Here is a 64,800-nt window from a genome sequence, read left to right on the forward strand (position 1 = left end):
ATGCTATTCAAAATCCCGGTATGGTGTGGTGTTCTAATAACTGGTCTCAGCACTCTAATGCTCTTACTACTACAACAATATGGGGTAAGAAAATGTGCTATTACAATTCGCAAAATTCCTGTTCTGTCTTGTTCGTTGGATTGATCATATTCCATATGCAATTTTTTCCTGGTGCAGGTCCGTAAGCTGGAATTTCTGATTGCTTTTCTGGTATTCTTAATAGCGACTTGTTTCTTAGTTGAACTTGGGTATTCTAAACCAAATTCTTCAGAAGTTGTGAGGGGCCTTTTTGTTCCTGAACTTAAAGGAAATGGGGCTACAGGCCTTGCTATCTCATTACTTGGTGCTATGGTGATGCCGTAAGCTTCTTGTCTATCTGTTTGTTTCCAAACGTTCAGTTTTCAACATGAGACCTTTTTTTATTTATCTTCTATAAAAATTGCAGGCATAATCTTTTTCTGCACTCAGCATTGGTATTATCAAGAAAAGTGCCACGGTCGGTTCATGGGATTAAAGTAACCTCTAATTCTCCTAATGTGTTATTCCTATTTCAGTTATTCTTGATATGATACCCTAGATTACACCGATACCAACACGCATATCGGACACTATATATATATATATATATATATATATATATATATATATATATATAAGTTGCAAAGCTGAAAAATGTACTCACGCTCGGCATCCCAGCGATCGAGAGCCCTCACTGCAGAAGCCATCACGAGAAAAACCCCAGCCATGTTGCCGACCAATGCATTCCACATAAACCAAAACTAATCACACCCTAAATCCAACCAACCCCAAAAAACAGTGCCGTGAACAAGCAAAGTATTGTCCCAGAGGCACGTGAGTGTACCTGACGTCCTCCCTGGGAGACGGTGGCACATCAGTCGAGAACGAGCAGTGGGTTCTTGCACCCAACAAGCAACGAATGTCACCGAACTCCTTCCCACGGAAGGAAGGGAGCAAATACACAGGAGAGCGACCCCTTACAACGGGGCGATCTCGTGGAGGGCAGAGACCGCTGCGTCACGGGCAATTGGGGATTCGTCGGCGAGGGAGGCGACGAGGACCTGCACGGGCTCTAAAATGAAGAGAGGAAGCGGGTGAGGAGGGCCGGAGACCGAGCGGAGGAGGCGGGGAGGGGAGAAAGGGGGGATGAGACATCACCAAGAGCGGCGGCCCACGCCGCGGCGGAGGAGGAGGCCATCGTGGTGGCCGCTGCGAGGAGATCTACGGGTTGGCGAGGACGCGGTTGAGCATGAGCCCGGCGCCCTCAATGAGTGCGAGGAGGATGGAGTTCCAGGGGTCCTCCTTTTGGTGCGCGCAGTCGATAAGAACAACAAAATCGAAAGAAGATGGCAAGGACTCACGAGTGCAAAATCGATGACGCGTTCACCCTCCTTCGGGATGGAGAGGAGGCGCTGCTGTCGCTGCAAGTGGCTATGGCCGGGGAGGTGTGTGGGATTCGGATGTGGGGGATGGGGATGGGGAGGAGGAAGGCTGTGGCGGCGGCGGTGACGGCGGGCACACGGTGTGGTGCCTGCATCCCTTAAGCATGCGGTGTGTTAGGGTTGGGGGAGGGATAAACCCCGTGAGTTGGGCCAGGCCGAGTCGGCGCCGCGTCCCGCGTGTGTCGGCGACGAGTCCGAATTTTCAAAGTTTTATTTTAATTCCGGAAATATACGATACTTCAACGATACTTATTGGCGCCGTATCGGCACCGTGCCCGTATCAAACACCGCATGCGGCGCGGGTGCGGCTGTTTCCTTGTGTGTCGGTGTTTCAGAGATGATACCTACGTGTGCCAAATTTCTCTAACCCTGCTATTGTGCCATACTAAAATTGAGTCAAAACCTTTCAGTATGTTAAGAAGATATAATTTCAAGCTTGCAGAAGACATAAGACTCATGATTAAACATCTATTTACTTCCAGCAATCCTCTTTCTTGCAGGAGGCTTGTAGATTCTATATGATTGAAAGTGCATTTGCCCTTACGGTAGCTTTTCTCATCAACTTATCTATCATATCTGTTAGTGGTTCTGTCTGCGGTTCAGGTAATTTGAACCCTGAAGATCAGGCAAACTGCAGTGATCTGGATCTGAACAAGGCTTCGTTTTTGTTAAAGGTTGGTCAAGAAATTTCAGGTCTTCATATCATTGTTAAATGAAAATATTGGATATGTTTTTGTCTGGAACTTCGTTTTTTTTTTACTCAGATTTATTTCTCTTTTTTTTGCCTGGACAAGGACAGGAGTTCATGGGCAAAATAATTTCTTATACACCAACTAGGCAGATTTTACTGCTTTTACATAGAGTTCATGCATTAATTCTAATATGCTCTTTGTCAAGTCTAAATATCCTTTTCTGTAGATCTTCTGATCTCACGCTTTTTTCTGTTGTAGAATGTCCTTGGAAACTGGAGCTCAAAGTTGTTTGCAGTTGCCTTGTTGGCATCTGGTCAGAGTTCTACTATTACGGGAACCTATGCCGGACAATACGTCATGCAGGTTTGTAGACCTTTTACCATACTTTAATCTTAGTTTGCAAGTTGAATAGAGGACTATTTTGTAACACATAAAATAATTGGAGAGCCCCTTTAATGTTGACCAGAGGTAACCGTGCCTGCGCTTGTGTGCAACATTTAGTAGTTTGGTTGACCTGTTATGTAGGTAAAGCGTTGGGAATAAATTAGTATGAAAACCTTAGATTTGCATCAGGCAAGGGAGAAAGCTTGGGGTCCTGGCCAGTTTTGTTGCGAAGAAAATGGACAGCTTGGACCACCATTGTTAATGTCCCATATTACTTTTTTTAGGCAATTTTTTGTTTATTTGAGGTCAAATGTCCCATATTATGCCACGATATGTTGCTTGCCTGTATCTCAAAATATGGCTGAGACTTTCTTATTTCATTTTTTTTTGCCTTGTAAAGGGAAAAAAATAACAATGTGTTCCAGGTCTATGAAATTTCATCTACTACACACTGTCTAACCTTTACTCATATCTTAATCTAGGGGTTTTTAGATCTTCGGATGACACCCTGGATACGGAATCTTCTAACTAGGTCCTTGGCAATTCTGCCAAGTTTGATTGTTTCAGTAATTGGTGGTTCCTCAGCAGCTGGCAAGTTGATTATCATTGCGTCGGTAATCACTAAACATTACCAGTCTATTCTACTAAACTTCAAAAACTTTACTGTTTTATTCTATTTAACTTTGTTTCACATGTCAGTTAAGTTGCTAAGTTTCATATGTGTACTTATGCCTCACTCTATTATGTGCAGATGATACTGTCCTTCGAACTTCCTTTTGCTTTAATTCCACTCCTTAAATTCACCAGTAGCAAAACAAAGATGGGGCAGCACACAAATTCAATATACGTAAGTTGTTTGTCGCAGAACTCGAAATATACATGGATTTTGCTGCGATGTCATTAATAATCACCTAAATTGACATTTTAATGCAGACTGCTGTGCTAACATGGGTGATCGGTTCGTTTATTGTCGTCATCAACACCTACTTCCTGATAACAAGCTTTGTCAGACTGCTCCTTCACAGTGGGCTGTCCACCGTCTCCCAAGTATTTTCAGGAATATTTGGATTCCTTGGCATGCTCATATACATAGCTGCAATTCTTTACCTTGTCTTCCGGAAGAACAGAAAGCCCATGCTGCCATTGTCGGAGAGCGATTCTGAGCTTGCGATAACAGGCTGCGGCACAGGTGCCGAAGTTGAAGGTTCTCTGGGCCATTTGCCCCGGGAGGATATCTCAAGCATGCAACTTCCTCAGCAGCGTTCAGCATCTGATCTGGATTAGATAACAACAGTCATATTTGTTTTTTTTCGATGATGAAATAGTACTAGAAGCTACATTACTACACATAGGCACATCAGGACTTGACGTAGATCATCCTAGTGATGCTACTGTGGACAATAAACTGTCGAATGTATACAGGGGGATAGATAACTATGCCACCAAACAAAGGGGGCAAATGCTTCTCGGTGCCTGTTTGGAAAGCGAGAAGTTTCCCATGTTTCTGTTGGAATCGAATTGTGGAATTCTTGCATTCCAAACAGGATCTTAGTAAGAACAAGACTAAATGCTGAATTTTCACGATTACAGTAGTGCACTAGACAGTCCACGCTTGTGATGCCGCCTTCATACTGAGATTCTGAAGACCTGAATCTGCTTGTTGTGCTGCCGGCATACCAGTGGTCGTCGGCCCCGGGACTTGCACAATCAACCCTGTGAATGACGGCTGATGTCAAAAACGAAATGCCAAACGGATCACTTCTGACGCTGTGTTTCAGAGATCTTGTCACGAACGCTTCTCAAGGCAGCAAGCAGCAGAGGAGACGCTTCTCATGAACTCGCTAACAGCCTCATGCTGCGTCCAAAATATCATCTTATCATGAACGCCTCTCAATGTGGCAGCAGAGGACAGGCCAAGCATTCAGACGTAGTAAACAAATTTTATAAGAACTGTCTAGAAAAATTCTCGTAAAATTTTATCTTTATCATTCCTCCTATGATCTAATGACTAGACTAAATAAAAGAGATAAAATAAACATATATTATTATAAATAAAAAAGTTTTTTTTAAGATCGGACCCTATAGAATTTGCTTCAGCACACGCACACCCGTGAATTATCAGATTCTATTGTCCCCGCCATGGCATGGAAGTATGGAACCGATTGGCGACAGTGATCCTGACGTTAGCCACACATATACCAACCCAATGGCAAGAACAAAGCGGCTAAAATACTGGTCCATCTGGACGGCCGCGGGAGGACGAAAAGATGCATGGAGCTGACAGCCATCGAGAGCAGGGGCGGATTCAGGGCCCGTGCTGGGGGGGCTGCAGCACGGGCCCAGCCCAGGAAGCCCAGAGGAAGTAGAGTAAAATTCAGAAAAAATGCATCATTTTAGCCCACAAGCCCAGGAAACCCAGAGAAAAAAATGAAAAATCTAGAAAAAATACATCATTTTAACCCATAAACTATGAATTTGATCCAATAACAAGAGGCCCAGCACCCCTCTTGGCATTAGGCTGGATCCGCCCCTGATCGAGAGTCAGGGGAATCCAGATACGAACACCGCCGGGTTAGCTTCATTAAACGACGTGTCTGCTTTATTAAATTACGACGATAAATAGTAATTTATTAAGAAATTATATAATTTTGTCGGGTCCGCTGACCTGGTAAAAAAGGGCTCCGCCCTGTCGAGAATAGAGAGGAATCTATAAACAGTTAAGAACGTCCCGTGCGTGATGGCGATGAGTGCTGCCCGACCGGCATAGTTGTAGCTACTAGCTAGCGGCTCTCCAATCCCATGGCGACCACAGCCCGTTCGCTGTTCGTCTGCCTCTGGCTGTGCCTCTGCTGCGCTTTTTCTTGCCTGTGCTCCCAGGAGGACCAGCACCAGCACCAGCTCACCGGTGGCGGTGGGTACCGGCTCCGCACCGAGCTCGCGCCCGTCGGAGGCGGCGGCGTGTCCGCCGCGCATGGCGACGACGTGCAGAACCTCGACGTGTACCGTGTACGTCAGGTGCGACGTGCACACCCCTTTCACCTTTTGCAAATAATAACCCTTTCAGATTTAATATAATTTTTAATATAACATGAACCAAAACAACATGTAAAAAAATCAATATCAACTATGTTTTGACTAAAACAGACTGAATTTGACTAGCCCCAAGTAGAATTCGATAAGTCCTAATAAGTCTCGACTAGAGCATATATTGGGCTAGGTACTCAACTTGTAGATATACTCGACTAGATACTCGAGTAGGATTTATGTACGTATCCGATGGCGACGTGAGATGCAGTCGTCCTCGTGATATCGATGTACAATACAATAGACGATGACGAAGATGAAGTAGTTGAAACAGAGGCCACCGTGATGTTGATCTAGTATGCGATGATAAAGACGAAGTAATCGAAGTAGATCGCAATGATATAGAGGAAGCAGATCATGAGTAATCGCACGCAGTTGAGACACACCAAGATAGTAATCGATTACACCACCACGATCGGAATCTTGACCGACACGATTTTCATATATTTATTCATTTGCCCACGCAGCAAAAAGAATAAAATAGCAAAAGGAGACCGCACCTACGTAAACAACTGGATCCAATTTCGACAGATCATTCACATAGGTGTCGCGTACTCACGCCCTCCGCCCCAGCCACAACCCAACAAGACGAGTGAACGTGTATTTTTCTAGTCCTCTTATACACACATGCTAAAAGCCAACCCTAACAGAGAAGTTATCCAGTGCTACAGTACCCCCTCAAAGCACTGTATCACTGGAAATCAGCCTCCACTGGCTACCCTGTTCGCGCTACAGTGCCGCACAGTACTGCTACAGTGTTTGCGAGAGGGAGAGTGAGACCAGCTTCAGTAAATCCCTCAAATTTGCAGATTCAGGTGCTACAGTGTTTTACGGGCACTGTAGCATCTCCAGCATAATCGGTACCTAGTGCTACAGTGCACTACAGTGTCTGGAGTAGAAAACACCGTCGGTGCTGTAGTAGTGCTGTAGTAAGGTAGATGCTGAAAGGACCTAGACTGTACTTTGTCGGGTACTGTAGAGGTACTGTTCACAATGGATGCTAGTGGGCCGAAGGGGGACATTGTAGCGACATTGTAGTAGTACTGTTCACAGAGGCTGACAGCGAGATCGGAGAGAGAAAAAGAGTAGTAGAAGATAGAAAATAAGTTAGCTGCTGGAAATGAAAAAAATAAGGAATGCTGTAATAGTGATAGGGGATGCTGTCGGAGGATTAACTCCTATCGCAGGGATCCCAAGAGACCCCTTTTTAGAGATTCGGCCGGGGGATGATCCTGAATAAGTTCGTCGGAGAAATAAATGGAATGAATGCAACGGTCGGTGGTGGGGAAGATGACCTAGTGCAAAGAGAAGTAAATGCATCGGAATTTAGACAGGTTCGAGCCGCACGGGGGCGTAATATCCTACTCCTGTATGGATGTAATAACTGTCCTGAGGAAGTCCCTCAAGGATGTTGCTGGTTACAAAAATGTTGGCCTAACTAAGAGCTTGAGGCTCCTTGTTCTTCGGCTGGGGCTGTCCCTTGTGCCTTGTGTTCGTCTATGGTTCGGTGCTTGATGCTTGGGTGCTTGCGGTCTTTTGTTGGCTTTTTTTTTGATCTTGTTCTCTTCTGTGTTGCCGGCTCTTTTAAGTACTCGTCGGCTGCGACTGTGAGGAACCGTCCAAATAGTATTCTAATTAATCATCAGGATGATCATTAGTCATAATCACAACCTCGACGATTAACCAGAATACCATTCCGGTAGTCCCGGCACGTGTTTTGTGCCCAGGATCGGAACACATGCCTTCCAACTCAAATATCACAACACAGTTTAATAGAGAGCAAATAATTAAACTGGATTACCATTGTTAAACAAGCAACTGCTTCCACAATTTACAACAAAAGAGGAACAACAACAACTACTATGCAGCGGAAGAAAAACCTATACAACAAAAGAGTATGGAGCCGTATGCCCTTAGGCTCCATACCAAAAGCGCCAGAGTTCGGAGTAGAAGGTGCTACTCCTGCCCGCCACCCTGATCGGCAGGCACAAAGTAGCCGAACACTGCCTCTTCTTCGCCGACCCGCGAACCTGGAAGCAACTTAAGGGCAGCACCCTTAGTACGAAGGTACTAGCAAGCCTTACACGGTATGAGTATATATATTCTCGACTCCAAGGATCATGCATTTAAAGCTGTAGCAAGGATTAAGACATGTTTAAGTTTATTAAGCAGTAAGCAACCTAGACTCTAGGTGTAAGCAACTGACTTAACCAACCACCAACTCAAACCCTGCCAACCACCTGATCAAAACAGATATGTAACAACAAGTGTATAAAAGTAAACCATTCCCACCAAACCACCAACCACATACCGACCAAACCACCCCAATCCAACCATGCCACAACCCACATCGAAACTCTACGACCAAAATATGGTCGCTCGGTGGAGATAAGCGATAGCGATGCTCATGACCGAGAGCGCGGCAGCTCGAACTGATTTTACACCCTGCAGGGGGATACTCCTGGACCCACACGACACAGGGACCATACGGCTTGTGCCACCCGCTAAGATGCGCACAAGGGGGTACCCGTGACAACCTTTCCCAACCAGGCCCAACCATGTGGATCAACCATAGCTCGGCACGGCGGTATTAGAACTACTCCCCGAGCAAACTAATACCGCTAAAAGCCCGGACTCAAACCGGACTCACACCGTCTATGACGAGGCCCACATGACCACGTCTGCGAAGGTAATCGGCTCGCCTACCATTATATCAGCATGTGGTGAGTAAGGTATGTGCTAAAGCCGACTACACCGATGATCGGTGCTTAACCGGTGCAAGCGGTCTACGGTGTCCGGGTTCCCTCCCCGAACTGCCTGAGGACTCCTCGTGAGCAGATGACACCCCTAACACCGCCCACACCTCGTCTCAACTCACCACTCACCAAACCGACTCATCATCAACACAACCATAAGTGCGAACAAGTAATAAGTCCTAGGCTCGCGACAACGGTGGACGCCGTCGTCGACTTCTACCGGTAAGCCTAAGTACCACTAAGCATAGCGAACTAAAATTAGACCTCGATGACACCACTAGGCTCCTAGGAACAACACATGACACGTGACCGAAATGGGATAATGCATCGGTATAGGTTCTACCCAACTCAGTACCCGACACATGCAATGTATACATAAGCGTAGATAACATATTAAAATTTCAAGTAGACACGGTGCAATATGAACGATGCTTGCCTTGCTGCCCTGAATCAGAAAGGTGGGACGCCTCACGATCGCCCACGGCCTCCGGGATCGACGGATCGGCGTTCACTACAGAGAGCAACGCGTGCAATGTAATGAGCATGTATGAAATGCGATCATGTAGGAAAAATATGCTCCACAATACATGACAACATTATTCCAAGATCGTACTGTTCAAACCAGAATTTTCCAAGTGGTCTCAAAAGTTTGGAGTTCCTACGAATTAACTACGAATTTTACAAGCTATCAGCTATCAGGAAAGCCTGATAAACCGTGCTCGGGTGCCCGGGATAAACAGTACTCACGGGGGTACCCGGGGTGAACAGTACCCGGGGGTGCTCGGGATCGACCGTGCTCGGGTGCTCGGGGTGAACAGTACAGGGGGGTCCTCGGGTGAACAGTACCCGGGGGGTCGTCGGGTGAACAGTACCCGGGGGTGCTCGGGTGAACAGTACCCGGGGGTCGTCGGTGAACAGTATCAGGGGGTGCTCGCGGTGACTGAACTCGCGCTCGGGTGAACAGTACCCAGAGGTCGTCGGGTGAACAGTACCCGGGGTGCTCGGGAGTGCTCGCGGTGACTGAGCTCGTGCTCGGGTGAACAGTACCCGGGGGTCGTCGGGTGAACAGTACCGGGGGTCGTCGGTGAACAGTACCCGGGGTGCTCGGGAGTGCTCGCGGTGACTGAGCTCGTGCTCGGGTGAACAGTACCCGGGGTCGTCGGGTGAACAGTACCCGGGGTGCTCGGGAGTGCTCGCGGTAACTGAGCTCGTGCTCGGGTGAACAGTACCCGGGGGTCGTCGGGTGAACAGTACCCGGGGTGCTCGGGAGTGCTCGCGGTAACTGAGCTCGTGCTCGGGTGAACAGTACTCGGCGCTACAGTAAAATCAGCCTCGCGCAGCTCCAGAACAGCAGCCATTACGAAGGGAAAAACTGAGCTAAACTAACCTGGGAGTCTCTCTAAATCAAAAGTAAAAATGCCTAGAAGGGTGTACAGGGTCTAGACTTTGCTCAACCGCCTAGCAACATGATTCCTAACTCAAATCCACATAAATCCTCATTTGTTCCCAGACTGCAGAACTTTAAGAACTTTGCAACCCTAGTTCCAGAATCAAGATCTCTCCAACCAAAAATGAGCATACTTGCCATGGGAGCCTAGCAGACTCACCTAAGGTCCTTTGCTGAGGTTAGTGACCGCCAGTTGAAGGAGGAAACGACGGAAAATGGCTTGGAGAAGAGAGGAAAAACTGCTGCTTCCTTGCTTCTCCCAAAGAACACCAAACAAGTTCAGAACCAGCTCGAATTCCTTCGGGGAAACTGAAAATGAATTGGATGGACGAGTAGTCCCTGAGCTGGTGGTCAGGTGAGTACCACATACGTACCTTGATCTTGCTCCCAGAGGTAGGGATCCAAAAGGGGAAAAATGGAGCCTAAAAGAGAGAGTGAGAGACAGCCAACTCCAACTTGCTTCCTCAAAAAGCCTTATCTGGTGGAGTGGGTGAGTAGTACGTATGGGCAAGCTTTTTAGGGGGAGAGAGAGTGTTGTTGCCCACCTATGGAGAGATATTTTCCACCCAAGTGGGCCCCATTTACCTAGAGGAAAGTCCAGACTTGCTTCTAGCTCTTTTATTTCTCTTAGATTTTCCTTCTCCCACCTCATTGATTCAAAGTGAGGTGCTCCAGTGACCCAAACTGGAACATGAAGCTGAAATTGCATGTTTTAGGATTAAAACACACAATTACGGATTTTAGGACGTGACAAACCTCCCCCCCTAAAAAGAATCTCGTCCCGAGATTCAGTATGAGTCGGGGAGAGAACGATGAGCACACTCATGTGAGAGATTCCAAATATACCAGATTGCGACATCTTTCACAAGTCCTCAAAGAACTCAGGATACTCGGAGCGGAGCTTATCTTCCCGCTCCCATGTCGCTTCGACTTCTGTATGGTTGCTCCATTGGACCTTCAGGAATTTGATAGAATGGCGCCGTGTCTTGCGCTCGGCTTCATCCAAGATACAAATTGGTCTCTCACAATATGTCAAATCCGGTTGCAACTCTTGGGGTGCAATATCAACGACTTCCGTCGGGACTCGGAGACACTTCTTCAATTGTGACACATGAAACACGTTGTGTACGGCGGAGAGAGACGGAGGCAAGTCCAACTGGTACGCGACCTCTCCACGCCGAGCAAGAATCTGAAATGGGCCAACATACCGAGGCGCCAATTTGCCTCGGACTTGGAATCGACGAACGCCTTTGAGAGGTGAGACCTTCAGGTACACGTGATCCCCCACCTCAAATGTGAGCTCTCGGCGACGTCGATCCGCATAGCTCTTCTGCCTAGACTGGGCCGTGAGAATACTCCTGCGGATATTCTGGACATGGTCTTCTGCCTCCTTGACCAAATCCGGACCCAGAAAAGCCCGCTCACCGGATTCAGACCAATTCAGCGGCGTACGGCACCTCCGACCATAAAGGGCCTCGAACGGCGCCATCCCAATACTAGCCTGGAAACTGTTGTTATACGAAAATTCCGCGAACGGCAGGCATATGTCCCACTTCTTCCCATAAGTGAGCACACAAGCACGGAGCATATCTTCGAGAATCTGATTTACCCTCTCCGTCTGACCATCCGTCTGCGGGTGATACGCCGTGCTGTGGAACAATTCGGTTTCCATAGCCTCCTGGAAACTTCTCCAAAAATGAGAAGTAAACTGTGTACCCCGATCAGAAACGATCTTCTTCGGCACTCCATGGAGACAAACGATTCTAGTGAGGTACAACTCCGCATACTGCTTAGCAGAATAAGTGGTCCTGACAGGAAGGAAATGCGCGGACTTTGTCAACCGGTCCACGATGACCCAAATAGAGTCATACCCACTCGAAGTCTTCGGTAAGCCGGAAATGAAATCCATCCCAACTTCTTCCCACTTCCAAGATGGAATGGGCAAAGGCTGGAGTGTGCCGGCAGGCTTGATGTGTTCAGCCTTCACCCTTCGGCAGACGTCGCACTCAGACACATACCTAGCAATCTCCCGCTTCATGCGAGTCCACCAGAAACGGGGTTTCAAATCCTGATACATCTTCGTACTGCCAGGGTGAATGGATAGCAATGAATCATGAGCCTCATCAAGGATCTTCTTCCTCAGCGCCTCGACCCTCGGAACCACTAAACGGTCCCCAAACCAGATAACGCCTTGATCATCCTCAGTAAAGCACAAGGCCTGCCCGATCTTCCTTTTCTCTCGAATTCGGGCCATACCCTTATCATCCCTCTGTGCAGCCTTAATCTCATCAATGAGCGTGGACTTGATTTCGAGATTGGCAATAAAACCGTCCGGCACCATATCAAGCCCAAGACGCCGGAAATCGTCGCATAACGTGGAATCCATCGGCGAGGCTATAAGACAGTGACAATGAGCCCTTCGACTCAAAGCATCGGCGACCACATTCGCCTTGCCAGGATGGTAGTGAACCTCCAGCTCATAGTCTTTGATCAACTCAAGCCACCTGCGCTGCCTCATGTTCAAATCTGACTGCGTGAAGATGTACTTCAGGCTCTTGTGATCCGTGTAGATACGGCACAAGTTGCCCATCAAGTAGTGGCGCCACATCTTCAGAGCGTGCACGACAGCTGCAAGTTCAAGATCATGTGTCGGATAGTTCTCCTCGTGACGCTTCAGCTGTCGGGATGCATATGCAACGACTCGGTCCTCCTGCATCAAAACACAGCCGAGACCGATGCCAGACGCGTCGCAATACACATCAAATCCTCTGGTCACATCAGGTTGAGCAAGCACTGAAGCGGTCGTGAGCAGCTTCTTCAATGTCTGGAAGGCAGACTCACAGGCATCTGACCACTCAAACACGCTGCCTTGCTTCAACAACTGAGTCATCGGCTTCGCAACCTTGGAGAAGTTCTCGATGAACCGACGGTAATAGCCTGCAAGTCCAAGAAAACTCCGGATCTCACTGACATTCTGGGGCTGAACCCAGTCGAGCACATCCTGCACCTTGCTCGGGTCAACTGCCACTCCGTTCTCTGATAGAACATGTCCCAGAAAAGCCACCTCCCTGAGCCAGAACTCACACTTGCTGAACTTGGCATACAACTGATGCTCTCGGAGCCTGCCCAGAACAATACGGAGGTGCCCAATGTGCTCTTGTACAGTCTTGGAGTATATCAGAATGTCGTCGATGAAAACAATGACAAACTTGTCCAACTCCTCCATGAATACCGAGTTCATGAGGTACATAAAGAAAGCCGGCGCATTAGTCAAGCCAAACGACATAACGGTGAACTCATACAAGCCGTATCGAGTAGAGAACGCTGTCTTTGGAATATCCTCTGGTCGGACCTTGATCTGGTGATAGCCCAGCCTCAAGTCAATCTTTGAGAAGACTCGGGCTCCAGTCAACTGATCAAACAAGATGTCGATCCTAGGAAGCGGATACACATTCTTCACAGTGACTGCATTCAGCGGACGGTAATCAACACACATCCGGAGAGTGTCGTCCTTCTTCTTCACGAATAGAGCCGAGCATCCCCAAGGTGAGGAACTAGGACGAATGAAACCCTTCGCCAGCAGCTCCTGGATCTGCTTCTTCAGCTCAACTAGCTCAACTGGCGACATCTTATACATCTTCTTCGAAACCGGGGCCGCACCGGGCACGAGATCAATAGAGAACTCCACTGCCCTACCAGGCGGCATTCCAGGCAACTCATCCGGAAAGACATCCGGAAATTCCCACACCACAGGAATGGTCTCCATAACCCTGGTGGGGACAGCCTTTACGGCGAACAGGCAGGACTTGACATCCTCTAGCTTTAACTGGACCCGAGTACCTGACAGACCATTGAGGGTGACGGTCCGCCGAGCACAGTCCAACACAGCCTTGTTCTTGGAGAGCCAATTCATTCCCAAAATAATATCAATTCCCTTCGAGTTCATCACTAACAGATTGACAAAGAAGGGAACTCCGTTGACAATTACCGCCGCTTTATTCACACACTGGTTGATTAAAACTTTGGCCCCTGGGGCGTCTATAAGGTACGGTGTGTGGGTAGCACTGACTCTCAACCCACTTTTCCAAACATAACCCGAAGATATAAAGGAGTGAGAGGCTCCTGAATCAAACAAAACCACTGCAGAAAAGATGTCAGAGTTGAAACTCATATCCAACGTACCCATTAGGACGGTGTCACCCTCCTGAACCTCGTCGGCGGTAGTGTGGCGAGCTCGACCACGCTTGGGAACGTGAGTCGCCTGCGAAGACTGCGGTGCTGACTGAGCCGGCGGTGGTCGCGGGGCACTCACCGCGGCTCCCGGCCTCGGATACGGGCACTCCCTCGAGAAATGGCCGACGCGGCCGCAGTTGAAGCACGGACCGCCTGAGCCACCGGTCACGCTCACTTGGGAGCCGGCGGGTCGTGCAGCCTGCCCTTGTGGGGCGGAGAACGCAGGACGTGGTACAAACCACATCGGTCGTGGGTAGCCAGCCGACGGCACCTGAAACTGTGGAGGCTGACTCTCAGTGCGGGTGCGCTGCGAGCTCCCACCCACAGAAGACGAGGAACCCCTCTTCCGCCTCTTCTCCTCTTGGTGGCTCTTATACTTGAGCTCCACTGTGATCGACGTGCTCACCAACTCGTTGAAGTCGGCGAACTTATGCGCGGACAACCGGTCCTGCATCTTTGAGTTCAGGCCATTCACAAAACGGCGCTGCTTGCGCGCATCCGTGCTGACCTCCTCGGTAGCATACTGTGCAAGGTGGTTGAACACCTGCACGTACTCCATCACCGCACGACCTCCTTGCTTGAGGTCCTCAAACTCTCGCCTCTTAGCCTCCATGAGGCCACTCGGTATGTGAAACGAGCGGAAGGCCTCGCGAAACTCCGCCCATGACACGCGGTGATCGGCGGGGTGCATGGCCAGAAAGCCGGACCACCACGCACCCGCCGGGCCCTGAAGCTGATGGGCGGCGAAGAGCGCCTTCTCGTGATCCTCACAACGAAGAAGGGCGAGCTTCTGCTCAATCGTCCGGAGCCAATGATCAGCATCGAGAGGATCCTCAGCTCGCGAGAAGACCGGCGGCTGAGTCCGCAAAAAGTCCGAGAAGTCGTCTCGGCGCACGGCCCCACCTCCTCCATGAGGAGCCGCGTTGCGCACGAGAGCCTCCAGGAGCGCTTGGTTCGTCTGGAGGAGAGCGTGATTCGCTTGGCGGTTCTGCTCGATTTGCATGAGCACATCCGCCATGGTCGGCGGTGGAGGAGGGTTGTTCTGACCGGAACCCTCCGGAACCTCCCCACTACGCCGAGTGACAACCATTCTTGAAATGCAAAATAAAAGGGGGAAACGTCAAATTCCGGCTCAGCACAAAGCATTCGCCGGATATATTGTTAGAATCCCGTAATACATGAACAAACATGAATGCATGCATGAATGCCATGAAATGATGCATGCTCGAACCTAGCTACCGCTTCTTTCTCAAAATAAGAACCGCACCTGCAAACATCAAAATCACAGGCAGTTTGTAACATCCAGAACGTACCCTTCGCGCTAGAAAGAGTAAGAGCGCGAACGGCCCTTGTACCACATGCCGTACAAGCGACAATCCATACGTCGACAACGACGTATTCACTTCCCGTAGACCCTACGGGACATCTCGTGTAAACGCCACACGAGTAGACGACCATGTCTCCCATCGCATGGTGGATGTTCATACGCTATTGCTAGCGTATTCACTTCCCGTACGGATCACCGTACGGAACATGCCGGGCCCCTGCCTCGCATCCGGCTGAGCCCTCGGTGATTAACCGCCACCGAGCGTCGTACCTTACCTTCCGACGATGCAAAGCCGAAGATGCAATGCTCAACATGAATCAATGCAGGGTCGAAAGCAAAACAATGTGTATAAGACATATAAACGTCACTCATAATACGCATTTTAACTTAGGGGCATAAACGATAGCAGTTTAATACATATTAGACACGAAGAGGCATAAACATAAATTATGGGTTGTTTAGGTGAAGTTGTCGACTTACTAAACAACGCACTAATTATGTTTAGGCTACTAAATTAAACCAGGCTCTGATACCAAGCTGTGAGGAACCGTCCAAATAGTATTCTAATTAATCATCAGGATGATCATTAGTCATAATCACAACCTCGACGATTAACCAGAATACCATTCCGGTAGTCCCGGCACGTGTTTTGTGCCCAGGATCGGAACACATGCCTTCCAACTCAAATATCACAACACAGTTTAATAGAGAGCAAATAATTAAACTGGATTACCATTGTTAAACAAGCAACTGCTTCCACAATTTACAACAAAAGAGGAACAACAACAACTACTATGCAGCGGAAGAAAAACCTATACAACAAAAGAGTATGGAGCCGTATGCCCTTAGGCTCCATACCAAAAGCGCCAGAGTTCGGAGTAGAAGGTGCTACTCCTGCCCGCCACCCTGATCGGCAGGCACAAAGTAGCCGAACACTGCCTCTTCTTCGCCGACCCGCGAACCTGGAAGCAACTTAAGGGCAGCACCCTTAGTACGAAGGTACTAGCAAGCCTTACACGGTATGAGTATATATATTCTCGACTCCAAGGATCATGCATTTAAAGCTGTAGCAAGGATTAAGACATGTTTAAGTTTATTAAGCAGTAAGCAACCTAGACTCTAGGTGTAAGCAACTGACTTAACCAACCACCAACTCAAACCCTGCCAACCACCTGATCAAAACAGATATGTAACAACAAGTGTATAAAAGTAAACCATTCCCACCAAACCACCAACCACATACCGACCAAACCACCCCAATCCAACCATGCCACAACCCACATCGAAACTCTACGACCAAAATATGGTCGCTCGGTGGAGATAAGCGATAGCGATGCTCATGACCGAGAGCGCGGCAGCTCGAACTGATTTTACACCCTGCAGGGGGATACTCCTGGACCCACACGACACAGGGACCATACGGCTTGTGCCACCCGCTAAGATGCGCACAAGGGGGTACCCGTGACAACCTTTCCCAACCAGGCCCAACCATGTGGATCAACCATAGCTCGGCACGGCGGTATTAGAACTACTCCCCGAGCAAACTAATACCGCTAAAAGCCCGGACTCAAACCGGACTCACACCGTCTATGACGAGGCCCACATGACCACGTCTGCGAAGGTAATCGGCTCGCCTACCATTATATCAGCATGTGGTGAGTAAGGTATGTGCTAAAGCCGACTACACCGATGATCGGTGCTTAACCGGTGCAAGCGGTCTACGGTGTCCGGGTTCCCTCCCCGAACTGCCTGAGGACTCCTCGTGAGCAGATGACACCCCTAACACCGCCCACACCTCGTCTCAACTCACCACTCACCAAACCGACTCATCATCAACACAACCATAAGTGCGAACAAGTAATAAGTCCTAGGCTCGCGACAACGGTGGACGCCGTCGTCGACTTCTACCGGTAAGCCTAAGTACCACTAAGCATAGCGAACTAAAATTAGACCTCGATGACACCACTAGGCTCCTAGGAACAACACATGACACGTGACCGAAATGGGATAATGCATCGGTATAGGTTCTACCCAACTCAGTACCCGACACATGCAATGTATACATAAGCGTAGATAACATATTAAAATTTCAAGTAGACACGGTGCAATATGAACGATGCTTGCCTTGCTGCCCTGAATCAGAAAGGTGGGACGCCTCACGATCGCCCACGGCCTCCGGGATCGACGGATCGGCGTTCACTACAGAGAGCAACGCGTGCAATGTAATGAGCATGTATGAAATGCGATCATGTAGGAAAAATATGCTCCACAATACATGACAACATTATTCCAAGATCGTACTGTTCAAACCAGAATTTTCCAAGTGGTCTCAAAAGTTTGGAGTTCCTACGAATTAACTACGAATTTTACAAGCTATCAGCTATCAGGAAAGCCTGATAAACCGTGCTCGGGTGCCCGGGATGAACAGTACTCACGGGGGTACCCGGGGTGAACAGTACCCGGGGGTGCTCGGGATCGACCGTGCTCGGGTGCTCGGGGTGAACAGTACAGGGGGGTCCTCGGGTGAACAGTACCCGGGGTCGTCGGGTGAACAGTACCCGGGGGTGCTCGGGTGAACAGTACCCGGGGGTCGTCGGTGAACAGTATCAGGGGGTGCTCGCGGTGACTGAACTCGTGCTCGGGTGAACAGTACCCAGAGGTCGTCGGGTGAACAGTACCCGGGGTGCTCGGGAGTGCTCGCGGTGACTGAGCTCGTGCTCGGGTGAACAGTACCCGGGGGTCGTCGGGTGAACAGTACCGGGGGTCGTCGGTGAACAGTACCCGGGGTGCTCGGGAGTGCTCGCGGTGACTGAGCTCGTGCTCGGGTGAACAGTACCCGGGGTCGTCGGGTGAACAGTACCCGGGGTGCTCGGGAGTGCTCGCGGTAACTGAGCTCGTGCTCGGGTGAACAGTACCCGGGGGTCGTCGGGTGAACAGTACCCGGGGTGCTCGGGAGTGCTCGCGGTAACTGAGCTCGTGCTCGGGTGAACAGTACTCGGCGCTACAGTAAAATCAGCCTCGCGCAGCTCCAGAACAGCAGCCATTACGAAGGGAAAAACTGAGCTAAACTAACCTGGGAGTCTCTCTAAATCAAAAGTAAAAATGCCTAGAAGGGTGTACAGGGTCTAGACTTTGCTCAACCGCCTAGCAACATGATTCCTAACTCAAATCCACATAAATCCTCATTTGTTCCCAGACTGCAGAACTTTAAGAACTTTGCAACCCTAGTTCCAGAATCAAGATCTCTCCAACCAAAAATGAGCATACTTGCCATGGGAGCCTAGCAGACTCACCTAAGGTCCTTTGCTGAGGTTAGTGACCGCCAGTTGAAGGAGGAAACGACGGAAAATGGCTTGGAGAAGAGAGGAAAAACTGCTGCTTCCTTGCTTCTCCCAAAGAACACCAAACAAGTTCAGAACCAGCTCGAATTCCTTCGGGGAAACTGAAAATGAATTGGATGGACGAGTAGTCCCTGAGCTGGTGGTCAGGTGAGTACCACATACGTACCTTGATCTTGCTCCCAGAGGTAGGGATCCAAAAGGGGAAAAATGGAGCCTAAAAGAGAGAGTGAGAGACAGCCAACTCCAACTTGCTTCCTCAAAAAGCCTTATCTGGTGGAGTGGGTGAGTAGTACGTATGGGCAAGCTTTTTAGGGGGAGAGAGAGTGTTGTTGCCCACCTATGGAGAGATATTTTCCACCCAAGTGGGCCCCATTTACCTAGAGGAAAGTCCAGACTTGCTTCTAGCTCTTTTATTTCTCTTAGATTTTCCTTCTCCCACCTCATTGATTCAAAGTGAGGTGCTCCAGTGACCCAAACTGGAACATGAAGCTGAAATTGCATGTTTTAGGATTAAAACACACAATTACGGATTTTAGGACGTGACAGCGACATGCCCCGAACGGGAAGGAGGGGGGCACAAGTTCCAAGACGCCATGACTGAGAAAGGCGTCATCATTTCTTCTGGGTGAAGTGACCGGGGGTGGAAAAAACGCCGCACGTCTGGTCACCTGTCACCATAAACGCCCTGGCAACGGGCGCCGTGGAGAGAGCCCACCAGGCAGCCGTAGAGCAACCCGGCGTGCCCGCCCTGTCTTGTTCCTCTGCCACAGCAGGGCGGCAGACGGAACGCCTTGATCCTTGCGATGTTATCCTGAGACAAGCCGGATGATACGGGACGGGACCCGTGAAATTAATAGCCACATGCCTCTCTGCCAAAACATGGCAGGAACTGACACCGTGGCGGGAGCAGTTGGAGATGTCAGGCCACGCACGCTCATTAAATGCGGCCTCGGATCTCTGACTGGTGGACACCTCATCGGCGGGCCCCTCGGGGGCCTTTCTGGGTCGTCGGGGCACGTAGTGCTCAGGGGTACTGTTCACATCCCCGAGCACTCTCTCCCGAGAATGCCTATCCTTGTCCTCGGGGTACCGGGTGCTCGGGGGTACTATTCACATCCCCGAGCACTCTCTCCCGAGAATGCCTATCCTTGTCCTCGGGGTACCGGGTGCTCGGGGGTACTGTTCACCTCCCCGAGCACTCCCTCCCGAGCACTCTTGCACTATCCTTCGGGGAACCGAGTGCTCGGGGGCTGCCACGTGTAGCCCTGAGCACTCTCTCCCGAGCACTCTTGTATGGATCCTCGGGGAACCGAATGCTCGGGAGCTGCTACACGCAGTCCCGAGCACTCTCTCCCGGAACTTAGCTCTTCTGATCGTCGGGGGACTAGGGTGCTCGGGGGTGACCGGGCACCTCCCCGAGCACTTTCTTCCTGGTACTTAGACTCTGTGGATCATCGGAGAACTAGGGTGCTCAGGGACCACCGACTGTGGCCCCGAGCACCTTCTCCCGGGACTTGAGCTTTTCTCATCCTTTAGAAGGGACCTCGTGAAATGGCCCCTTGTGGCGGGTGGCTGGCCGGGCTTCGGGACTCAGGGATCCCCGGTTCCTGATACACCGACAGATGCTATAATATTATTTTTGAGGATAAAAATTTAAGGTAACTACTGGAGATAGCCTAAGTAGATGGAGGAGATAAACCTTTTTAAGTTAGTTTCCGTGCTCCTCCGTCAGCAAAGTGAGACTTAAAAAATGCACCTCCCTCACATGATTGAGTATTTAAAATTTATTTTGAATTATATAAATATAATAGCTAAGCTCATATATTCTAACATCACCACGTACAGTTCTCTTCTGCTTCATATGGCTGCTAGTTGCTGGAGCATGGAGATGAAGCTTCGTAACGAAAAAGTTATCGAAAATTACTGGAGCTAGAGCACGTTACACACGCGCATTCGTGTCACAGAGTTGAAACCGGGGAGAGTTTGAGCGATTGCGTCGCGGGAGGGGCGCCGATTTCTATCATATTTTCAGGGGATAAATGCAAAACCCCAAAAGTCACTTGGATTTTGACTTTCTCTCTAAAAATTGTTTTGTTAAAAAAACCCCACAAAGATTTGATTTTGTTTGAAAAACATCCCAAAAATTCAAAAACAATTAAAAAAATCACAAATTTTTTTAAAAAAACTAGAGACAATTATAAGACCTTTTGTGAAATTTGTTTTCAAAAATAATATCCTTTGCATCATATTTCATGGAGAGTAAGTTTAAAAAAAAAGAAAAACGTGCAACTCATTTATTAATTCGAGTTAAATGCATAGTTAATTATTTACTAATCCAAAAATCATGAAACAAAATTTTTTAGTCTTCTTACATGATCCTCTATCTTGTAAAAATACATGAAATCTTGAAATAGTTATTGTAACGTGCAGGATTGAGTAAATGTGTTGCAGATAGATTAATTCATAACTAATCCATAACACCCTCAAAATTAGTGAAACTACTTTTATTAGTTTATTTAAATAATTATTTATGTAGGAAAAATAATGGTAGACATGACAAAGTTAAAATAACATGAGTTAATAAATGAGCTGCACATTTTTCTTTTTTTTTCCAAACTTCCTCTCCATGAAATATGATGCAAAGTATATTATTTTTGAAAACAAATTTTACAGAAGGTCTTAGAATTGTCTCTAGTTTTTTTAAAAAAAAATTTAATGATTTTTTTAATTTTTTTTGAATTTTTAGGGGGGTTTTTGCAATAAAGTCAAATTTTTAAAGGGTTTTTTTTGCAACAAAACAATTTTTGGAGAGGAAAGTCAAAATCCGAGTGATTTTTGGGGAGGTTTTGCAGTTTTCCCTTTTTTCAGGGCAAACTGAACACAGCCGCACTGCATCATCGGCCAACTCGCCCATACTCGTGGGACTCTCCATGAAAAACTGAAAACAACAGCAAACATTGGGCAGGGGAAGCGAATAACTGAAACTTGAAAGACACTTTGATCTAAGAAAGCAAAAGAACACGAACAAGCGCTTAATAATCCAAGATAATTGGCGTATCCGGATGGTATGTGATAGCATGAAACAGTAGGCTTTTCTTCAAGTAACTCAAAAAACATATTTTTTTCCTTTTCTTTTCCTTCTCCAAAGGGCCAGCTTCGTCGCGTCTGTAAGTGATCACATGCTTATTATTATTCCATTCACGAATCATCTTGCTGAGATAGATAACAGATAAGATCTGTACTGTTCCTGACACTCCATTCACATGCTTATTGTTCCTGATACTCCGTTGTCAGTAAGCTGTGCTACTCATGGTCTCATGGACCACGCTATACACAACATATTTGGAAGATATTCCATTCCATCCACTGTATTTGTTTTTGGTGCGCAAGTACACAACAATGGCTAACGGATAGCAATGATCCACGACATCGCTAGATTCAATCATTGTAAATCGAGATGTTCTTGTACCAGGACTCTGCATCGCTAGGTTGCAAACAGTAGGTGCTATCGTGCATTTCTGCCTTAATGAGATACCAAGTCTGATTGTCTGAACTCTGATCTACTCAACATATGATATACTACCACAGTACCACCTAAGTCCACATCTGTCAGGAAAAAAAATAAGTTTTTTTAGAGAGGAGAAAATAAGATCCAGATCAGGCAACACAATAATGGAAGAGGCCAACTGCTCGCCGCTGACGGGTGGGCTCGAGGGCACCTGGCGTGGGCGGAGGCCGCCTGCTCACCTCTGTGGCTGGAGGGCTCCGGGCAGCTGCTTCTCTGTGGCTGGGGGCCTTTAGGCGCCGCTACTGGCTGGCTTAACGGGTCGCTCGTCACCGTCGAGTGGGCTTTTGGGCACTTGGCTCGGGTGGCGACCAGATGCACTCCCCTATGGCCAGAGGGCTTTGGGTGCCACCGCCTGTTGGAGACTCGGCCTATCCCTATCGCCCCCCATGCCCCTGCGTTGCCTCCGCTGCTCCCCCCTTCCTTTGGCCGTGGATCTCCTCGGTGCCGGTCGGCTATTTCTTCTGTGGCCGGTTGTTGTCGCCAGCATCCTCGGGCGGACCGTTATTGGCCTTGCGGCGGCCAGTCGTTGTCAACGACGTTGTTGGTTCAACCCGTGCGTTGTTGCAGACAGGGCTTCGTCCTCGGTAGTCTCTTGCTGGTGGAGGTGTTGCTCAGGCCTCGTGCTCTTGTGTTGTTGGTTGTTTCCTTGCAGGTGTGTGGTCTGATCGACCTATCGAGCCTCTGTGTTCATAGGGTTATGCCGTGGTGAGGGAATTATGGGCGAAAGTCCTGTATGGCTCCATGCCATTACCAACGACGGTGGTGCCTGCGGGTGTCATTACCTCTCTGAAGGCGCCGTCACAAAGCTTCCCTCCTGAGATCTCTCCGGGTGAAAACCATGTATGGCTTTTCGGACGAGCGATAACGGTTCCTGCCGCTTCCTTTTTGAATACGTCGTTTTGGAGAATCCATGTGTTTTGATAATGTAACCAGCGGCGTTTCTTGTAGGGCGCACCTCCCTCCGTTATATTGCAATGCTTGCAAAGTTTTTATGTTTTTTTCTTTATAAACTAGATCATTTTTCTTTTTAATACACCGTTCTCATGCATGTTAAGAAAAAAAAGCTTAATCAATTATCTCTGTCGCCCGATCGAACGTCTCCCCGTCGTCATTAACGTCAGGCCAGCGTTAAAAAAAAATCAGTAAGCCATAAAAGAATCAGTGTTGACATTGACTCAATCTTGCTTCTCCCAAAAGTGCATCCATTGCCTTTCAGTCTGGAAAGAAAGCGCCGTGCGGTTTCAGCTGCAGCTTTGCGCGCAGTGCCTTCTCCTCCCCGGAAAGACGCAGAATATTGCAGAGAAAACAATCCGCAAGATCTTTTTCGGCTCGCAGTTTCGGACAGAGAAAGAGGCCGCCGCAGACAAAATCGCCCTCGGTTACAGCTCGTGCGCTGCACGGCTGGACGCGGCCAGTTGCCGCAGCTACTTAAGGTCTGTTTGGCAGGCAGAGTTTTTATAGCAGTTTCTCGGTTGAAATTAGAGAAGTTCTGTCAAACAGCAGTTTTTTATTTTTAGTTCTTTAAGTGGAATTCGTGAAAGTGATTTTTTAAAATAAACTAGAAGTTAGGGAGCTAAAAAACAGTTTCTCCTGATTCACTTTACATACAAAATCATTTTTTTATATAGTTTATTCTAAATAATCACTAAAGAATCATTTTCAGCTCCATAGAATCACTTTTCAAAAAAAATTAAATTAGAAAAATTACTACCAAACATACCCCTAAGCTTTAGCGGCTTGCTGCTGCTCTTCTTGTGCCATTAGCTGGTGATGGTCCCTTGCAAGATGGGGTCGCCCCCTACGCCCACGCGTTTCGTCTTCCTCCTCGCCGTCCCATGGGATGACGCGGATGCGACGAGCCCAACCAACAGCGGGTACCGTATGGTGTCAATCTCCCGTTCGGGGGGGGGGGCACCCGGGGGTAGCTGTCGGCCGGTCTGGAGCTTGTCGGCGAGACGGCGCCGGAGCTCCGGCTCGACGTCCAGAGGCTCAGCCTAATTGCAAGGCAAGTACGTTCTCTCTGAAATAGTAGTACTTCCATGGCATGCGATACTTGTCGAATCTTTATACTTATGGAGGACCATATGGCGACAATTCATGTCATTATGCATCGTTGAATTAAGAAAGAGTCTTCAACTGATGATCCATCTGGGTTGAAGAAAGGGTTAGTTTGATCGTCCATTTGGATCACTCACTAGGGATGATTTGCTCCGAATGCAATTGTAGATTTACTTCTTTTTTTCTTTTGAGATAAGAGTGATTAGAGGCTGTCCTTCACTGTTCTATGACTGTCAAATTAATTATAACTGGGAGGCTCGTCCCCTTCTACAGTAGAGCAAGGAGTCAGCCAGGTGACCTCCTGCTCCAGCGTCGATCCTACCGACTCCTCTCCTCTAGCGGCCTCACCAGCACCGAAGGAGGTGGGGAAGCTGCGGATTGACACCTAGCTAGCCTGTAGCTTAGGAAGTAGCTTATAGATTGGTAGATCTAGTACGGTTGTTTATCTTTCTGGTGGTGCTATTGTTACTAGTACCATGCGGTCTTTTGTTACTCCGAGCTGCCTCCGGTGATACCGTCATCTACGGTATCATCTTTAGCGGAAGCTGTGCGAGGTATATATTTAGTTGTGTGATGTGTGTGTTAGGTGTTGCTTTTGTCGGAGCACCGATGTCGTAGCTGGTGGGGCTGGCCTTTTCTGTAGAGGGATTGAGTCTTATTGCCATCCCTTTGGTGCGTTGTAGCTACGGGCCGTAGGCTTCTTTGCAGGTGGTTGCGGAGGACCAGGTCTTCTTGTGCTTGAGTCGGCGACGCAACGATCGATTCGCTTTCAACAGCTTAGATGTGCTTCCATGATGGTTTTGGAGTGTTGGATGTTGCGGCGTTTCCAATGCTTAGAGTTGGTCAGCAGTCTCAGCGCGAGGGGCTCGCATGTACTGTTTCTTCAAATTAATATAAACTCTTTCCCTTGAAAAAAAGAGATAAGAGTGATTAGGACCTGAGATTTCAATTTAAATCATTTTACAATTTTTTCCTTCACTAACAAAAAGATCAAAATTCATAAAATTTCATCAAAATTTTGGTTATTTTTTTCTCTGCTATGTGAGTTTCACATATCAGTGAATCTTTTTTTAAATTAGATATTTCGTTCTGCTCTAAAATTTATGAAATTTTAATCGCTAATTAGGACAACGTACCAAATAAGTCACTTTGTAGAAGACTACAAGAGCTAAATACCAACTACCAAATAAGTCATTTTGCAGAACACTACAACAGCTAAAGATCAACGGCACTGTACACTCGGTGCATTCCAAAATGTGATAGGGAACATTAGTTGTGAGAAATGTACCATACATAATGATATATTTTGCAATTATGCCATTGCATGATTTTATATTTTCCTTCATGTGAATATGTTATTTTGAATATACAATAATATCTCCCCTTCTAATGGTAAAAACAGCTAACAAAATTTCAATATAGTCGTCGCAAAAAGAAATGAAACATCAAATCTAGTATATAACCCACTCAAAACAGTAATCATTGGAAAGAAAGAAAAAAGATAAAATACATGAAAATGATTGAAGCCTATGAGACTCGCGATCGATTGCGCAGTACTAAGCTGAGAAATGCTGATCAAAAGGCAAAACCAGCTCAAAAATAGCTTAAAAGGAATAAACAATGAAAATCTGTCATCAGAACATGTGCGAACGAATCAGTTAAATAATATTCTTCACAGTCCACCACTGTGTTCAAATATAAGAAAGGCGGAAAAAAAGATACTAGAACTAAATTACGTGCAAAAGGGAAAAATTGTGAGCCTATATAAGAGGAAGAAAAAAAAAGTGTATGCTGTAAAAAACGAGCACAGTGGGATTCAATTCAGCTATAGAATTGACTGTTTACTATATTTTACTACTAACATTTACCGTTTTGCCACGCCGGCGGCAACTTGGAGACAGAGAGCCGGCTGCACGTCCGCATCACCGACGCCGACCACCCACGATGGGAGGTCCCCCAGGAAATCGTCCCGCGCGAGGCGTCACAGGACGTATTCCTCGACGTGAGCAAGGGCGCGGCCGCCTCGCCGCACAGCCGCGTTCTCTCCGTCGCGACCTCCGACCTCACCTTCGCCCTCCACACCTACCCGTTCCGCTTCACTGTCTCCCGCCGCTCCACCGGCGACGTCCTCTTCGATACCTCCCCCACTCTCGTCTTCAAGGACAGGTACCTGGAGCTGACGTCGGCGCTGCCGGCGGACCGGGCGTCGCTGACTCGCTGTACGGTCTCGGGGAGCACACGAAGATCACGTTCCGGCTGCAGCGCGGCGAGACGTCCACGCTGTGGAACGCGGACATCGCCGCAGCCAATGTGGACCTCAACCTCTACGGCTCGCACCCGTTCTACCTGGACGTGCGGTCGGCGTCCCCCGGTGGCGCCCGCGCCGGCGGCGCTGGTGCGGCTCACGGCGTGCTCCTGCTCAACAGCAACGGCATGAACGTGGACTACGGCGGGTCATACGTCACCTACAAGGTCATCGGCGGCGTGCTCGACTTTTACTTCTTCGCCGGACCCGCCCCGCTCGACCAGTACACCCAGCTCATCGGCCGCCCGGTCCCCATGCCGTACTGGTCATTCGGTACGACCAACTAAACCAGTTGCTCTGTTCCCTTCCATTGGAGCACTCCGTTTCTTGCACCATGATCGTTTGCAATTGCACTCTGTTTCGTTGCAGGGTTCCACCAGTGCAGGTACGGGTACAAGAACCTGGCTGACCTGGAGGGCGTGGTGGCCGGGTACGCCAAGGCCAGGATCCCGCTGGAGGTGATGTGGACGAACATAGACTACATGGACGCGTTCAAGGACTTCACGCTGGATCCGGTGAACTTCCCGGCCGGCTCCCTGTTGCGTTTCGTGGTTTCCTTCCAGAAAATGTATGGATATATTTGGCAGGGCTCAATTTCTTTTATAGGCAATTATGTGTCAAAGAGTTGAGTAAGGATGCCATATATGCATTAGAAGATCAAGTTGTTGTTTTTTATACAAAATGGAGAAGATATTTCCCCTTGATTCTTCAATCCTATACAACATATCATTATTCATCTTCCTTGTGAGGCTTGATTAGGAGGCCCTGTGCAAGCTCATTGGAACTATCCAATTGAGAGGTAAAAAATAGAAAAGCTATTCACATATGAGTGGTAAAAATAGAAACACTATTTTATTGATTTATTTTTGTTTGTTTCGTGTAGGGAAATTCACAAACTTAAAAAGAAAGAAAGAAATAAGGCTTGTATGCTACCCTTAAAATTGTATCCTGAATAGCCTTCACGTCCGAAACACATATTATGTGCTTATACCGCTCATCTTCAGTGAAATCTGGAGCTTTGCTAACTTTGATAAGCTACTTAATTTCCAAGATCTTTCATCCTCTAGCCGATCCTTCGTTATATCTTATTCAGGCGTTGAGTCTATTTTCATTACAACTATCTCAGTGTTACACACCATTCCCAAATTCAACTTCTCAAATTGCATAACTCGGAACTCATCTCTTGGAGAATTATAGCATTGACCTGAGATTTTCTACTCAAGGCATCAACCACTACATTTGTCTTTTATGGGTGATAGTTGATTCCCAAATTATAATCTTTGATGAGCTCTAACCATCTGTGTTGTCTGAGATTAAGATCTAGTTGAGTGAAGATATACTTCAAACTCTTATGGTCTAAATAGATCTCACACTTTTGATCTATCAGATAGTGTCTCCAAATCTTGAGTGCATGAACCACAACAGCTAATTCCAAGTCATGTGTCATGTAGTTCTCTTCATGTTTGCTTAATTGTCAGCATGCATATGCTACCACATGACCCTCTTGCATGAGCACACAACCCAAATCTTGACGAGACGCATCATAATACACTGAGAACGGCTTCTAGGTGTCATGCATGATCAATACCGGACTTGAGGTTAGTCTTTGTTTTAACTCATTGAAACTAGCTTCTCGAGCGGCTGTCTACTTGAACTCTGCTCCTTTCTCTAGCAATGCCATCATTGGCTTTGCTATCTTGGAGAAATCTTCTATAAACTTATGGTAATATCCCGCTAGACCTAAGAAACTATGGATCTCCAAAATATTCTACTGTGGTTTCCAGTTCAGAACATCCCTCACTTTGGATGGGTCTACAGACACACCTCTTGCTGATATAATGTGACCTAGGAAGAGAACTTCCTTCAACCAGAACTCACACTTGCTCAACTTTGCATACAGTTGGTTCTCTCTGAGCTTCCACAGTACCAACCTTAGGTGTTCCTCGTGCTCTTCCTCATTCTTGGAGAAAACCAGGATGTCATCGATAAATACCATGACAAACTTATCCAAATACTCCATGAAGATCATATACATTAGAGGGTTCAATTGTTGAGGCTGAACTAGTCGGGGAGACCACAAATTTCCTCTCTCTTCATTTTCGGCCCTAGGTTCGATCAGTTAGAAACAAGGTTCCTCGCTAAGATGATGGTGCCTCTACCTTTGAAAGTTATTGCGACCTTGAAATCTTTAAATACCCTGGCCGGTGCACTAACCCTCACCATTTTGACGAACATGCCAGAGATTGATGAATTCTTCAAGTAAGCACAAGATGAATTCAAAACTCTAATTTATTTCCCGAATATATTATCGGCACTATGCTAGCTTCTTTGTTCCTCTAGAAAAATTGAGAAGGAACAATGGAAGAGCCGAGTAAAACCAAAACCCGAGCAAGTTCGAGACTTGAGGTTGCATGGGTGGAAGACTGGCCATGGGAAACGTGGTCCGAATTTCTTTGCTTGGTTCAAAGAATAAGTAGTGTTGCTGAAAATTTTCACATTAAAGTAACTTAGTCATCTTAAACATCTAAAAACTAACATATCAAATTGTACTTGATTTGCAGTGCCAAAAGATGTCTAGCATTGATGGTGCCTTACGTCAAATTTCATATGGTTTTCTAGAATAGTGCCCACTTATGGGTGTTATGATGTGAATGGCATTATTATGGATATCATTAAAATTCTATGGGAAGGAAGCTTGCAGCTAGAGATGGTATTATTTGACTACCTTTGGTTTGACCTAGCATCAAATGGAACTAGGCGCACAAAAAAATTGGGATTAGTGGAGATTAAGCATACCTCTAGGCTTTTGGTGTTCGAACCATTTGTCTTGGCAAGCCAAGTTAAACATGTTTATTATTTTCCTTACGCATGTAAAGACAAATTATATCTAATGGATTGGTGGGTTGCATATCATGTTTCTCCACGTGGCTATCTTCCTCCAAATGATAGCAATGATGATTCAAACTCTCCTAATGAGCTATCACATGATGTTTCATTCTACCTAGAGGATGGGCTGCAAGGCACCTTCGTTATTGATTTAGGGATCGAGTTAGAGAATATAACTTCAGTTGCTTCAGATGATATCATCAATAATTAGAATTTATGTCCAAGCTGAATGCTAATGAAGAGGATATGGATGAAGAAGATGAAGAGGATCAATATTTGGATGAAGAAGATGAAGAGGATCAAGATGGCCAGCCTGAACATCCACCTTATGACCCAAATGACTTTTGATTTCCTTTTATTCAGATTATTAAGTGTGCGATTACTATATGTCTTACTCAAATTATTTAAATTTGTGTTGTTCTTTTTTTATAATCTTCAACAAACTAATCATTTTGTCATATACAGGAGATACAGGGTCTTCGACACAGGAATAGTTTAGGCAAGGAGACTGTAGCTAGGATTGGTAGCTACAAAAGGAGTAGAGATGATGGTGCTCACTCCTATAGGAGCAGAACTGAAGGCGTTAGCTCCCAGTGGAGGAATGGAGAAGGTGTTAACTCCCAAAGGAGCAGTGTTAGTGATATTAACTCCCAAAGGATTGGTACAAAGGATGATAACTATGAAATGAGCGGTGCTGGTGGTGATAGCTGCAATGAGGAGCTGCCAAAAAGAGGGGGAGAGAGGTCTATGACTAAATTGGCATTACCTCAACGTGGTAGGAAGATTGAACTGGCGCCTAAGGGTGATAGGTAAGCATGTGCAGGTGAACTGAAATTTCTCATGCCAATGGTTATTTGCAGCTTCTATGACTTAGTTTCCTGCTTCTGGTTCTACTTCTGCTGCTACCAGAAGTCATAATCTAGAACAAACGGGGTTCTGAAAAAGTGGTTTCTGGAGAAGCCAGAAACCTGCTTCTAAGGAAAATGAACTAAAACTGAAAAGCTCGCTGAGAGACGCTATTCTGGGAAGCTATGTGCTGAGAAGCTAAAAATTTATTGTAGAAGCCAACAACCTATTTTCAAAAGTATTTTTTCAGACAAGCCAAAAGCACAGCTTTTCAAAAAAACCCAAAAACAGAAGCCCAAAAAAAGAGGCCCTAACTATGCTTGCAGCTTCTATGTCTCAAGTTGAATCTGTACTTGCATTGCCATTTTGTTGTTTGCTAATAGGTCTTTTATTGGTGCGGTTCAGTGTGAGAACGCTTGTACTAGTTTCATGTCACCTTCAAAAGATTAGTTTTCACATGCACGATATCACTTACACACCAATTCCATATCACATAGATAAATAAAACCAATAGCATCATATACTTATTTCTTGAACAACATTACAGTATCACCATTTTTTGAGACAGGTAGTACTCCAACTTTTTTGCTATCGTTTGTGTATAACTAAACGTGCAAACTGACACGCTAAGTTTTTTTTGTTACAGCCAATTCACCTATGTCAAGTACAGTCCCAAATTAGCATATAGGTACACCTCACAGCTTTGAGTTATTCTAAAACGGGAATATCCTAGTGTTATCATAGTCTATGATGAGGAAGACAATGTTGTTTCTACACATCCAGCCATATTATGGAATGAATATTACCAGAGAAAGGACGAGTTTGAAGTGCCATATGCTAGACGAGTGAAGCAAGAGCTCTGGGTAATAAAACTACATTTGCTCTTATGGATTCCATTATTTCTTCACATATCTAACATTGGTTATTTCTACATTTGCAGAGGTTATTCACAGTTAAGCTGCAGAATAGGGTAAAAGCCGCGAGGGTCTTTGAAACATATCTTGTGAAGAAAGTAGCTGATATGATGTACCAAGCCTATCTAGAAGCTGTGAAGTTATTTTATGCAAAGAAAGATGAGGACATCGATGACACACAAGCACGCACCATAGAATTTACAGAAGCAGAATATTTGATCGCTTGGATAGAATGGTGCAATCATGATGTTTAGGCTCTCCTCTCCCGCTACCGGGCATCTAAAGAGTTCAAGGCAAAGAGAAAGAGAGCTCAGGAAGCACGATTGAATTGTGAAGATCCCGTTCAAAATAGAGAGGGTTCATGGTCATTTTCAGAGACACAGCAATTCTTGGTGTGAAATCTTTATGGCAAGCATTATCTGAAATTATTTATCTCTATTAAGTTTTCTAAGGTTAAATTGTGGTTTTCCTGTTGTGATAGGATTATACTTTCGACCCTTAGAAGGGTACCACTTTAAATACATATGTTGTAATGAAATCTGGACTTAAAAATATGGACAACAGTGGAAGTAGTGGTCCAATTAGAAGTGAGAAAGAAAAAAAATGCTTGGTATGTTACGCTATTCTACATGATTTGCATTCTTTGAGATGAACCTATTTCGTTCTTTATAATCTACATATATCATTGTAGGATGACTACAGAACAAGAATTGATGGACATGTACGTGACAGGCTCCATGGACGTGTACCAATAGCCAATATTGTTGTGAAGAAGGTGGACATTCTAGCAGTTGCTAAATCTAGGAATGCTAAACCAACAAACTTTATTTCTTATCAAAGTGTGATCCATGAAAATGTCCACCTTGAAGAGACAAATGAGATCCTCATTGTGGAAAATGGTTTCAATCGTGAGTTGATCCTGGTAATCATTGTATTCTTACTTATAGTAGTCTACAGTTGATCGAAGAAGATGTATCTTCATTTTTTGCTTTCCATTTGCAGAGATTTTACGTAGATTTTGGAAAAGAGCCACTTGCTGATCTTTAAGACATCTAGAAGATATTGATGCTCGTTGCCATCAGGTTAGTAACATTGGCTGTACAATCCTTCGAACAATTTGTTTTTGTGTTTTGAGGGCGTTTCAAGAGTTAATAATGTTTGGTGGTAGAATGCCAACATGAGTTGCGGCAGTGAACATGTGGCTTCATCTTGATTATAAGTTGGGACTTAAGCACAATCTTAGGTTTAAGTTAATGGTACAGTGGCAAAGGATTTTTCTTTGGCAGATGGCCCTTGAACTATTGGTCTCGTTGGTTTTGTTGGATGACTTAGTTATATAACAATTAGATGATTCATATGACAATTTAGTGTCTGTTTTGATCATGTATAATGTGATGTTTACTTAGCCCAATTCTCTCATTTCAAATGATTGTTTACTTAGTGTGTTCAAATTTTCTTCCCATTTCTAACTGTTGTAATACCCATCATAAATGATTGAAACTAAATCAATAAAAAAAATCTTTGTGGACAGTCATGGTCCAACCATCATGGATGTTCAAAATTGACTTGATTTTCTCATGCTACAGCCAAGTTATTTCTGATTTTACATGTCGACTAGAGCTGATTTGTGTGAATTATAGCAGCCAAGCATCTCTTTCATTGTTGTTTGTCTTCTCAATATTAATTGATGCAAAATTGTCATGTGAATTATAACATCTAGTGTTTCTTTGTGTGAGTCATGCTACTATTATGAAGTGTCCACTTATTTACCATGCTGTTCTTCATGATTGTACATCAAACATCATCTTTTTTCTTGGAACAACATCATGTGATTAGTACTTTTTTTATGTTGATTAGAGCTGGATACTTTTGAGTGATATATTCTTTATTGGAGTCATGATATTGGAGTCATCAAATATGTTTTATTTGCAGGGATCTGGATCATCACATACAACCTCTCGTCTCGATAATGGCATGGACATGGAAAGTGACTGCGATGGGTGCAATGCCATGGAAAATGAAGATAACGACTGCAATGCCATGGAAAATGAAGGCGATAGCTGCAATGCAAGTGATGGTGACGTAGCCGCGATGAGATTGGGCTGGCTGAAAATAGAAGTGCCACAAGAGAATGTGATGAAACTAGTTGATGTCATGACTAGGAATTGAAGTAGCGATTTGTTGGAGAACTTTAAAGTTTCTTTGGTCTGCTTTTGTTCTAACGAGGCCTTGCAACGCTTGTGGTAACTGGTAGTAACTTAAGGTCAAAACTAAGCTCATGGCTGACCTTTTATTTGAGGATTCTATATGTAAGTATGTAGCTATAAGAATGAATCTATATGTGTAATTGGACGCTAACATCTGCGTGCACCTTCATATGTATTGATGGATGTGTGCTTGAATAACGATCATATTTTATTCCTGTGTGTATGTCGATGATATGGTATGTGCTGCTGATAATCATATTTGTGTTGTTCAGAATTGGATTAGTATGTGAGTGATACTATACATGATGCCTAGTCTATTGATGACAATTTTCTTGGTGGTTTGTGACATACTTTCCTGAAGGCTTGTGACCATCAAGGAAATATGAATTATCATGTGGGTTGCCAACCACCAAGGAAATATGTCTTATCCTTTGGGTTACCAACCGTCAAGAAAATATGAATTATCCTGTGGGTTGCTAACCACCAAGGAAATATGGATTATCATGTGTGTTGTTCGCCGCAAAGAAAATATGTTTTATCCCATGAGTTTCCAACCGCCAAGAAAATAATCTTTGTCCAATTTTCTTGACGGCTGACACCTAAGGAAATGATCTGGAGAACCTGACTGAACTCCATTTTCCTTGGCAGTTACACTGCCAGAAATTATTTTTTTGTCAGCCAACCGCCAAGAAAGGTTGCTTTCTCCTGCATCGCATTCCTGAATGCATTTGCTTGGTGGTTAGCGGACACAGATTGTTTCCTTGGTGGTTTTGGTTATTTCCTTGGCGGTGCTTAACTCCCAAGGAAATACCTGATCCTGTTAGTGTATGTCATATTGTAGATGTATAGTTACCCGTCTGTGATAAGTTTGATATCATAAACACTTTCGTGCAGACAAGCTTGGTAGCCGGATGGCAACTGAAGGCAATTTCGCAAGTTCACAATTTCATATGTCATTAACAGTTGTGAAAAGGACCGTTTAATATAATTATTTTTCATTATTTCAAAGAAACACCGTCATTTTTTTCATTTCTCTTGCAAAATTAAAGCACGGCTGGATAAATCAATCTCCATCCCGATCAGTTATTAAATTCATTTCCTTTTCAACAAGTACTTCTGTAATAACCAGAAAATACGCTCAATTATGATCACATCACTGCCTGAGGAGGCTCGCGAACCACCAAACTCTCACCGCTGACAAGTTTCACGCAGCACATGATACGCGAGTTCTGTATTACACCTTCCAGAAGCACCAGAACCCAAAATGGAAAAGGAAATTGCTATTATAAGTAAGAGAGAGAGAGAGAGAGAGAGAGATTCCTGTTTCAGCTTCCACCGGTTGTAGCTACCACTGCACCTCTCACTTGTTTATGAGTAGCAATAGTAGAATACAGTGTACTGATCTCTGTAAATTATTGTTTGGAATGACCGAATGATTGGGAGGGACACATAAACTGATGAAGAAAACAGACGCAAGAGGCCAGCAAGGACATGATCAGTTGAGCTAGTACTATTACAAATCTACAGTGACATTTTTTAAAAGGCTAATGATCAGTAGTGTAATTAATAATTAGGTTTAATCAGTAGCAGCCGTAGTCACTACGTAGTGCACAGCCTAACCGAAGAGGTATACCCAGCTGGCTGATCTGTAGGTAGGTAGCCAGTTAGATGCAGGTTGTTGGGGAAGAAGAATTAAGCAGCAGGACACGGAGGGCCCTAGCTAGCTCACTGTGTCTCCCTCTCTCTCTTCGATCACGACGCTCTAGGACGCTGACATGCGGGGCCCACGCACCATGAACTCCGTCACCATGGCCGTGATTTGCAGCAGCCATAGATCACCACGAACGAACTGTTCCCGTGTGTGCGCTGTACTGGAACTAGTACTCCTTCATATGTAATCATACAAGTACAGGCTGAACTGCATGAATTCGTTGACTTAGGTGGCGAACACAGCATCATTAATACTTTGTTACGATCAAGTCTATTTATCAATGTCAACAAAAAGTACGTACAAGCTTGGAATTTCTCATGCATGCATATGATTTGCAGTAGCGTATCTTGCATATCTATACTATCAAGTGGCAGGATCAACTTGGCATCAGGGAATGAAAAATATTGCTAGTTTATATGACAGATTAGCTGGCCAGCTTGCGTATTACTTGCAGCGTTATTATACATGTTGCTTTTAGCATTTTCTAGGTGGTTTCCTGCAGTTGGTAATCTCAGTCTATGTATGTTTAGTGGTAATTTATTAAATTAGTTAGTTAGTAAACAGTTAATATTGATTTGGGTCAAACGATCATATCAATTATCAACCCATGAGCAGATACGTGTGAACTTATATCCCTTTCGCATGATATATTAAAAGAATAATTAGTTATTATTTTGTTTGTCTTTCTTTTTATCCACCTGGAAAGGATTCTTCTCCTGCACCATTAAAAAAAGAAGTCTTTTACTTCAATGTATGAAGCCAGTACACATGTAGTGACTTGTGTGGATATATGATGATTTCTTATAACAGTTTTGAATATATCCTTTCTGATATTTTTTAAGTTCCATGTAAATTCAGGTTAAGAGTACAGAGAAATACGAGTTCAAGCAAGTAATAAAAGGATTAATTATCTCAAGTGTGGAATGATCTTTAAAGATGAACCACTTGTCTGTAATTGGAACACGTCATAAAGAAGAAATTGGAAAAGCTTTGTTCAATTTGTGATATTCTACATCAGGCACCATGAAATTTAAAAAAGGGTACTAATTGGCAACCGATATAACCTCCCTTGGAAGGGAGGGAATTGATAGTACCTGGCACAATACATATATATCCACCAGTCTGGAGCAAGCTGTATATGAATAACAGACAAAGGACCATAAGAAAATTCTATTCTCCCTACTATATATATGTGGTTCTAGCATCAGGCACTGATTGTTTTCATCTTGTCCATAGTACACAAATAATATATTTACATCATTGATGCCATATATACATATGTGTGTGTGTCTTCATCTTTTTTGATCATCTCCCTTTCTTTTTGACAATTGTGAACTGAAATGGTAGTACTATATGTACTACAGCTACATGCAATAGCACACAGGCACACACACCCAAATCCTCTTTACTCCATATTATCCTCCTTTGCAATAATCTTCCTGGAAAATCATTAACTGAACGAGTTCCACATCTGTGTGAATCCACTCTCAGCTAAATACTCAAATCCATCTTGAGAAAAATAATTACTTTGAGGTGCCTCCCTCTTCACGTTGCCTTCGAACCTGCTGAACTGGCTCATCAGCACATCCTTGATTGACTTCCCCATATGTTGCTCCTGATCAACCATGGCTGACGACAGCGGAGGAGCGTTCATCGATGACGATGGCTGAGAGGGATTATTGGAGAAGCAGGGCACTTGCTCATAACCCTCTAGGTTTTGCACTGAACCAGGCTGATCAAAGGAAATATTGTAATTGTCGATTAGGGGAGGCAAAGAAGTTGTGGCTGTGTCAATATCGTAGCTGCTACTCTCTGTGGGTGGCTTGGTAATTGTTGCCCTACTCTTGTAGAAAACCCTACACAAGACCCAGTCCTCCTGTTTAAATAAAAAGTTAGATAATAAGAATGATAAGGATTAGGCCAATATATAAGTAAATAGGGAGTACATGTATATGTATTTGCAGTCGTGAAATGTCTTGCTAGAAAAACATTTGAAAGCATATAATATGTATGATTTTCTCAGGCCGCTATTTTTCTTTTGAAGGGAGAATATTTAAAATGAATGGAAAGAGAGACATGAATGCCTAGAGAAAACTTGATGCGAGTGACAAGAATTGCACATGCATCTATTAGGGTACATATATCAAAGAAATCTAAAACTCATAAGTATCTGGCATGAGAGTGACTAAGTCATTAAGTAGTAAAGAAAGGCTCAAGGACAAAATGGAAAGTGCATGAAACTCTTACTTGCATTAATAACAATCCTATGACTAGTGGTGGACCCAGAACAAAAATAACCGACTGTCTCACTTATTGGGCTAGAGATCCGGTATCTCACTTGTTGGGCTAGCGGGTGTCATATTAGCCTGTTACATACCAATAGATCACTGAAAAACGAAAAATCACCTGGTGTCCTGTGCACCATCCACCTATAAGGTGGGTTCGCCCCTGCCTATGACCAGAAAATACCAAACAGATGTCTTACTCCTTTACTTTCATTTTTTATTCTTCAAAAGGCGACGACTAAATTCACAGTAGCATTAAAGATTAAGTAATTTGCCAACTTGACTGTAAATTTAGTACTTGTATCTTTCTCTCCATCTTGAATAGGTGAGAGGACGTGTGTATAATGAGCTGACATTCCATTATCCATTACATGTGATTATGTGAATACTACATGAATGAAGAACGAGTCGCATACCAGCTTCCTTCTCACATGTGAATGTCATATGAATGAATTATGACGCTCCTTTAGTTCGCATATACATATATATACATACACGCGCGCGCACACATATATATTACCTCACCAAGTTTGATACTTCTCATGATCACCCATTGAAAAGAAAAAGGAATTGATGCTTCTGATGATTTCACAAGCATAAATTAACTCGATCTATCCATGGGAAAATCAATATGCGCATGCCGAGCTCCATTTTTTGCCCCAAATATTTTTTTTCTTGCTTGCATGCATTATATTATGGACTGCACTTTGGCTAGATATAATGGAGAACACAATAAAGTAACAAACTATTGCATTCAAGTAAATAGGAACATATAATGCTAGTTAGCATCAAGTAAAAAGAATTAATTATTACCTTGAAAGGTAACTTCATGGGATCACCTTGTCCTTCCATGCGGAATTCATGCATAACCCACTCAGTCTTGTTTCCCTTTGGGGCTCTACCTTTGTAAAACACAAGGGTTTTGCGCATACCAACGAGTAACCCTTTCCGGCTTATTGTACGGTCTTTCCCGGTGGCCTTCCAATAGCCTGATTCAGTCGCTCTATTTGTTCGCTGTCCGGTGGCATACTTTCTATCCCTAAGGCTGTAGAAGTACCACTCTTTTCCACCAATGCACGCAATATCTGAATTTGATAAAAATCAATTAGTCAATAAACTAACAAACAAAGCTTATGAAATACACTATGCAAATGATTTTAAATGGCACTGCTATGCTTATCCTTTTCACGTTCGGTTAAATATCATAACTCATAAACATGGATATATGTTTACTCAACAAGTTCTACGACCAATATGTCTCATTAGCCTAATGTGGAGATTATTTCATTAATTATGTTTTCACAAGATTTGTGGTGTAGTTCTACTAACAGGCAAAGCGAGAGACCTTCTTTTGGTGTTTGTCCCCATCCATGGGCTGTTAATTCCCTTTAAGGATCAGGCAAAGTGAGAGAATATTTGATAGCATGGAAGGAACAGGGACAGATGAGGAGAAGGCCAAGATGGGGCCAAACAAACTCTTGGCAGTGAGAATATCCTTCTGTTATGGGGAAGGGAAGGCGACAAGAAGGCAGACAAGACGTGTGAATTTTGTTCTCATTGTTGATTTTATGGGGATTCATAGATTAAACTAGCCTCACGATCTAGAACTAATTAAAAAATATGGAAGATTTTGAGTTCTTGCAAACTGTTTCTCTTCATCATCTACCGATGCATTTGCAGATGGTCTGGCTCTGATTTTTTTTTCTTTTTGTGCATGCCGGCCTTAGATCAAATGATTTTTCAAAAGGAGGAGCTAACCATAAATATAAAGGCTCAAATGCTCCAGGAAAAGAAACTAAAACAAGGGAATGGGCACACCCAAAAAAAGAGGCCAAAAAGGAAGATAAATTGAAGAACGAAAAAGTTAGGATTCTTGCGGTATGGGAGCCATGCATAGTTGCAGCTCTTGCAACTTGATGAGAGTTGCAGGAGGATGTCATGGTCGCTTCAGTTATTGCTCGGAGTGGGACAGGTTCAACTAGCATGCGTTACATACTGTGGTATTCATCTTAGATTTCGATGCAATTAATCGAATCAATAAAGTATGGTATATATACATATATACTTTTGTGCCATTTGAAACATGCAGGGATGCAGGAAAGGAACAAAGAGAATTTACTTGGAATAGAGGCTAATAATAGAGAGAAGGTATATATGGCTGGTTCTAAGACCTTGAATTCAGGAATTCTTGTAGATGAACCAAAAGTAAGATATGGGCGCATGATTGACAACCTTACAAACAGATATGAACAACAAATAATTCTCGATCGGATCATACAAGGTAGACTTGTATGTTCGTTAGAACGGATCAGAGATCATACTATCCCCTTAAAAGATTAGTCAACAGAATAGGATGATTTGAAGGATCAATCAGTGAACAGGAATACATAACACAGCGAATCAAAACCCCGAAGAAAATAGGGGGGAAGCGCCCAAAAGTACAACGACGAAGAAGATGAATCCGCAGTGCAACTTGACATGGCCAAAACTCGATCGTGCCCAGAAAAACACGCATGCAATTGATCTGGAACAGATGGTGTATATAGCTTGGTCGCCACAACATATACGCATATACACAAGAGTCCTAGGTCTTACCAGGAAGGTCCCAGGGCTCGCACTTGTTCAGATCGACGTCGACCATCGTCGGGCAGCCATAGATGCTCACCACCGCGCCTCCGCCTCTGCCGCCGCCGAGCTTCTTGGCCAGGTAGTCCAGCACAAGCTCGTCGTCGCGCGGATGGAACCTGAACCCCGGAGGCAGCCTCGCCTCCACCATGCTCAGCGAATTCATGGCCACCGCAGCTCTCAAGAACCAGTCCTTGCTGCAATTGCAGGTCTAGAGAAATTAAGGAGTAGGAGCGCAAAGAAAGGAGGGTATTATATAATAGGAGCACCACACCGCTGGTCAACTTCTGTGGATGCTCAGCTAGAGAGAGAGAGGAGCAGAGCTGAAGAGAGAGGGAGGAGGGGGAGGGAGGGAGGGTGACTTTTCTTGGGTAGTGTGCCATAAGCCATGTGTCGCGCTTTGTTAGGCCGTGAGCTCAGACGCCGATCACGTCATGCTCATTCCCGCGCTGATGCACGCATGCAGACCGAGGCGATGCTTTGCGACGCGCCATCCCAATTAAACACTGACCTAATCACCTAACAGCTGATCGGCCGACCGATTAATATCTCAACTTTGCTTCGCCTAATTCAAGTACGCGATTGAATAGAAAGATTTGATCTCTGCCATGGCAGGTTACTTGGAATGTGCTGTTGGGCCCAACTAGGGTACGTGCTCACATATGCAAGAAAGAAATTTAGGGCTCATAGATAGATGCATGCAGCTCGATCGAATAAAAATCATTGCTACATACACCACAATTTGTGCACCTAGATGGGTATGTATGACTCTCGTCAGAGTTCACGGGGCTACATGTCTGACCGACCGTATGTATGTTACGACTCTTCTGTGCACAAAATCGAGTGAACATAACAATTTCGTTGCGTAGGCTCCACTCTAGTTATTGTTGTATCACTTCTAGTTACAATTTAAAAGATAGAGAGTTACAATTAGATGTTAAAAAAAATTAAGTTGTAATTGTATTATGAATGAACGTAACTTCTAACAATTTTTTTTTAATGATGTACAATCTGAGAAACATGATTATAATCATAGTATAATATAAATGTAACTTTTTAGCTTCTCTTGCTGCAATTATATATTTCTGTACGTGCGGTTATAACTATTTTGTATAGCAGATTGTAACTGACAATTGATTGAATTATAATTGGAAGATGGTGTAACAATAAACTATATTAAGTCTAAACGCAGAATAGACTCGTTATATATATATCTTTTGTACAGGTAAAGTGACGAGATATTTTTTTGCCGAAACAATTCGGTACCCCATGCCGTTACGCTGTGCGTACGCACCTTTTAAACTAGCTTGTTAGCCGTAAAGCAGCAGGGATGGGCCGGGGAGATCGAGAGATATCCATGCAATAGCTTCTGTACCGGTAAAGTGACGAGATATTTTTTTGCCGAAACAATTCGGTACCCCATGCCGTTACGCTGTGCGTACGCACCTTTTAAACTAGCTTGTTAGCCGAAAAGTACTAAAATTTTTAGAAAAAAAATACTTTCTCCGTTAAAAATATAAGATGAATTTTATTTTAAAAAGTTATTAAAAGTAAATTTGATCATTAATTTCTCTTATTATATGTTGTCAATTGCCATAAAAGCAATGTCATGTTAAAAATACTTTGAAATAAATATTTATTGAAACAAATTTTATATACTACACATGTATATAATTTTACTAATTGTCAATCAAAATTTATAAACTTTGACTTTTTTAAAATAAAATACGTCTTATATTTTTAAACGGAGGGAGTATGGGTTCACATCCGGTTAATTACATCTTCTTTTCGTGAATAGTAAAGGCGATTAGTCTCATCAGGGAGCTGTTAATCACTAGCAGTAGCAGGTGGACTAGTTCATTAGTAACTCTCTCCGGCCATCTGTACTGAACTGACACTGTCAATTACAGCCTCGAGCTGGATTAGCACGTGCCCAATTACGAAACGGGGATGGCGAACAATCCAAACGCGGAGACGTCAACGTCCGCCGGAAACGTATGTTTTCCATACCCGGTGTACGTTGCAGGTGAAATACGTATTTTCCAACGGCTGAGCACCACCTTTTTTGCTTCTTTTTTTGTCAGATGGAGAGCACCACATGTATTGTCCTCTACAGAACCTAGAACCCTTTGAATGGCAAAATTCTAGCCCGATTGAAACAGCACCAGACCCATCGTGATCTTAGAGCAATACAATACAAAATAATGATCAACTATTTCTATTTTCCTGGACAGTTTTACAAGTATTTGTTGGTCAATTTTGCTGTACACTGTAGTACATGTAGGGCGGCCAAACTGGCTAGGCCGGCTCGTGTCACGGCCATGGCCAGTACACGTCCCCTAGCCGGAAGCGACACGGCCACGTCGTTACGGCGGCCCACCACTCCGCCACCGCCACATGGCCTGCACATGCATGCCTAGCAGCCCCGCCTGTCACCATCCGATTGTGATCGGACGATCGGGATGGACGGAGCGACGTGCCCCCTTCCCAGTTCCACGGGCAGAGGTTCCAGTCTCAAGAAATCACTCTCATTCACCTGCGTCAGGATCTCCTAACTTCAATGTCACTATAATTTTATCACTGATATATGAGATTGACGACTCTTAGCCTCATATATCAGTGATAAAATCATAATGACATTAAAATAAGAGGAACCAGATCTCACTCACCGTCCCTTCGGAATCTGATGGTGATGAAACACCAGGACCCACCACCAAGACATGCACACACACCGATGCTCATCTAGAGGCTATACATAGGCAAACGGTCACCCTATAACTAGTATCAGCATCTAATCATGGTCTAAGACACACTAGACCAGTCTAGGCTGGAGACTGACACAAGCGGCTGGGCACATTATCTGGACACAATAGCATACCTATCGCATCATCTTCGCGCTTGTTTTTTCTGATGGCTAAGTTTCTGGCGTCTGTCAAGATTCTGGTCGAAGAACTACAGCCGAAACGGAGAAGTCGTGAAATGCAGAGCTCATAAGCTTCATCTCAGGTAAGATTAAAGATTAAAGTAGCCCTGTATTTTTACTAATGATGTCTGAAATTATGTAGTTGCAAAAAAAAAATAGGTCTTGTTTCCAGCGCGCTGGTTGAACTGTTTCTTACGAAATTCCAACGTTAGAAACATATGGTTACCCTTTATATATATATATATATATGGTTGTTTGGAGTCTATTATAGTTTATCGGAATCGTTCATTTATATTAAAATTCGTACTAAAAAGATAAATAAAAAATTTATAAAGTAGGTATCAGATGAAAAAGATAGATGACTAATACAGGACGTGTGTACCAAGGGCATAAGAAGTTGTATTTTTCCAAGTGAACTAGCTTATGCACTAGGGTGCAGAGGTTTCGCCAGCTGGGCTGGATTGGCCGGAGGTGGCAGAGACGGTGAGTTTGGCCGGCGGTGACATAAGGGTCCCTTGGCAGTTTGGAAGGCATGGCACGGGCTATTGGACAGACACCTCGTTCTCGTGGGTCCACATGTCACTGGTACACCAGATACCGTCATGTGGCCAAATTGATCATGGGGATGGACATATCTGCAGCAGATGCCTGATGAAATGAACGGAATACTTCTGTTCTTGCAACAACAAAAAAAAAAAAAAAATCAGAACGATTCCTTCCTCTTTTAGCTGATGCATAATTGCATCGCTTCTGGCTTCGTCTAGACCGAGCATCGATTTCAAATGCATCGTGGAGAGAGTAGAGGAATTGATCTGATCGAAATGGAGCATGCATCTATTCTATTCCCATGGAGGAATAAAGGGAGGTGAAAAGGAGAGAGAGCCGTCAGTTTGTCATCCAACAGAATCGAGAGGACAGATACGTCGAAAAGCAGGCGCAGTCTTGATGTTACTACTTCATCCATTCAAGCATCTTTCTGTCACAAGTACAGTCACCATCTGCGTTGTTTGACCAAAATACAGGTATAAAGCTAAAGCACCTCACTGTTGTTGTACATCTGTTCTTAGATGACAAAGATATGAACTGCAAAAAACAGTAGTATATTGCTGCTACTGATTGCTGAATTGCTCTAATGGCAGCTAGATTCCCCCCCCCCCCCTACTTGAAAATTCTGAACCATAGGTTCAGAATAAACAAATGTGAAGTAATCCTTTCCATTTAACCACTTAATCTATCTCCAACAGTTATCTCAAATTTTCATTCTCAAAAACACTATTACAACATCCCCTATTACTATTACAGTATCCTTTATTTTTTCATCTCCAAAAACTACCATATTTCTTACCTTCTACTACTCTTTTTCTCCCTCTAAATCTGCTATCAGCCTCTATCTACAGTATGCTACAGCGTTTTCCTCCCTCCGGATCTGTTGTCAGCATCTGTGTACTTTCATCACTGCTACAGTACCCCCACGGCAAATTTACAGCCCATGCGCCCGTAGCACTGTAGCGCACTGTAGCACTAGATGGCGATGAACAGTGCTACGTAAACCGCAAAAGGACTGTAGCCCTTGAATTTGCAGATTTGAAGATTTTGTTGGAGTTGGCTTAATATCGATCAAGTAAACGGGTCTAATCAGTAGGTAGTCTTTGAGCACCAGGACAAGACAGTTCGCCACTTGATGTATGATACGATTTGGGATTCCATCGGCAGGTATATTCACACAGGAAGAACTCACCTAAATGTTCCTCGTCCTCCAATGGAAGGTAGGTCTCATATGATGAGGGACGATGAGCACATAATTGTTTCCAGAATATGCAGAATCTTTTGGACAAATGGAGCCTGGAAATGAGAGTCAGTGCTGTTAGGTGGGGGCACACATACGTATGTGCGTACGTGTGTGTGAAACTGTATGTGAATGATTAAGCTTCATCCGTCCACAGCTTAGTTAACCTTGATTTAGTTTACTTAATTCGGACAGATCATTTTTTTCTATGACAGTTTCCATTCGAAGAAGGCATCAATTAGCCCGGTCAAACGTTGTGAAGATCGTATTTGGAATATGATACTTTGGTAACGCTATCCGGTTTTCACTGGAAGAATACAACATGCATACATATTTGTCACCAGCAAGACAAAAATAAAAATAATAAAAATTCAGACATATCAACAGCAAGTTCTTGGCAATACTGCCAAAACTCCTGGTTTAGGATTTTATCCTTAGATGCATAAAGATATTTATTTAATTCGTAGGCTGTGCATCACCAGTGGCCAGGATTGATGCAAGTACAGAGATCAAGATCTCTGTGATCAATTGATGGTCATTGCAAGAGTAGTATATTGGCTCTTTTCTTAATAATGAGTGTACTATGACATGACAAATCAATTCTCATTCTGAAGGGTCATCTGAAGTGGACAGTCATAATTATTATATCTTGAGCACCAGATACATCACTCTCTACCAGTACTATCCAACTGTAGGTTTGGCAAACTTTGATCTTGCAAGGGCACTTGCTTATTCGGTAGCAGTGGAACCGACAACGACTGTTACCTACGCAGGAGAGCAGAGCTCGACCATGCGTTTCTCAAAGCCTGAAACTCTTCTGCTTAAATCCTAAACATTTTTTTAAGGAAATACTTGAATCCCAATCTTAGCCGTGACAGGTTCTAGATGAAATTGCATAGTGTGCATGACTGCATTGGTGGACATGTAGTAGAAAGTATTTGGCAATCTAGTTCTGTTCAAGAAAAAACTTCAGATAATTCTACAGACCTACACACTGAAGTCTCCTGTTTAATTTGAGTGGCTAGAATTGGCCAGCAATGATGCCAGGTTAGTCTTCAGAGAAAAGAACAAAAGGCAGGTTGCAACATAAACCTGAAACTGCCTGAAAGAATCAGGGCACAACATGGCGCCGGTTCCAAAGACTGCCTACCGCACCAGAAGCTTTTCGATCATAATTTCGCGCATAATCAATGCGCCATTCGTGCACAAGATGAAAACAACGCATTTATTGGTAAAAAGCCGGGTGCAGGTTACCTAATCTTGTAATCTTAAATGTCACATCTCCTCTAGTCTGCTCTCATTTCTCTGAAACGGAAAATTTGGCACGCGTTGAGGTCACCCGAAAAGAAGAAAAAAAATTGTCAAACAAATGAAAGGGCTACGTTCGTTTCTTGCGATCGACTAGGTTTTAGCTAGGCTCTTGTTATGATTGAATGACTTTATGCGCTCGTGCAACAATATACAATTTGCCGAAGAGGAATCAGCACCATTTGCAGCCCTACGTGTGAAAGTTCTTGGTGTTAGGTGCCTACCGCCTAGAACTACTGTACTGACCCTGTGTATTCAGAAAACCAGAGATGAAGCTCAAAGTACTCATCAGATGACATCACCGTGCATGCTGTAACCCAATTGTTCTCTGAAGACGCTTGATCCAGCAAGCGTTGCACTTGCAGACAGTGCATATACTATGACTGCATGAGCATGCATGTTTCATGAAGTGAAGTCACCCTCCTTTGTTGACGCGTGCATGTTTGTTCTCTTGCTTAAACCCCAATTATTGGGTGTGTATACATGCTTCTGAGGAAACTTCACTGATGCAGGCTTTGATGTTTGCTCCCAGGTTGAGCTGCCGCGGCATCAGGTGGGGTTCAGAACCAGACGCAATGGTTTGCTGAAGAAGTGAGCGAGCCTGAGTGGACCACGCATCAGCAGCGAAAGCCACACCGATCTGGAGTCGAGTACGCAACGCAACGCGATCGCGCAGTCTCAATCGATACGTTGTCCGCGATGGCGGCATGCAACAGTACTTGGGGAGGTCCCGACCAGTCGATAGATCTTCGACGCCACAGCTGGAGGGGGATTATCGCCCGAGTTCGCCTCTGTTGCCGACGGATCGATGATCAATCATGGCTCGTGTGTGACGAGCAGCATGACAGCGTGGGAGGCTAGGGGCTTAGGCCTTCTGCTTTGAAGGTAACAGAGGCATTGGCCACACGTACTGCACTGTACTGTGATACAGACATACAGTGCTGAAATATATGTGGACTGTTGCGCAGAATCAGAGGCGAAAAATATCTGCAATTTATAGTCTGAAATATATAGCGAGCTGAGCAGTGTTCTAGGCTACCTGGGCTACATCGGAACTTGAGGCCTGAAAGTGAAAGTGGGTCCAAAATTATATACTAAATCTTGTAACTGCACGGTAAAGCCCACAGTCTGAAGTCCAACAACACTTGATGCCTTTCTCTGTTCTCTACCAATTTGTAAAGCCCAGATCCAAGAGCATTTGAATTTTGAAGCATTTAATCCCTCTGCAGGCTTCCTGTAAGATGCACCCGCCAAGTGCAGTACCATTTTCTCCATGTACAGTATAAGAGCACCGTGGAGTACATCACATCCAGCTATAGATCCCATCAAGAGTCTAAAATGAAGCAACGCTTGTAAGTTGCAAAAGTGTGAGGTCAATCCAGCCCATAGCCCCCTACCGGCTGAAACTATATTGAAAATTAGAGGTGAAGGAGGAGGAAGGAGAAAAGGAAGAGGACCTTTTACGGTGCCCTTAAATGAATATAAGCCGTCCATTTTCTTTGATCTAATGATTGAGGTGTATTTTATACTAGTGAAAACTCTAACCAGTAGTATATTAGTATTCGTAGCTAGTATTAGCAGTTTGAGAATATTATGGGTAGAAAAAGTGATGACGTGTAAGTAATTTCGTACATTTATTAGGGAAACATATTAATAGATGGTTTCTTTTTTAGCCTCATTTTCTCAGCAGTTATTTGTTTTCATTTCTTGGTCATCCACCTTTCTGGGGTTTGGGCTATGGCCGTGACGAGAAAGGGTAGGCGACGCCATGAGGGTGGATCAAGGTGGAGGGGCTGCAAACGGCAGGGAGCTAGGTGGCGCAGCTGGCAGCGGTGGCCGAGCCATACATGCGTAGTAGGTTCTGAAAAAGCCAGCTTGACGGTGGTGGCGCAGCTTCCGTTCTCGTTTGCTCTTGCGATTGGGGTCGTCGTTGCCGACTTGTCGGGTTGATTCCAAGATTTGGATTGTTTCCGTTGCTCAAGTGTGGGGTTTTTTTTGGGTTGGTTTATCTATTGATTAAGGGATAGAGTAAAAATCAGAGCTAGTGGTACGGCTTAGGGCATGAAAACTGGAGGTAGAGAAAATTGGGGAGTAGTAATGTCTCATGCATCCTGCGAAAATGCACCATGAAAAGCTTGCAGCCAGCATCATCGCTTTCGCAGGTAAGATTTCTTTGGTAGATTTACTAAGGAGCAAAATTCCTTTTCTCCATTCTCTCATGTGGCATACCATCAGAAAAGAATTTATTCGAGAGGTTCGGGTTTTCTCTCTCTTGCTGTGCACGAGAAGAAGATCCTCAAGATCACACGAGCTGGTCATGTTCCCTCGACAAACAAGCGATGAAGTTGAAACATTAAAGACCTTTCTTCTGCCTTGGAGCTGCTGTGTGTACATACATGAATGAATATTTTTCTATTGTAAAGTTAAATAATATGTCGTAGATTTTAGCAGTTTTTGATGATTATATGTATTTTTATCATAAAAGGAATATCACGCATCGGGTCGTTAGTGCTCCTGCTCCTCTGTCAGTGATCTTTTAACGCTTCCTGTGACCGCGATTCTGTCTAATTAATTACCATAAACATCGATGCATTATTACTAAATGATCGTCAAGTCGTACAACCTTTACATTCTGGAAGAGGAAAGACATTCAAGCCATTTACATTTTCTGAAAGGAGGATTTGCTGAAAGATAACCTAATAAGAAAGCCTTTTGACATTATGTGTTTTTAAGGACAGCTGCAGAGATTCAAAGCCCCAAACAAAAGTAGATGGAGGATTAACACCTAGCAGCTAATGCCATATTCAATGTTTCGAGTTCATAGCCTGAAACAATGACATTCCACGAGGCCAAATGTTTCAGCTTCCTATTTTTATGCAATACATCACCTACAAGGCTACAACAGTTTAATTACAGGCCCAAAGCAGTACCAAGTGAATTGTCGTTTGTATATTCTATTTGATCAGATACACTTTCAGAAAAGTCAGAATTGTTTGGTGTAGGGGAGAACCGGCGGAGTGGACATACTAGCGGAGGGTCGAACAAAAAGACGTTGCGCGGCTTTGAGGTTGTCAGCGACCCATCGGTGGCAGACGGCTACTATATCTGCCACGTCGGCAGATCCTGTGAGCGAGGCTCGCCCCATGGTGACATCGGGTAGCTGGCGATGCGATGTCACAACTACATAATAATATATTAGTGTCAGTTAAAAAATAATTTTATTGTCGGTTTTTCAACCGGCATTTTTTATTCAACACTAATAGTCAGGTACTATCAGTATCGGTTTTAAATTGGCACAGTAACTACCATCACTGCTGGTTCGAACCACGAACCGACAGTGATAGGTGGATCGGGAGAGAAAAATGAGCCGACTCGAAATCGAACCGGCTTGACTGCAGGTATCCCCTCTGCTCTCCGCCACCGCATTAGCTCTGACCGCACCGCTCGCTCCTCCGTCAAATCGACTCATCTCAAACACAAGAACACAAGCAAATCGAGACTCTTCTCTAATCTATATACGAGAACACATCTCAAACACAAGAACACATCTCATATACTCATCTCTCATCCATACACAAAAACACATCTCAAACATAAGAACACAATCCATCGAAATCGATAAGGCAGGAGGGTTCAGAAGAAGGAGCGCTTGGTGGAGGGCGCCCTCCCGACGGCCCTCATGAAGTTGGCGAGCTCCAGCACGCGTGCCACCTTGGTGCCCACTTGGCCTCCGCCGACGCGCGCTTCTCTTCAGCCTTGCGCCGCACCATGGCCACCTCGTTCTGCACCTTCTCCATCGCCTTGGCCCACTTTTCCTCCAACTTCCTCTACATACACATACATCGGTGCCCGGCAGATCGAAAATGGCGTCATTGGATCGGGGACGAAGACGTTAAAGGATGAATGCATCTTTGGTTTGTGTTTGGATTTTGATTAGTGATTAATTACCTCATACTTCTTGAGCTAGGCGCTGGCCTTATAAACCTGGTCGCCCTCCCAACCGTTCATGATGACCTCTTTGTGCTTGAAGCGGTTGTTGACCTTGGCCTCCTCGTACTTCTTGAAGTCATGGTCGAAGAACTCCTAGTAGGGCAGGAGCACACCGGCGATGACCTGGATGTCGAAGTCGTACGTAGTTGTCGCCTTCCGAAATGATGTCGTGGCCACCCCGTCACCACCACGGCTGCCGCCAGCGCCACGAGGCTCTGTCGCAGCAACTCGTCCCTCCCCATGCCACTCGCAGTGCCCGACCCCTTGCCCGCCAACCTCCTCGAAGCTTCGCAGCGTGGCAGGGAGACGGAACGAGAGGCGAAGCAGAGCCAAAACCCGTCGTGGATCTCACGAGGGGTGGAGTGGCAGGGGTCGGTGGGGGAGGGGCGGGGGGAGGAGAGAGTGCTAAGGAGAGAGGCAGAGGTGGGAGGGAGGAGCTGAGGAGAGAGATGGTTGCGCATGATCGGATAAGATCGAGAGAGCGAGCCGCGCCGGACATCGGGCACGAGCTAAAACTGTAATTAATCCAAAATTCAGGTCCGAAAGTAGTATCAGTGTTGGTTAGTATTAAAAACCGGTACCGATACTACTTATCAGTGCCGGTTTTTGACTGAGTGGATGAGCAGATGTCTGATTTTGCTATGAACCGGCACGGATACCTTATCAGTGTCGGTTTTGAACAAACCGACACTGATGAGTCGACACTTATGACTAGTTCTGTAGTATCGTGTGGTGGCGGTGACGGACTTGGGGATGATGGTGGCCGGTAAAGCGATGTGGTGGTGGCGATGGGCTTGGGGGAGGCCGACGGCTGGTGACGCTATGTGGCGGCGACGGCATGCTTGGGGTAGGTAGGTGGCCGATGACGCAATGTGGTGGCGACGGCGGTTGGCTTGTGGGAGGCGGCAACGACAGTGCTTGGTACCAAATCCCTGAAGGATGAAAATACCAAATTATCTTTGAAGGGCGTCGTTGGTAAACTTATTAACAACTTGACAATTACAAAATTATCCTAAAATACGGATAGTTAGATTTGCTTTATACTATTATCCACCTTCTAGTAGTATAGTACACTGTAAAAGTGTTAAAAAGAAAAAGTAGAGGTGAAAAAGGAATAAGAGAGAGCTCCCTCCCACCGGATCTACGTCTGCCACTGAGCACAACCGCGGGGCACCGAACATTTTGTGCCAACCCAAGCGCCATCAGCAACAGCAGCTACGTAGGCTATACGGAGTACGAGCCTGGCTGACGTACGTAAAGCTCACCGGTTAAGCAGCAGTAGCGAAGCGTAGAGATGTACGTAGTACGCCTCGTGCATGCAGTACAGTACCACAGGGCCTAAAAGAGCAGAAGCTCATCACAGACTCCCTCGCAGCAGTACTGCGTACACGGTACACGTCGCGGCAGCCTACTGCACCGTACGTAGGCGTACTGCCGTCACCGTAGTACTGTACATGTGAGTCCATGGCCGCTGCAGCCCTGCATGCATGGGGCAGGGCAACGAGACATAAAACTATTTGCCAGCGATGAACGAAGTTCTCCGTTTCGTTCATTCAGACATAACACTTCTTCCTCTAGCGCCGAGAAAATCTCGGCAACTTGTCTTCATTTGCGATACGTTTCAGGGCTTCAGGCCCGGCCGGCTTCAGAAGCAGATAATTTAAGCTTATCAGTTCCCCGATTGGCGCTGCACTGTGCTGCCGTAGGCTGGCGATTCAGGCGCGCATGCGAGATCCTATTGGATCATATCACATGTGACGGCGGCCAGAAAATTGCAGTTTGGGACCACGGTATGCCCCGGTTCTACAGCCTCTGCAGAGAACCCATCTGACGATCTGAATCTGATGATCCTCGTCTACCTCGGCTCCAAGTCTCGCTTGCATTTGATCGATTAATTCTAAACATAATTGTTAGTCCATAGATATTACCATTAACTTATCCGGACATCACTAGAACTCATTCATCTTTATACATATTTCTTCTTCTTGCATCACCTCGGCAACATTGTTAATTCATAGTTATTATCATTAATTATCAAAACTACACTTAAAGACTAGATGCACTTTCACTTTATCATCTTAGGATCAATCTCTTCATCACTTGATATACTTTGATTATCCTCTTTATTGATCTCTTCTTCTTCATCATCATCATCTTCACTTGAGCTTGACTCTTGCTCTTGTCTCCTCTTCCTTGTCTTTATGTGTTGGCATTGAGCTTACTCTTTTATGTGGGCAAAGTTCTTGACATCAGATGAGATAGAAACTTCAACCCCTATGTCGGAGAGTGAACTCCAGTCGCAGGGATCCCGAGAGACCCCTTTTTAGAGATTCGGCCGGGGGGATGATCCTGGAAAAACTTGTTTGGGAAATAAGCGGGAACGGAAATAAATGCGATGGCTGGCGGGAGACGATCACCCTAATGCAAGAAAAAGTGGGTACGCCGGGTTTTTAGACAGGTTCGGGCCGCACGGAGGCGTAACACCCTACTCCTGTATGAACACTATATTTATCCTTGAAGGGAATTCTTCAAGGAGGTATCTGGTTCTAAGGGGAGAGCTGTTTACAAAGAGCTTGAGGCTCTTATGTTCTAGCTTAACTTGAGCTGGTTCGAGTGTCTGTCGATCTATCTTTGGCCTGGTTCGTCGGAGATTGTTGGTCGTCTGGTGGTTGGGGGCCTTTTTTTTTCCTTGCTTTTAGTGTTCTCCATCCTTTCCTTTTATAGGCGCGCCGACCCCAACATATCCTGAATGGGAAAGAGGGGACGCGAATGCCAAGGTGCCACGGAGAAAGGCGTAATCATTTCATTTTGGCGAAGTGACAGGGGCGGTGGAGAAATGCGGCGCGCATTCGACCACCAGCCGCTGCGGAAGCCTCGGGGCGCCCTAAAAGGGGCCCACCGGTCAGCCTCAGAGGTGCCCAGTGCGCCCACCCTGTCTTGTTCTTCTGCCAGGGCAGGGTGGCAGGCGGAGTGCTTCGATTCTGGCAACGTTATCCCGAGGCACCTGGATGAAACGGGACGGTACCCGTGCATTTAATGGACCCACGGCCCCCTGCTAGTGCATGGCAGGGTCTGACACTGGGGCGTGGGCAGCTGAGAATGTCAGGATGTCAGGATGTCAGACCGCGCGTGCCTATTAAATGCGGCATTGGGCCTTTGACTGGATGACACCCTGACGACGGGACCCTTCGGGTCGTTGAATGATCTTGCGCGAACCTTCGGGGCACCGAGTCCTCGGGGGCTGCCACGTGCAGCCCCGAGCACTCTCTCCCGAGCACTTCGGTGGGACCTTCGGGGCACCGAGTCCTCGGAGGCTGCCACGTGCAGCCCCGAGCACTCTCTCCCGAGCACTTCGGTGGGACCTTCGGGGCACCGAGTCCTCGGGGGCTGCCACGTGCAGCCCCGAGCACTCTCTCCCGAGCACTTCGGTGGGACCTTCGGGGCACCGAGTCCTCGGGGGCTGCCACGTGCAGCCCCGAGCACTCTCTCCCGAGCACTTCGGTGGGACCTTCGGGGCACCGAGTCCTCGGGGGCTGCCACGTGCAGCCCCGAGCACTCTCTCCCGAGCACTTCGGTGGGACCTTCGGGGCACCGAGTCCTCGGGGGCTGCCACGTGCAGCCCCGAGCACTCTCTCCCGAGCACTTCGGTGGGACCTTCGGGGCACCGAGTCCTCGGGGGCTGCCACGTGCAGCCCCGAGCACTCTCTCCCGAGCACTTCGGTCTTAGTATTTGGACCCTGCAGATCATCGGGGAACTAGGGTGCTCGGGAACCAGAGGCGGCGGCCCCGAGCACCTTCTCCCGGGACTTAGCTTTTTCTTACCTCGCAGGGTGGTGACATGTGGTGGATAGCCGGCTTGGCCTCGGGACTTAGGGACCCCTGGTTCTGAATATACCGACAGTAGCCCCCGGGCCCGTTGGTAGCCGATGGGACGGAGACTGCGAATGGGCCCTTCGTCGCGACCGAGGCCAAGGCTAGCGCGGACGCCATGTGGCAAGCTTTCGAGAGGTGGCCCTTGCGGACCTAGACCTCAAGTACGTTCCAACGGAAAATGAGTGGACGCGTGTCCACACAACTTCCGAAGGGTATGATAACCATACGGGCGGCACGCGCGGTCGCCGCGCAGATCGAGGAAAATACGCCTGGCAACCGCTGACATCGCGCGATCGGCGGGAGATTCGTCTGACAGTTGCGTCGATCGAGGCGACGCTTCGCCGAGCGAACCGTCTGGGGCGGCAGTTTTCGAATTTTTGAGATATAAAAGGGGGAACGGATCGGTCCGTTTCCCCTTTTTACGCTCTCTTGCACTTGCGCTTCTGCCTTCTTGGTGCTCCGAGGCCCTCAGGAAAATCCCAGGCGACCGGAGCATTCTCCCTTCTCCCTCTTCTCCACCAAAAAACACCTTCCACCCTGTTGAGATGACGAGGGTTGGAGGAGGACGCCGGGATAGGACTTCGGACAGCATCTTGCCGGAGTCTCGTCTGAGGAACGAGGAGGCGGCGGATAAGATTAGGAAGCTGTTGGTACCGGAGGGTCAGGAAGGTGCCGTGGTGGTGAGGCCGGCGACTCTGACGCCGGCGACGACCGTCCCTGGGCGGACCGTTCTCTTTACCTCTTTCGTGGCGGCGGGGCTAGTGCCGCCGTTCTCTGCCTTCTTTCTGCAAGTTTTGGAGACGTACGGCATACAAATGGCGCACCTAAGCCCTAATTCCGTCGTGGCGTTGGCGGTCTTCGCGCATCTCTGCGAAATGTTCGTGGGGGTGATGCCGTCGGCGACGCTGCTTCGCCATTTCTTCGTTCTCCGGCCGGTGGGGAAGAAGAGGGGGCACTCCACGGCGGACGTCGCGGGGTGCTGCAACCTTCGGCTCCGGGAAGGCCTGGGGGATCATTACATTCCCCAGGTGCTGCGCAGCAAGTGGGAGGAGTGGCGGCGGGACTGGTTCTTCATCGACATCGACCCCCACGAGCGCCTCGAATTGCCAGAGAGGGAGGCGGAACCTCGGCGATCGACGTGGGAGGCGCCGCCGCCAGAAGACGCGAGGCTGAAGCCGGTGCTGGAGCGCATCTTGGAGCTGCGCGAGTCCGGGCTGACCTCAGTCATGGTGGTTGTGGACTTTCTGCGTCGTCGGTTGGCACCCTTGCGAGAGCGGGCCCGACCAAGCTGGTTCTACACCGGGCCGGAGGACATCACCAGGACCCAGATTGGTGCGAGCTGGGATCTGGGGCAGGCGGAGCTGCGAGGGATGACCCGAGTGATCACCGGGACGGAGGACATGAGCCGGGCGGAGCTCCCGTGGCCGGAGATGGCGCTCTGCGCCAATCTCAACCGGGTGGCCATCATGGCGGGGCTGCCGGAGTTCGATGCCCAGGGGCCCGTGGACCGGCCACGAAGCCGGAGTCCCGAGGCCTCCGACCTCCCTGGCCTGGAGGAACTTCTTGGCGGCGAGGAGGTCGCTGGTAGTTCGGCGCGGGCTGGCGACGGGGCCGCCGCAAGCAGCAGCCGCCGTGCCGGAGAGGAGGGTGCCACTGAAGTTGTTGAAGAGTTGGCGCCGGGAGACCGGGGAAAGCGACCCCGGGCCTTGATCCTAGTGCCGGATTCTCCGCCGTCGCCGACGGCAGCGGCGGCATTTCCGGTGCTGGAGCCGCGCCTGGTGCGGATGGGGCCTGCATCGACGCCTGCGACCTGCACGGCGGAGACCGAGACCCGTCCGGCGGCACCCGAGGTTCGCACGACGGCGCCCGTGGCCTGCGTAGTGGCTCAGCCGAGCCCCCAGCGGAAGAGGCGGCGGGAGGAGTCCGGACCGGCGGCACCGGACCCGGACATCAGGCTCCCAGCGGCCAAATGGCGGTATCGGTGAGTCTTCTTTCTTGCTTTTCCATGGGCATTTTCGGCCCCAACTAAGTTTTGACAACTTTCACTTGTCTCCCGTAGGCCAGCTGCAGGCGCTGCTGTGACGGAGAGAGAGCAGGCGCCGGAGCCAGAGCCGAGCCTGCCTGCTGCGACGGCGGAGGCCGGCATAGGATCGGCGGAGGTGCCAATCGACGTGGCGGCCCCTGGGAGAGAGGCGGAGGTGGCAGCCGAAAGAAGGGTGCCGGCGGAACCTACCCCGGGCGCGGAGAGCCCGGGGCGGATAACGGTGGAGGCGGATGTTCTGCCGGGGCCGGTGGACAGGGCGGCCGATGCGGGAACGCGGCCGCCGTCCGAGACCTTGGCTCCGGCGGAGCCTACCCCGGGCAGGCAGAGCCCGGGGCGGATGGCGGTGCAAGGCCCTGCGGAGAGCTCGGCCCCCCTGGAGGCACTCTGCGGAGAAGCCTGGGCCCCACCGGTGCCCGGTCAGCCCGCCGATCTTTTCCTGGCCGCCATTGAAGGCGTTCAAGTAGCGGTTGGGCGGCTGGGCGCAGTGGTGAACGCCAAGGAGGGGGAGCTCGAGGCCGAGCGCGCCCGCCTGGCACTGGAGAAGGCGCAGCTGGCGGGCGCCCAGGAGGAGGCCCGTGCGGCAGCCGTGCGGGAGCAGAAGCTCCTAGAAGACATCCGCGCGGAAGCCGCGCGGGAACGAGAAACTCTGAAGACCGCGCGGGCAGAAGCCGCGCGGGAACGAGAAGACGCCGCCCGCTTGGCCGAGGCGTCGAGGCAGCAAGCTGCCGAGGCCCTTGCCAGGATGGGGCAGGCGCAGGAGAGGGAGGTGGCAGTCGCAGCCCGGGAGCATGCTGCGGAGGAGCGGCAAGCCGAGCTGACCCGCCGGGAGGGCGCGGCCGAGAAGACGCGCGCCGACCTCCAGCGCTGGGAAGACGACCTCCGGAAGATCAGAGAAGAAATCAAGCGCTGGGAAGAGGAAGTCTCCATCCGGGAAGTAGACAACGAGCTATCGGCGTCTGAACTCGGTGCCCGGGAGGATTCGGTGGTCCAGCAGGAGGAAGTGCTGGCCCGGCGGGAGAATGAGCTGAGTCGCCGAGAAGGCGAACTGAGTCGCCGAGAGGGCGAAGCTGCTGCTGCGGTGGCCGCCGCGGCTACCAGGGCGGAAGAGAATGCGAAGCACGAGGCGGAACTGGCCGCCCGTGAGCGCGCCTTGTCCGAGATGGTGGCCAAGGCGAAGCAGGCTGCCGTCCCCGCCGCAGCTGGCGGTTCTTCTGGTCCGGCCAGGGACCAGGGACTCGAGGCACAGCTGCGGGCCGCCAAGGAGAAGCTCGAAACCGCCTTTGTCTCGCGGGTCAACCTTGAGCATATGCTGGAGGACATCCTCCGGCGGATGCGACGGGCCGTGGAGAAGGGTGGTCTCGGACGGCTTGTCGACGACAAGAAGGGCGACGGCCCCGCACGACAAGTTTTGGGGCTGCAGCAGGTCTGCGAGCGCCTCGAGACCCTGCCCTGGGCAGTTCAGGAACTTGCCGCCCGGGAGGGACGTGGCTTGGCACGTGCCGTGGCCGAGCACGTCCTGGCCTGCTACCGAAGCAGGGACCCGAACTTCCCATTGGAGCCGGCGCGGGAGGGAGTAGTCGAGGCTGAGGAGGAGGCCGCCCGGGCAGCGGTTAGGAGTACCGCCTCCGTGGTGGCGGCCGGCTTCAGGCGAGAGGTGCCGCCGCCGCCAGCCCCCGGGGACGACTCGGAGGATTCAGCCGACGCCTCTGCCGCCGACTAGGCCTTCTGTGCCCTCTTTTCTTTTGTTGTAGATGTAGGAGTGAATATTAGGAGTGAACCCTTAGAAAACGCCTTGTATATGTCTTGTGAATATAATGGCAGCTTTTCCTTGGGCTCGCAACTCCAATTTCTCTGTGTGTTTGATGTTTCTTCTGGTGCTCTGCCTGGAAGTCCCGGGGAGTACTCAGTCGGGCCGTTCCCGACCTTCCCATCCCCGAGAAATGAAGTTGTTCCGGTCGCTGGCGTTGGCGCAGCCAGCCCTCAAGCTCTCGCGAGTCCGCACTGCCTAGGTTAAGAAACGAAGACACAGACTCCCTTGCCCGGGAGATAGATCGATCCTGCTCGGAACACGCCGTGCCTAATGAACACTTTTTCACTTTGCGACCACTCAGTTAGTAGAAGGGAGACGTGTGCGGGCGAGAATGTGACCAAGAGTCCTCGCGGTCCGGTGGTGCCCGGGCTTGAAACGGGCCGGACCGAGCACTGACAGCCTGCCCCCGAGACCTGAGCTCCGGACTACCCTAGTAGCTCGAGCGATAGGATTACCCAGGGTACCCGAGGACTCGGTAGTGCTCGGGGTCCATAAAAGCAGACCGAACACCACGACGACCACGAAGGGCTTCGGTCAGACATTATCGCAAGCACGGTACTCCTTTCTACAAACCGCTATGTCGTTCTGGGAAAAAGTAGACACGCGGCAGGGTTTTTGCGTGCAAGGAGACCACCTCGCCGAACAGATTAAAGCGCGAGAGCCCCCGAGAATGACTCGGGAACATAAATTTACTGAAAGCAGACTTGTCTGAATATAACCACTCACCGGACAGCTGTCGGCCTTCCGGCCAACCGATCCAGGAGGGGTGTGCTTCCGAGCTCGGGGGCCCGGGGACTTGATTCTTTCAACGGAGCGCCCGAGGGCCCAAAGGCATACGAGGCTCCTAGGGTCGGGTGGCCTCGACCACCCAAGCCTAAGTGGTAGGACCACCCGAAGACCCTTGGAGCCGACCAGAGACCGGGGCATTGAAGCCCTCGCGGCCGAACTGCTTGTGATTGCCAGCCTGTGACTTGAGAGAGAATATAGAATTTCTTTGTCTGGTGCGCTCTGTTAGTGCGGTACTTGCTATAGACTGTTCTCGTTTTTGACCCGAGACCTCTCGAATACCCAAACCGGCGAACAAGAGCGGACAGAGGCATAACCTAGAGGTCCTATGGTTCGGTGGTGTCCGGGTATGACAGACCAGACCGAGCACCGACAGCCCGCTCCGAGGGCCCGAGCTCCGGACTACTCGAGCAGCTCGAGCGATTGGATTACCCAGAGCACCCCGAAACTTGGTAGTGCCCGGGAGCCTGCCACGACACCGAACACCACAGCCTACCATGCCGGACGTAGGTCAGCGGCGACTGCTCGCATGCATACCGATCGGGATTCTTTTGTCAGCGGGAAAAAAGAGAGAGCGAACTTTTTCTCGCACAACCGAGCTCCTCACCAGACATATTAAACATACGGAATCCAGAAAAAGTATTTTGATATAGCGATTGCTTATTGAAAAACTTAATGTGCAATATTTTCAAGGTTGGGTGACATCGACTTACCCTATGGGGCGAAGCCTTCAGACTGCTCGGGCGGGGAGAAGCCCCCGGCCTTACTAACCTGAACCGCGAGCACGACCATCTACGGGTAGAAGCGTCGAAGATGCTCGATGTTCCACGGATTCGGGAGTGGCTGTCCTTCCTCCGTCGCCAATCTGAAAGAACCTGCCCGGGGGACCGCGATCACGGTGAAGGGACCTTCCCACACAGGGGACAACTTATTCATTCCTTCGCGCGACTGGATGCGTCGGAGAACTAGGTCCCCCACCTCGAGAGACCGGGCCCGGACATGGCGCAGATGATAACGCCGCAGACTCTGCTGGTACCGAGCCGCCCGGACAGCAGCACGCCGCCGGCGCTCCTCCAGGTAGTCTACGTCGTCGCGCCTTTGATGCTCCTGCTCACCCTCAGAGTATGCATGCACTCGAGGGGAGCCCAGAGTGAGCTCGGAGGGGAGGACTGCTTCGGCGCCGTAGACGAGGAAGAAAGGAGTCTCCCCGGTAGCGCGGCTTGGCGTAGTCCGATTGGCCCATAGCACGGCTGGCAGCTCGTCCACCCATCCCTTCCCGTGCTTAGCGAGCACGTTATAGGTCCGGGTTTTGAGGCCTTTTAGTATCTCCGCGTTGGCGCGCTCGACCTGCCCGTTACTCCGAGGATGAGCGACTGAAGCGAAGCAGAGCTTGATGCCGAGATCTTCGCAATAGTCGCCGAACAAGGCACTTGTGAACTGGGTGCCGTTGTCGGTGATGATTCGGTTCAGGACGCCAAAGCGGCTAGTGATGCCGCGGATAAACTGGAGCGCCGTGTTTTTGGTCACCTTGATGACTGGGACCGCCTCCGGCCACTTGGTGAATTTGTCGATAGCGACATATAGGTATGCATAGCCCCCGACTGCTCGGGGGAATGGACCCAGAATGTCCAAACCCCAGACCGCGAAAGGCCATGACAGGGGAATGGTATGGAGAGCCTGAGCTGGCTGGTGAATCTGCTTTGCATGGAACTGGCATGCCCTGCAGCGCCGAACCAGCTCGAAAGCATCCTGGAGAGCTGTAGGCCAGTAGAAACCTTGCCGGAAGGCTTTCCCGACCAGCGTGCGGAACGATGAATGGCCACCGCACTCGCCCTCGTGGACCTCAGCGAGAAGATCGCCGCCTTCTGCCCGAGAGATGCATTTCAGGAGGATACCCCCTGCGCTACGTCGGTAGAGATCCCCATCCACAATGGCATAGCGTTTGGACTGCCGAGCAACCCTTTCGGCAGACGCCTCATCCTCGGGTAGGAACTTTTCTTTCAAGTACCCTCGGATGTCAGACATCCACGAGGCATCTTGAGAACATTCGGCGAGCACAGCGCACTCGTCGGACGGCGGCGCCCTGACGGGGCTTCCCACTGAGGGCACCGCCGGGGTCTCCTGAATTGAGTTCGAGGTTTCCCCTTCATCCTGTTCGGCAGGCAGGACGGAAGGCCGTGCGAGTCTTTCTTCAAAGACTCCGGCAGGGACGCGCGCACGTGATGAGGCCAGGCGAGAGAGCTCGTCGGCCGGAGCATTGTTGCGGCGAGAGATATGCCGCAATTCGAGGCCGTCGAAGCGTCTCTCGAGCTTTCTGACTGCAGCCACGTACGCCGCCATTTGAGGATCCGTGCACTGGTACTCCTTGGACACCTGGTTGACGACCAGTTGGGAGTCCCCTTTGACCAGGAGGCGACGAATCCCGAGCCCCACCGCAGCTCGGAGGCCGGCGATGAGGCCTTCATACTCCGCCATGTTGTTGGATGCGCGGAATTGCAACTGTACGACATACCGGAGCTCTTCACCCGTTGGGGAGGTGAGAACCACTCCGGCCCCTGCGCCTTTCAGCGAGAGGGAGCCGTCGAAGTGCATGACCCAGTACCCGGGCGCGTCGTGCCCGGGATACGCAGAAACCTCTTCTGGGACGACGCAGGGGACGGGCGTCCACTTTGCCAAGAAGTCGGAGAGTGCCTGGCTTTTAATTGCCTGGCGACTGACGAAGTGTAGGTCGAACTCCGCCAGCTCTACTGCCCATTTGACAACGCGCCCGGTGCCTTCCCGGTTCCGGAGAATGGGTCCCAGTGGATAAGTGGTAACCACCGAGACTTTGTGCGCCTGGAAGTAGTGGCGCAGCTTCCGGGAGGCGATGAACACGGCATAGAGCAGCTTCTGAGCTTGGGGATACCTTGTCTTGGCCTCCCGGAGGACCTCGCTGACGAAGTACACCGGTCGCTGTACCCGGCGGGCCCGGATGGTGGCCCCACCCGGGGGGCTGCCACAGCCCCCAGGGTTGGCGGTATGGTCGGGGTTGGCCGGGCATTCGAGCTCGATTCCTTGGCTGGGAAGAGCAGTATGCTCGGGCTCGACCCCCCGCTCCGGGGGAGCCACGAGGACAGGTGAGTGGTCGGGGGCCTCTGGGAGCTGGGACCCAGCACCCGGCCCTGAACACTCGTCTCGCTCCACCACCAATACTACGCTCACAACCTGAGGAGTGGCTGAAACGTAAAGCAGCAGGGGCTCACCTTGAGAAGGAGCCACCAACACGGGTGGCGAAGTAAGGTACTTCTTTAAGTCGCGGAAGGCCTGCTCGGCCTCCGGCGTCCAATCAAAATGACCGGATTTCTTCAGAAGCTTGAAGAGGGGGAGCCCTCGTTCCCCGAGCTTGGAGATGAAGCGCCCGAGGGCGGCCATGCAGCCGGCGAGGCGCTGGACTTCCTTGAGTCGAGCCGGGGGTCGCATCTGCTCGATGGCCCGGATCTTCTCTGGATTGACCTCGATCCCTCGGCCAGAGACCAAGAAACCAAGGAGCTTGCCCGCCGGCACCCCGAAGACACATTTCTCCGGGTTGAGCTTGAGGCGGGTAGAGCGGAGACTGTTGAAAGTCTCGGCAAGGTCCTCGAGCAGGGTGGCGCGGTCTCGGGTTTTGACCACGAGATCGTCGATGTAGGCCTCGACGTTGCGGCCAACCTGCGAGTTAAGAGTGATACGAATGGCGCGCTGGAAGGATGATCCAGCGTTGCGCAGGCCGAAAGGCATTGACATGTAGCAATAAGTCCCCACCGGGGTAGTAAAAGCAGTTTTTTCCTCGTCCCCTATGGCCATGCGAATCTGGTGATACCCAGAGTTTGCATCTAGGAAGCACAAAAGATCACATCCCGCAGTTGAATCTACGATTTGATCAATGCGAGGTAAGGGGAAGGGATCTTTAGGACAAGCCTTGTTAAGGTCGGTGTAGTCCACGCACATGCGAAGCTTGCCGTTGGCCTTCGGGACGATGACTGGGTTTGCTAGCCAATCGGGGTGGAGGACTTCTCGGATGAATCCGGCGTCGAGGAGCTTGCGGACCTGCTCGCGGATAAACTCCTGGCGCTCTGGCGCCTGCCGCCGGACCTTCTGCTTCACCGGGCGGGCGTCCGGACGCACAGCCAAGTGATGCTCGATCACCTCCCTAGGGATCCCGGGCATGTCGGACGGTTGCCAGGCAAACACGTCCACGTTAGCCCGGAGGAAGGCGATGAGCGCGCTTTCCTATTTGCTGCCCAGGTCGCTGCCGATTCGGACAACCTGGGTAGCGCCTTCGCCCACCTCGACCTCCTTCGTTGGAACAGAGGTGTCGGCGGTGAGTCGGGGTCTGGATGAAGAGGGTCCCGGGCCCCCTGAAGAGCCATCAACCTCGGCCTGTGCTGAGACCAGAGCCATGTATGATTGTTCGGCGCAGGAGACGGCGCCGCGGGAGTCGGCGACCACGGAGATAGAGCCTGCGGGGCCGGGCATCTTAACCGTAAGGTATGCATAATGCACGGCCATCATGAACTTGGCAAGCGCCGGACGCCCGAGGATGGCGTTGTAGGGGAGAGGGAGCTCCGCAACATCGAAGAGGACGCACTCCGTGCGGAAGTTGTCCCGGCTCCCAAATGTGACAGGCAACTCAACCTGCCCGAGGGGTAGGGAGTGCCCGGGAGTTACTCCACAGAAAGGGAGTGACGGCTTTAGGCGTCGGGAAGATACTTGCAGCTTCTCAAAAGCCTCCTTGGAGAGGAGGTTGAGGCCGGCACCACCGTCGATCAGCACTCTGCCGACCTTAACATTGCAGATAGTGGGAGACACAACCAGAGGTAGCCGTCCCACGGCTGCAGTACTGACGGGGTGATCTGCCATGCTGAACGTGATCGGAGCATCCGACCACCTCAGGGGTCTTGTGGCCTCCTCGCTCGGGGTTGCCGAGCATACTTCGCGCCGCATGACCTTGATGCCACGGCGCGAGCAGGGTGTGTAAGCGCCCCCGTCGATGAAGGCAACCGCATGCTCGGGCTCCTGGAAACCGAGCTCGGCGTTGTTGGGGACGACCTCGGCATCGCCTCCTCCGTGGGACTCGTCGCGCTCCCTCTGGCGCTGCTCCACGAGTCCTTTGACCGTACGACACTCCGTGAGGTCGTGCCATCTGGTCAGGTGTATGGGACACCATTTACCTGGCTCGGGCCCCGCGGGAGCGGGGACCCTCGCTGGAATAGGAGCTCGGCCAGGGGCCGGGGCTCTTGCTGGAGCTGACGCCCTAGCCGGTGCCGGGGCCCTCGCGGGCACAGAGGCCCGAGGAGGAGCCCGAGCAGGGGCCCTGACGGGGCGCCGATCGGCACCCGGCCGACGCTCTTGCCGGCGATCGGGCTCTTGCGGCTCCCTGTGAGCGGGGACTTGGGCCAGCTCAACGGGAGCGGCCTCGCGCTTCCTTCTCTTTTTCTTTTCCCGCTTATCAGAGCGGGAAGAACTTGGCTGGTCGGAAACGGGGCGAGGAGCATGCCATGCCCTGGCCTCCGCAGCCTTGGCGCACTTATCGGCCAGTGCGAAAAGCTCCGCAGGGGTCTCGATCTCGTGCGTACCTAGCTTCTCGAGCATCCGCTCATCACGGACGCCCTGCCGAAAAGCAACAATAACAGCATGGGGGGCCACTCGCGGAATAGTGTTGCGAACCTGGCTAAAACGCTGTATAAATCGCCGTAGCGTCTCCCCTTCCTGCTGTTGGACGGCGTGGAGGTCGCACTCCAGACCGGGACGTGCGAACGTGCCCTGAAAGTTGGCCACGAATTGGTGGCACAGGTCATCCCAGGAGCTGATAGATCCTGGGGGTAAGTTCATAAGCCAAGAGCGGGCGGAACCCCTCAAGGCAACATGAAAATGGTTTACCATCACCTTTTCGCTGCCTCCGGCCGCTTGGACGGCCGTCGTGTAGATCTGGAGGAACTCGACGGGGTCGATGGACCCATCGTACTTCTCCGGCAGCTCGGGGCGGAACTTGGAAGGCCACCTCACCCGGCGGAGCTCGGTGGTGAAGGCACGGCACCCGGTGCCGTACCCTGCAGCACGAGCGGGGGTTCTTGGTGGCGAGAAGCGGCGAGCCGGGGATCCCCGGTGGTCATGCGCCGGGAGAGAGGAAGCC

At 48.3% G+C, this 64,800-nt stretch overlaps 2 protein-coding genes and 2 pseudogenes across 2 annotated transcripts in view; 1 reads left to right on the forward strand and 3 right to left on the reverse strand.

The window, feature by feature from the left end:
- Positions 1-4,137, forward strand: part of LOC133883181 (metal transporter Nramp3) — a 7,112-nt gene extending 2,975 nt beyond the window's left edge. Inside the window, exons 7-14 of the mRNA XM_062322413.1 lie at positions 1-84; positions 178-359; positions 446-515; positions 1,961-2,134; positions 2,411-2,515; positions 3,019-3,150; positions 3,288-3,383; positions 3,470-4,137. The exon at positions 1-84 is cut by the window's left edge and continues 26 nt beyond it. Coding sequence (XP_062178397.1) covers positions 1-84; positions 178-359; positions 446-515; positions 1,961-2,134; positions 2,411-2,515; positions 3,019-3,150; positions 3,288-3,383; positions 3,470-3,820 — 1,194 coding nt within the window. The 3' untranslated portion in view covers positions 3,821-4,137. The remainder of the gene's footprint in view (positions 85-177; positions 360-445; positions 516-1,960; positions 2,135-2,410; positions 2,516-3,018; positions 3,151-3,287; positions 3,384-3,469) is intronic.
- Positions 4,138-26,132: 21,995 nt separating this feature from the next.
- Positions 26,133-27,130, reverse strand: LOC133931109 (uncharacterized; annotated as a pseudogene).
- Positions 27,131-36,379: 9,249 nt separating this feature from the next.
- On the reverse strand, positions 36,380-40,449 carry LOC133883404 (NAC domain-containing protein 21/22-like). The gene is made up of 3 exons (XM_062322722.1): positions 40,100-40,449; positions 38,318-38,589; positions 36,380-37,095 (listed from the first exon to the last, which is right to left on the reverse strand). Exons 1-3 carry the CDS (start codon positions 40,293-40,295, stop codon positions 36,670-36,672), a joined length of 894 nt encoding a protein of 297 aa, XP_062178706.1. The 5' UTR covers positions 40,296-40,449; the 3' UTR covers positions 36,380-36,669.
- A 9,330-nt stretch (positions 40,450-49,779) lies between these two features.
- Positions 49,780-50,378, reverse strand: LOC133931110 (remorin 4.1-like; annotated as a pseudogene).
- Between the last annotated feature and the right edge of the window lie 14,422 nt (positions 50,379-64,800).

The sequence above is a fragment of the Phragmites australis genome, chromosome 10, assembly GCF_958298935.1.
Source record: "Phragmites australis chromosome 10, lpPhrAust1.1, whole genome shotgun sequence".
NCBI classification, from domain to species: Eukaryota; Viridiplantae; Streptophyta; class Magnoliopsida; order Poales; family Poaceae; genus Phragmites; species Phragmites australis.

Bases quoted from the DNA above. Each gene is read 5' to 3' on its own strand.
- LOC133883404 (XM_062322722.1), bottom strand. From the start codon at position 40,295: ATGAATTCGCTGAGCATGGTGGAGGCGAGGCTGCCTCCGGGGTTCAGG. The intron at 38,590-40,099 runs GTAAGACCTAGG...TATCAAATTCAG, and splicing joins CGAGCCCTGGGACCTTCCTG to ATATTGCGTGCATTGGTGGA. The intron at 37,096-38,317 runs GTAATAATTAAT...TTATTTAAACAG, and splicing joins CCATGAAGTTACCTTTCAAG to GAGGACTGGGTCTTGTGTAG.